The 72,089-nt window shown below is 37.7% G+C and overlaps 5 protein-coding genes across 5 annotated transcripts in view; 1 reads left to right on the forward strand and 4 right to left on the reverse strand.

Moving 5' to 3' along the window:
* Positions 1–17,551: 17,551 nt before the first annotated feature.
* Positions 17,552–18,345, reverse strand: LOC121736182. Its single transcript, XM_042127269.1, has one exon. It carries the CDS (start codon positions 18,272–18,274, stop codon positions 17,552–17,554), a length of 723 nt encoding a protein of 240 aa, XP_041983203.1. The 5' UTR covers positions 18,275–18,345.
* A 10,636-nt stretch (positions 18,346–28,981) lies between these two features.
* On the forward strand, positions 28,982–38,959 carry LOC121736274 (mucin-5AC). Its single transcript, XM_042127367.1, has 5 exons — positions 28,982–29,044; positions 33,753–33,802; positions 34,140–34,302; positions 34,956–35,071; positions 35,494–38,959. The coding sequence occupies exons 1-5, from the start codon at positions 29,008–29,010 to the stop codon at positions 38,881–38,883; spliced, it is 3,756 nt and encodes a 1,251-aa protein (XP_041983301.1). The 5' UTR covers positions 28,982–29,007; the 3' UTR covers positions 38,884–38,959.
* Positions 38,960–40,488: 1,529 nt separating this feature from the next.
* Positions 40,489–47,278, reverse strand: LOC121736279 (ribosome biogenesis protein NOP53). Its single transcript, XM_042127372.1, has 8 exons — positions 47,091–47,278; positions 46,412–46,589; positions 45,492–45,705; positions 44,490–44,671; positions 43,910–44,029; positions 42,695–42,918; positions 41,711–41,907; positions 40,489–40,750 (listed from the first exon to the last, which is right to left on the reverse strand). Exons 1-8 carry the CDS (start codon positions 47,213–47,215, stop codon positions 40,524–40,526), a joined length of 1,467 nt encoding a protein of 488 aa, XP_041983306.1. The 5' UTR covers positions 47,216–47,278; the 3' UTR covers positions 40,489–40,523.
* An 8,059-nt stretch (positions 47,279–55,337) lies between these two features.
* Positions 55,338–60,170, reverse strand: LOC121736280 (cell surface antigen I/II-like). Its single transcript, XM_042127373.1, has 5 exons — positions 60,106–60,170; positions 59,934–59,980; positions 58,309–58,805; positions 56,610–56,813; positions 55,338–55,601 (listed from the first exon to the last, which is right to left on the reverse strand). Exons 2-5 carry the CDS (start codon positions 59,968–59,970, stop codon positions 55,422–55,424), a joined length of 918 nt encoding a protein of 305 aa, XP_041983307.1. The 5' UTR covers positions 59,971–59,980; positions 60,106–60,170; the 3' UTR covers positions 55,338–55,421.
* Positions 60,171–68,100: 7,930 nt separating this feature from the next.
* The window catches only part of LOC121736278 (gamma-taxilin), a 10,580-nt gene continuing 6,591 nt past the window's right edge, over positions 68,101–72,089 (reverse strand). Inside the window, exons 5-7 of the mRNA XM_042127370.1 lie at positions 71,419–71,571; positions 70,442–70,528; positions 68,101–68,769 (exon numbers count right to left, since the gene is read on the reverse strand). Coding sequence (XP_041983304.1) covers positions 68,197–68,769; positions 70,442–70,528; positions 71,419–71,571 — 813 coding nt within the window. The 3' untranslated portion in view covers positions 68,101–68,196. The remainder of the gene's footprint in view (positions 68,770–70,441; positions 70,529–71,418; positions 71,572–72,089) is intronic.

Here is a 72,089-nt window from a genome sequence, read left to right on the forward strand (position 1 = left end):
GGTTATTATTAATTTGGGCTTCATAATTTTATCTTTGGACAGTTTTTCAAAAGAAAAAATCAGTAACGTTAATTTGAAAAAGTTTTCAAATATCTTATAAATTTTATCTTATAAATAACAATAAGTGGCTTAAAATTATAATATATTTCTCCATCTTTAGCTCATATATCCAAAATAAACGTGTATTGGATACTTTATGCGCGAGCTTCGCGCGCGTTGATCTCTTATGTATCTATATGATAAAAAGAGGTACGTCCATTCCGGGACTCAAAGTATCTCCATACCAAATTTCAGCAAAGTTGATTCAGCGGTTTGGGCGTGAAGTGGCAACAGACAGACACACTTTCGCATTTATAATTTATTATTTCGCATTTATTATATACAAACTTTCATCCCCTATTTGAACCCCTTGGAGTTAGAATTGATCAAAATCCTTTCTTGGCGGATGCCTACGTCATAACATCTACCTACATGCCAAATTTCAGCCCGATCCGTCCAGTGGTTTGGGCTGTGCGTTGATAAATCACTATGTCAATCAGTCAGTCACCTTTGAGTTTTATACAGGGTGTAACAAAAATAAGTGATAATACTTTAGGGTGTGTACGTGTTTCTTGTAGAGAGTTCACTGTGAAAGTAGCAGCGCTGAAAGAACAAACATTTTTTTCACTTGTGTATGGGGAAACTCGTGACGCTCAGGACCTTGCAAAAGTGAAAAAAAAAATTCGCCTTTCAGTACTGCTACTTTCACAGTGAAGTCTGTACAAGGAACAAGTATATACCCTAAAGTATAATCACTTATTTTTGTTACACCCTGTATAAAACTCAAAGGTGACTGAAGGAGGCGTTGAAGTCTTTTGTATGAGTTGCAGAAAAACTTTTATTCGTTGTATCATTGTATGTATGTGCTAATGTTATTACTGTATTAAATCAAAACTGCATCGAAATCACATCAAAACTATACAATGAAATTTTAGGTATATCTATTACAAAACGTCAATTGACCCGGATAGGGCATTCAATATTATATTACCTGACAGTGTTCATAAATAGTCCTTATGTCAACGGCATAAGGGTCATGTTTGAGATCTGTAATAAGCAATTACTGTAAATGTTAACCACGTGGTCGCTGACCAAGGCTGGAGATTGGAGGTAAATATCGACAAAGATCAAGCCTGACCATTTGTTGACATTAGGATGCCTCAAAATGATTTTGAACTCCGAAACGATTAGACTGATTTTAATGAAACTTTTAACGATTAGACTGATTTTTAAATACGTGGGAGAGCCATGCTTCGGCACGAATGGGCCGGCTCGACCGGAGAAATACCACGTTATCACAGAAAACCGGCGTGAAACAGCGCTTGCGCTGTGTTTCGCCGAGTGAGTGAGTTTACCGGAGGCCCAATCCCCTACCCCATTCCCTTCCCTGTTACCCTATTCCCTCTTAAAAGGCCAGGAACGCACTTGCATCTCTTCTGATGCTGCGAGTGTCCATGGGCGACAGAGGTTGCTTTCCATCAGGTGACCCGTTTGCTCGTTTGCCCCCTTATTTCATAAAAAAAAAAAAAAAAAAAAAAAAAACTTAGCAAAGATAGAGAGTATACTATGAGAAAGTTACGTACCGGCTAGTTGACATCGCTAGTTTTGTAGTCAGCAGTTAAAAACAATTTGTGTTAAGTATATTATAATTTATAAAGGAGGTTTTCGAAGAAAAATCGCCCTAAATTAATATTTAAGACTTTTTTACATATGCTTTGATGCTTTACGCATCCCCGACGGATTGGCGTATCTTATAGCTACGATATATTTAAATTTTAATCAAAAGTACTAAATCCCTATTTTTACGTTTAAACAGGAAAAGACTTAAAAAAACAACTTTCAGTCAAAGCCCTTGAGGAGTCGCAAAAAAGCTATTGGGCCAGCGCGACCTTTGGGACACGTCGGTAAAGGTCAGAGTCGTGTGTAGCCGCGGCCGGGACGAGAGGACGCCGCTCGCGTCCGCGTTAAGCCAAGGACGCGATAATAGCCTTTAACGACATCACACGCTTATGTAAAGTTTGAACAAAACATGACGAAATTATTTGTTTTAATAAGGCCTGCAGGCCTTTATATGAGCCCTTTGCTATTATAAAGGTCCTTTAAAAAGCAGACTATACCATAACACAAAGAATAACTACTTATAGTACGGGAGCCCTAGAACAATTTTTTTTTTATTACTATCAAGCTAATTTTTTGTGAGTAGCTTTGTTTTAAAGACAAACAGCATTTTTATCTGCAAAAAATCCTGAAAGTGGTAGCTAAGAGAAATAGAAAGGATTTCATACTTTGATTGTCCTAAAATATGGATTTTTCTATTTGTAGGACAATGTTACTTTTAAATTATATAACTATTAACCTATCAATGTACAAAAAATCAGCTTGTTGGGGTTCAGTTTCAGGGTTCAGTAGTCAACCAAATTTTGTTGACTCCGGTACCTAGGTACTATAAATATAATAGGACGTAAATATTATTATCTTCTATAATTATAATTATAGATGATACTATAAATATTCATTATCTTACGATAAAAATCTTAAATATATAGTATAGTATTAAATAAAAGTATTAAACATATTTCCGTTGTCATGGTACCCGTTACACAAGTCCTTCTTAGCACGGGGCCAGACTGACGTGGTGTGAAGCGTCCATAGATATTATTATTAATGTACTATCAGAGAAGTTGATTCCTATGCAAATAGGGGACCTAAGCAGTTTGGCCGCGTTACGTCAAACCCAGCTGACAGATCACAATTAACATTGAATTGACATATTCGACCAAATAACGTTGGTCTGTCAATTGCATAGGAATCAACTTCCCGATGGTACTTTTAACAAAGTAATACCAGTAGTGCTAGCACGGCGACCAGCGGAATTGCGAAAGTATGGACAAACTGTGGAAATAAATCTAAGGTGCCGTTCCGATCTTTTTTCGTTCCGAAAAATTCAATTAAAATGCCACTTTATGATACACTATAGTCACACACAAACTGTGGAGATAAACTCAAGGTGCCGTTCCGATCTTTTTTAGTTCCGAATAATTCAATTAAAAAGCCACTTTATGACAGACTATAGTTCTAAAAATTCGAATAATATCCTACATTATGACATATACTATAGTGTATCATAAAGTGGCATTTTAATTGAATTTTAAAGATCGGAACGGCACCTTAGGTTTATTTCCACAGTTTGTGCATACTTTCGCATTTCCGCTGGTCGCCGTGCTACCGCTACTGATAGAGCCCCTGTAAACAAAAACGCAATACTTATGACTACCACAATTTTAGTTAAGTTAAGTAATACTCCTAAATTATGTCACGTAAAACTAATTTAAAAGACCCCATAACATCATTAATCTTATAGTTTGATCCGATTTCAAATACTTTCACTAAATCAATTGATCCAAAATTAATGTAACTTTGGTCATCGGCCATTGCAGTTTGAGATATCGGTGTGCCGATCACGATTCAAGATTCTGATTACAAACATTATTAATAAATAAGAAAGTCAAAACAATAATAAGTTTAGCACTAAAATAAGATGCTTTATAGCCTATTATGGTACAATAGCCTATTATGGAGTCAATTATATCTTATATCTTTAAACGAGAAATTCTTGTATATATATATATATATATATATATATATATTAGGGTTGTTGAGGAAGTGATTATGAGGAAGAGGAGGAGGAAGAGGAATTTTCACGCGCAAATTTAGAGGATGCGGATGAGGAAGAGGATATTTTTTGAGGAAGAGGATGCGGACGAGGAAGCGGAAGAGGAAGCGGATGAGGAAGAGGATGATAGTAAATTATAAATAGTAGCGGACCTAACCCAAAAGTCTTTGTCCTGTCTGTACATAACTAGGTACATAGGTACATTACACAAAAATTAATTAAAAGGGCATTTTCCAGTGGACCAAACTATGAATCTTAATCATTCTCAAAACACACACACTAAAGAATCATCAAAATCCGTCCCACAATTAAGGAGGAGTTCAGTAACTACTCTAAGAAAATTAGTTTCAAAATCGACGATCAGACCGAATAATTCGTCTAGTTTTGAAAGTTGGTACAGTTGTTCCTAAAGGTAAAGATGAATATACTAAAAGTCCCCGAGGGTGGGACAAGAGCCGGCGGTGGGGAAGGGGGGGAAAGGTCTCTTTTTCAAGGTTTTTGCTTGTGACTCGAAATTTATTTAAAATATCTCTTTAGTGACTTCTACCTTAATTATCTACATTACTATAAATTACGTCCAAACTGTACGATCAAACGATCATTACTTAGGAAATACAGAGTATTAAAAGGGTACGCTCGCACTGTTTTTCCATACAAACGTCTTCCCCAATTTACTCCCTGGACAATGCGTTTAGACAAATGATTTTTATACAATATATATTATTACTTTAACAGATCATACAATATATATTACTATGATCTGTTAAAGCTACGTTAGATTTTTTCTAAATTTACTAATAAATAAAAAATAATGCCCCGTACCCCGCCAATCGAGATGTTTACGATAAAATAAAAACGTAGTGGTATAGACTCATTCTTCCTGAAGATATTTAAAAAGAATAAATTTAGATAGGATCAACTTTGAAGGAATAACCACGGGAATACGTTACCTCGATTAACTGTACCTAGAGACAGATACAGTAAGTAAATCGGCGTAACGTAGTCCCCTGATTCCACCGCGCGCCGGCTCTTGTCCCACCCTCGGAGACTTTTAGTATATTCATCTGGACACCTTTAGGAACAACTGTACCAACTTTCAAAACTACACGAATTATTCGGTCTGAATTCCTTAATTTTCCCAAGCTAAACATACACAACAACGCACACAAAAAAAAGATGAGTGAATGATACAATTCTCTGGCTCTGGCGTGTGCGTTGCCATGATTGGATTCGCGACGCGCATGCGCAGTGAAATTCCTCATAAATTCCTCTTAAATTTTGAGGAAGCGATAGCGGAAGAGGATTTTTTAATTTTTATTTATGAGGATGCGGTAGCGGTTGAGGAACCCAAAATATTGCGGAACTTCCTCATTATGAGGAAGCGGAAGAGGAATCCTCAGCAACCCTAATATATATATATATATATATATATATATATATATATATATATATATATATATATATATATATATATATATATATATATATATATATATATATATATATATATATATATATATATATATATATATATATATATATATATATATATATATATATATATGTATATATATATATATATATTGGAATCTCGGAATCGGCTCCAACGATTTTCATGAAATTTAGTATAGATAAATCGATCTAGCTAGGATTAATTTTTAGAAAATGTCTTTTTATTCGTGTTTTATCGATAATCGATAAACTGAAAAATGTGACTCTTCCTAACATCTATTGGCGAATAATAAGGTAAAAGCACTAATGGCAGACGCTTTAAGGAAACATGGAACATTTGAATGTTGTAAAATATATATTTATTAAAATAAAGGATTGATAACTTCTTCCATGTCTTCAGTAACTCTTACAAAATAAAACTATTATGATTATTCACTGACAAATCAATAAAAAAATAAATTATTGATCTTTTTGTAAACCTTAGTCGTAACAACTAATAGATGACATCACTAATAGTAGACACCAATATGAACTAATAGTTGACATAGAACATTACATTACATTTAACTTTTTTCCTATTATCAGGTCTTTATTTTCCGTTTTTTCAAAAGATTTCATTTACTTCATCATAGTAACTACATGCATATGAAATATTATCCACATTGTCTCCAGATTCCATGATCTTCTTCCATGCTAAAACTATCTTTCCTTTTATTTTTCATATATTTTTTCCTAGCAAATTTATTTTCAGTCTTTAGTCTCCATGCTTCTTTTGCCTCTTCTTTTTTCTTCTTTCTTTTCTCAGCTCTCCTTTTTCTTCTTTTTACTGCTAAAAAACTAAAGCAATCGAATTTTAGATCAGACAAGGTCTAATATGTAAATTTTTAGGTACAGTAGTTCTAGTTTGTTAGCTTGTTAATAGAATTATATTTTCAGAGAATATTAATGATATTTGCAGTAGAATAAACTACAAAATAACTTTAGTATGTATTGCAAAATGATGATATGAGTTCCATGTCATCTATTAGGTTTTTTACATTTTCAAGAACTAATAGTAGACACCCTTTATATTGTTAGGGAAAATGGATAAAAAATCATAAATAAACATTAATTAGTGTAAACAACATGACCATTAATCCAATGAAATCAATAGATATTGCAAAAAATCAAATAAATGTATTCAAAACTTACGTGCAAAATTTCGCCTTCCTTAACCTATTTGCTAAGAAACTGCCGAGCGCGTGTTGACGCGGTCACATTTTTTACGAAAACTGATCCCATTTTAAAATTTTGTTCCCTAAGGCGTCCCTAATATATTTTTTCACGTCAACAGATAGCTTGAGAAGCTATAACACGAATTCAATGAGTGTTTGCTATACCGAGCAAAGCTCGGTCATCCAGGTACTAATTGATTATATTCGGTGCGGCGAACCTTGATCCCTATAACACTGACAGGTTAATCTCATCATATAACATTGTAGTGGCGTCCCCATTAAATTAGGATCATATTGGAGGCATCTAAAAATGCCATTTATACATTTCACGGAGCTTTATGCCATTACAATGATATTCCGTTGGAATTTTTAACAATTCTTAAGATTTACAAGCAATTATCTCAATCTGAATTTAGGTTTACGTCCTGCAAAACTTACGTCGTCGTTAAATGTCACACGACGTAAGTTTTGCAGCACGTAAACGTAAATTAAGATTGCTGAAGCTGCTGCTTAACCAATTTTGGTGACAATCTATTTAACATATCTATCTATTATATGTATTTGAATCCCGGGAAAGGATATAGTTACATAATATTACTTATCACAGAAAATGTGCGATTTAGGCTCAAATCACACCGAAATGGCAGCGCAGCGGCGAGCATTTTCAGTGTCATATGATTTTAAACTTTATCTTCAGTAATACATAGTATCGCTTGAGAAACTTGGAAAGTCCCGCGGCCGCTGTCATATGACACTGAAAATGCTCGCCGCTGCGCTGCCATTTCGGTATGATTTGAGCCTTATATAATAAATTACTGCAATGTTTTTATTTTATTTATTTAGGAAAACTACTAGATTGACAAATAGTTTTAAAATAACGCAGGAAGGCCAATCACAAGTTTTCACAGACATAAAATACACTAGAAAAGTTAACACTAGAAAGACCAAGGCAGTCAATTTGACCGCAAGGCAATTTCATCCCTAAATATTTCACAAACTATGTTTTTGTTTCTTTTCATATTTTATGACTTTTCCTAATTTGCTATTGTTAGGCTAGATCTATATTTAAAAAAAATTAACTATATGTTGTTTAAGAGATTCGATCATAAATACCTACTAAGACCGCGCACCGTCAATGAGACGGCATACATAATATAGAGGCAGCGAGAATAGTGAACAACGATCTCTTCAAACTAAAGTGGGTATATTTGTTTTTGTTTATGTTGAATTGAATTCTGAGTAAGTTGTTACTGCCTAGCTTGTTTATATTTTATAGTAAATATTGATTTTGAGGAGTCATAGAAAAATGCGTCGCCGCCTCAGAAGTTCTCAAATAGAACAAGAACTGTTGCGATTTATGGATGAAATTTATGTCGGGTGATGAAAGTAGTGATGATATAACAGGCAGTGCTAGTAAAAACCGTGATACAGAATTTCAGCCATAACTGGTCACTTCTTCATCAGAAGACTTCGAAGTAGATTTATCTGCTACAAATGAAGATATTATTGTAAATTCGCGCAAAGGCACGTCCTTTGCGCGAATGGTATCTGTCTGATAGATCCATTAGCGGCTTGTGAACAGCATGCGGTGGACGATCAGCTAGGACGTCTTTAGTACCGGAAGTCGGTATGTTACAAGTAGCAAGTGACGGCACAGAATGGACTTGTATTCCTCCTGACGCTAGTGGAGTAGGACGTCGTTGCCAGCAAAATATACTTCCTGGCCTAGCCTGTTCACGTTTTTTTGCAATATACTTGATTTAGCAGCTATAAAACCGTGAATTCTATATCAAAAAGTCATAGGAATAAAAAAATTCGTTATGATTTTATCCTTGAACTAGTGAGCGAAGTAGGTGCAGAGTGAAAAAAACCCACTTCAAATGAGATTCAAAGACAAGAAACTAATTCTAAAACAAGTGAACTATGTACTACAAACACACATGTTAAATCAATAGTATGTAATTGAAAAAAAATTATGTGAAAACAGCTCTATCTGTAAAAAAGCTCTGTATGAAAAATGTACAAAAGAGTTTAAAAAAACTATTACTTGCTAGAAATGTTACTCAGTTTAGTGCTGAAATTGTAAACCGCTAATAAAAAAATAAATTTATATTATTTTTATGCAAAATATGCAATAATTTCATAAGAATTCTGACTTAATCTCTAGTACCGTCAAATTGACCGCTGCGGTCTTTGAAGGTATAGCATGAAGCCCGGCCCTTCTAGTGTTAAACAAATAAGCAAACAAAGAATAGACATTATCAGAATATTTTTTCACGCTAAAGGCAGCACCAGCATAGACAGTAAAAAAATTTTGTTGGGCGTTTGATAACGTTTCTCTTAATATTCTAATATAATGTGTGCAACATTTGTCAATGGTCGGACTATTTACTGTATATACTAGTAACGCCCTCCGCTCCGACTTGCGTCATATTCCCTATTTATCATAACATCTAGTAATAAATCAAACTAATGTATGTATCAAACATTTTGCTCAAATCTCCTAAATAGCTAATAAACAGTATGAACGGTTGATCGCGAAAAACAAATCTAAACTCCCCATTGTTAAAGATATCGCAACAACAATATTATCCGGTACATTACCTTCAGTAGCCTCCGTGGTGTAGCTAGACTGATTCTGTGAGTAGAACAAGTAGGAGAGCAAGCTACTTAGTCAAATTATATTGTAAACTATGTAGACCTATTGAACTTCGTATCACTTTCCTCCTAAAGGTAGCCTTTCGAAGCGAGCGTCTATAATAGGGATGATGGCAAGGTCAAAGATTAGCGAATTTTGTTAATAAAATAAAGAAATCACGGTAAAAAATAAGTGTTCCCAAAATTTCAGCTCGATAGCATTTGTATTTTTTTTGTTATGCGCCTTCAAAGTTGGATAATCAAGTCGATTTTTTTTTCAATTAAGTATATTTCTTAATATTTGTATACCATTCGATAACTTATGCAATTAAAAGCAACTTTTGTTGTAAAACCACTTTCATAAACGCAATATTTAATATACCTATCAAACAAAGTTCTCTCCCGATGCATACAAACTACGAAATAGTGACGTCAGTCTTTCGTAGCACTTTGTATGGAGCGTTTCGGGCAGGTCTATTTTATGAGATGTTTGAATTATAATATCTTGGTGAATTTTTAAGCTATCAGAGTCATTCTTTCAGCGATGTTTCTATTTTTTAAGGGTCGCTCAATTACCAATAAGAAAAAAAAATAGTCATCAAGCCTATTATCGTCAGAGACGCCGCGATTGTAAAAAATGTATGATTTGGCGTAGGTAAGTGATGTCACAGACGCGTTAATGTCGCTGTGCTCGACTCCAAACCATACAATTTTCATTGTCGCGGCGTCACTGACGCTATAGACGCTCGCTTCGAAAGGCTACCTTAATATTAACCCTCCCTAGAATTCCACGAATATATCAAGTGTAAAAGTATCCAAATTGGTTTAGCCACTCTCGAGTTTTAGCGACACTAACAAAATTTAAAATTCAATTTTATTTATACAGATAGATTATACCAGAAAGGTGAAAAATGAAAAATGTAATGATCCCTTATTACATGCACAAACGTCACAACCTAATAAATTGTATTATTTGTAGTTTCGGTGTTATTGTACCATCGAGAAAATGGATTACTAAGCAGATGGCGGACCTAAGTAATTTGGTCGCATTACGTCAAACCCATCCGACCTAAGCCGACCACGTCATGACGTAGGTCCGTCAACTGCCTAGGAATCAATCGCCAATCGGGTGTACATAATACTAGAAGACTCGACTCCATTGCGCCAAAATTCGTTTATCGCGTGGGAACCGTACATTTTCCGGAATAAAAACTATCCTATGTCCATTCCCGGGACTTAAAGTATCTCCATGCCAAATTTCAGCAAAATCGGTTCAGCAGTTTAAGCGAGGTGACAGACAGAGACACTTTTTTTATGAAATAAGGGGGCAAACGAGCAAACGGGTCACGTGATGGAAAGCAACTTCTGTCGCCCATGGACACACGCAGCATCAGAAGAGCTGCAGGTGCGTTGCCGGCCTTTTAAGTGGGAATAGGATTACAGGGTAGGGGAGGTAAGGAAGGGAATAGGGAAGGGAAGGGTAGAGAATTGGGCCTCCGGTAAACTCACTCACTCGGCGAAACTGTTTCACGCCGGTTTTCTGTGAGAACGTGGTATTTCACCTGTCGAGCCGGCCCATTCGTGCCAAAGCATGGCTCTACCACGTAAAAAAACTTTCTCATTTATAATATTAGTATGGATTTTAGTCTCACGCATACCGTTCGTTGTTTTGCATGACGCGTAGCGGTCTGCATTGACGTTTCATACACTTTGGTGTCGGTACCGACGGTCCGCGTGTGGTCAGCATGAGACGCAAGCTGCAGTCGGGATCGACTGCTCTAGAGCAACACGCGGCCCGCGAACCTCTTATTTGCGGCCCGTGAATGTGTTATGAATAAGTTATATTATGACGTGTCAAAAACAGTGTTTTCTAATATTATGAGTAGTTTGCCTCTTAAGAACGTAGCTGTTTGTGTCATCGTGGGTTAATACGAGTATGAGGCCTGCGGCCCGCCTTTAGTTTGTTTTACCACCTTGTGGCCCTTGCCTGCCAAAAGGTTGCCGACCGCTGCTCTAGAGTCTAGAGCGGTCGCGTTGAAATTTGCACCAACCGCTCAAGAACTGCTCCAGCGCCCGAGCGGTCCGTGTATTGCGGATATGAATTTAATATGAAAACTGCAGATCACCGCGCGAAGACCGCATTTTGCAGCCGGTTTTGACTGCAAGATGCGGTCCGTCTATGGCCGGTCTAAAGGCTTATCTTTAGTGTCAAGTTTGGTTAGGACAATGCAGGCTGATCACCTGATTGTCTGACAAGTAAGATGATCCATGCGTCGGATGGCCATGTAAAAAGTCGGTCCTGCGCCTGATCTCTCGCCAGTCGTGTCGGTCTTCCGTCCCACTGGGTTATGAGAGTAAAGGAATTGAGAGTGCTCTTGTATACTGCGCACACACTTGGGCACTATAAAATTACTCCTGCGTAGCTAGCCTGGTTTCATAAAACCGGCCACCGTCACCGAAACCGGTGTGGGAGCTGTTACTATTATTATTATTGTCAATTACTATAACGCCGTTAACGATAGTTACTTATCGTTAACGGCCGTTACCGCGGCCAAGAAGCCTTCGCCGATGAAAGGAAGGCCACAGATGATGCGAGATAAAACAACAAGCTGTTACAATTTTGATAATGTTAGTGTGCCAGGGCGTTCCGGTGGCTTGTAGCAAGTGATGTACGGTCGACAAAATACGTGTAGTACTTTTGAGTAACACCATAGTAACGAGATAGTAAAGTTACACAAGCGACATTTTTTTTTTAATTTATTCCAAATTCTCGTACGAGTACTCCTCCTATTTTCTTCTGATTAATTTCATTGCGGGTCCCAGGACAGCTTTAGCATGTCTCTCAGGCTCCCTGAGAGAAAAAGGGCTAAAGGGTTTACGTGTTTGGATACCGCTGTCGATCCTGGCGACACAGGAGATAGGTACAGTGGAGGGAATTTGTGGTGGGGCAAAGCCCGATTTAAAAAGCGACAAAAATGTAACGAAGCTTGAAAAAGGTTTCAGAGAAAACTTGAAGTTTACTGTACTATCAGAGAAGATGTTTCACATGTCTTAGGCAGATATTTGGACCTACAGCCAAGATCACGACTAACATATTTGAATTTACATAATCCGACTATGGATGCTAAGGGATAAGAATCTTCAACAAAAACTATGTAGATACAAAACTAAGTGATTACCACTCTAAAGAGTGTGTGTCCCATAGAGTTCACTGTGAAAGTAACAGCGCTAAAAAAGCTACTATAGTCAGGAGTCAGGACAATTAAAGGTGGCACCAGCGGTCATTGATCTTTCTTGTCTAGGAGCTATGTGAAAAATACTCGTACTGCATTCTGTTAACTTAAGAATAAAATTGAATTCTTGTAAACAAACAGACTATTAGGCTGTTTAGTTGTGTTGTAGCCGCAGCGGCAGCGGCACCTCCATCGCGGTGGTGCTGCGGTGGTGCAGCTGCAATACTCATCCTTGTATTTCTATGAACGCGGCGCCGCCGCGTGTAAGGGCAAATAGAAATACAAGGATGAGTAATAGAGCCGGTACCGCCGCGGTGGCGATGCCGCTGCCGCTGCGGCGTGTGTGTAAACAGCCATATAGTTTCATCGGAAAACGTTTTGATTACCTCTTCGTATGATAATCTCCAACTATTTATGAGTTTGAAGTGATATTATTCATACTGTGTTCACATCGTGTATGCAAAATACGATATCATCCTAAGACTAGAAACATCTGTCACTTCATTTTCAATCGCAATTTGCATAGAAAACGACAAGTTTTTTGGCATGGAGTCAATGACCGCTATTGTTCTGAGACCGCTATAGACAGAATTTCGCGATTTGAGAATAATATAAACCCTAAGTATTATCACTTTATTATCTTACTTCTTATACCTAGTGTAAGTGTGGATGATGTCTATGAGACATTAAGAACAAACCAACAAAAGAATTCCTAGGTGCATCTCTAGAATCTAGGCACAAGGACTGCACCATAATTGTCTGGATCTAGGTCAACCTATTTCACAAGCTAAATATTCAAATCGTCGACATTTTTGCACGACTCTAGCCTGCTTCTCGCCTGGGACAGATATTTCATAAACGACCATTTTGTTAGTGATGACATGCCGAGGTTATACAGGGTGTAACAAAACTAAGTGTTTGTTTGTTTGTTGGTTCACTGTGAAAAAAACAGCGCTGAAAGAGCAACTTTTTTCACCTATGTATGGAAAAAATTATGACGCGGGGGCTTGCCCTTACAAATCACAAATAAATTGCTCTTTCAGTGCTGCTACTTTATTGTATATATACAGAACACACCCTAAAGTATCACTTAGTTTTGTTTTTTCACCTTTTAAAGTAATATATATTCTAATCAGTAATCATCTTACTAGCTGTTTACCATGACTTTGTTAGTCCAAAGCCGCAGGAATCGTCCGTTTTATATACTGATAGCGTATTATAGTTTCTCCCGAGTCCCGATTATGGTAGACCGCGCAAAAAAAGACAAAACGTCGGGAAAAAGAAATGCGCACCGCGATCTTTCCAAGTGTTTAATTCATTACCTAAGCGTTTAATAAATAATAATAATAATAATAATAATAATATAACTCTTTATTGCACACCAAAATACAGTACATAATACGAAAGATACAATAATATATATTACTAATTGATGTACAAAAGGCGAACTTATTGCTACTAAGCAATCTCTACCAGTCAACCTTTTGTAGCTACGATAGAAAATTGGGAATGATATAAAAATCGTGTAGGTGCGCAAACTAAACTAATACTAGTGCTTATATTACTAAAACTAAGACAAATTCTAAAACTATTACTAACTATTACTAAAACCAGGTCTATTTATGTTGGCAGTTAACTATAATTATTGATGATAAAGCAGAGATGTGACAGGAATAAGCTAGTGCATATTAAGAAAATGAGATTTAAGTTTATGTTTAAAAATATTTATTGAACCGGCTCGTCGAATATCTAGAGGCAAAGTATTCCAAAGAGAAGCAGCACGAACAGCGAAAGATTTAGAATATAAAGAAGTAGAGTGCAGAGGGATCTCGAGAGTGAGATTGCTTGAAGAGCGTAATGTTAGCTGGTGAGTATCATGCAAAAATTTAAAGCGGTTTTTAAGGTAGGACGGGGAGGATGGAACAAAAAGGACGTTGTACAAAAGGGAGAGGACGTGACAGTCTCGACGCAAGCGAATAGGAAGCCATCGAAGCTTCCTCCGAAATTCTGTGACATGATCGTATTTCCGCAGGCCATAGACAAATCTGATGCAAACATTTTGCAGTCTCTCAAGTTTATCTAAAAGCTCTTCGTTAATATCAATGAGACAGATGTCTGCGTAATCCAATATTGGCATAAGCAATGTATGAACCAATGCAATTTTAGTTTTTATTGGAAGAAAATTACCGAAGAGACGAAGAGATCCACTTGCACGGAATAGTTTGCTACTGACTGCGTTGATGTGCGGTTTCCAGGAGAGTTGGTTGTCAAAAATAACACCTAAGTTTTTGACTGTTTGAACAAATGGGATTGGTAAGCCATTGAATGTGAGAGATGGAAGTTCCTGGATCTTAACTTTTGATAGGAGCTTAGCGCTTCCAATAATGATGGCTTGACTTTTGTTGGGGTTAACACAAATACCGAAGGACTTGCACCACTGTTCTAAAAGGAGCAAATCATCGTTAATGCGTTTTATCGCCTCCTTTAGATGGTCAATATCGGAATCGGTATAGATCTGCATATCATCGGCATATAGATGGTAAAGAGACGACAAGCGATTACTAATAGTATTAATGAACAGAGCAAATAGTAAAGGAGATAGTACACCTCCTTGTGGGACCCCCGCTAAGAGGTCATGCCATACGGAGTAATGGTTGTCACTACGAATACGCTGTCTTCGACCTTTAAGGTAGCCTTCAAACCATCTCAAGACGCTAGGAGCGGCGTTAATTGATTTTAATGAAGCAAGCAATAAGTCAAAATCAACCGTTCCAAAGGCATTGGTGAAGTCTAAAAGTGCGAGTATTGTAAGGCGACGGTTATCCATATTGGAGCGAATATCTTCCAAAATATTCAATAATGCCGTGGTCGTGCTGTGACCTGAGCGAAAGCCTGACTGAAAAGGATTAAGGATGTTATTACTATTGAGGAAATTATTAAGCTGCAAATAGATTAGGCGCTCAAATACTTTAGAAAGAAAAGGCAGGATAGATATGGGGCGAAAGTCGGAAATAAGGGAAGGGTTCGATTTTTTCGGAATAAGTATGATGTCAGCATCTTTCCACGCAGTAGGAAAATTACCCGTACGGATAGAGTTGTTAAGGATCCAGGTGATGGGAAGGGACAGAATATCGGAAATTGGTGAGATCATTTTTCGGCTAATGCTGTCACAACCAGCAGCATCAGAGTCAATGGACATGATAGCTCGCTTGGTGTCTTCAACCGTGACTTCAGCAAATTCGAACAGAGGCACATTCTGGACAGGCGTGGATGACAATAAAGACAGAGTATGATTTTTGGTTGCAACATCAAAAGGAGTGGGTGAGGAAAAATGACTTATGGCGGCGTCAAGGTCAATGGTATTAGCTGGAGAGCTGACGCTACTCTTGCAGATACCCTGCGACCTTAAGAACCGCCATACACGTGCCGGGTCCTTTTCTTCCAAGACAGCCTTGTGGTAATAACGCCTTCGCGAGTCCCTACATGCCTTATTGCAACGGTTGCGTATGACTCGATAAGCTTCTTTGTTTGCTTCACTCGGGTCAAGTCTATATTTAAGTCTCGCCTTATTCCTTTTTAATTGCATTGTCTTAATTTCTTCAGTGAGCCAGGGGGCAGGACGATGGCGAATACGAATAGGCTGGATCGGAGCATGTGTGTCATATAATTTAGTTATTGCTGCGTTTAACATGGTAACTTGCTCATCAACAGACTGCTCTGATTGAATTGCAGACCAATTAATGAGTTGAGCATCATCACGCAGCTTAGGCAGGTCGACTTTCGAAAAATTGCGTTGCATCACGATTTTCGCCTTGCGCTTAGGTGGGCAAATGGATACAGAGACATACACTAAATCATGGTATGAGAATTCAGGAGCGCTACATTGACCATATTTTACAACTTCGCAAGATGATGATATCAAAATTAGATCAAGCAGCGAGGGTTCGCAGTTAGGGAAAAAGTGTGTGGCTGACAGAGGTAAAATTTGCAAATTAGCAGCAGTTGCAATGGACCTAAGCCGTGCGGAGCGCCAATCATCTTTTATTAGACACGTGTTAAAATCACCCATTATTAGGACTTTGTCGTAAACAGGTATAAGTTTGTCTGTAATGTTTTCAAAGTCAGCAAAGTAATTTACATGAAGAGAGGGGTTATAAAACACGCCAAGCAGGATTTTAGAATGACCGATAATAGCTTCAATTAATAGGTACTCAGCGCCGCCAACCAGTGACGAAGATGTTAGTATTACACTAAATTGTATATTCGACTGGAGATAGATGGCAACACCGCCACCACTTCTGCCTGAACGATCATGACGAACTAAGGTGTATCCTGGTAGAGAGTACGTCTCCGAATTATGACATGGCCTGAACCATGTTTCTGAAACTAGTATAGCATGAATATTTTGGTTAACGAAAGAAGAGACCAGTTCGTTATAGTGTCCTGGAATGCTTTGAGCATTAATGTGAGTCACATTAAATTTTTTTGGAAGGTTAAAAAATGTCGAGGATAGTGTTTCGTTAAGGGAGGGAATACTATGAAAGCTGCCAATGCTAGTTTGGGACTCTGCCGTGCTCAGAGCTGATACAAAACTATCATTAAATTCATCATCAGTCTCTGCCATTGCAATAGAACAAACACTGAGTAAATAATAAAATTACTTAATTAATAATAAAACTAATAAACTAAACAAAAAAAAAAAAAGTAATTATATCTAATCTAAAATTTGCGATGATAACCTACACATTACCACCACCGACAACATTAAAATAATAAATTAGGGTTGAATGAAATCAAAACTAAATTAGGAAGCAACGTATAACAAACACCACAGCATAAATGCCATGCTTAAATCAACACAAATTAACATAAAATGCATAAAATATTATAAAATATGACTCCAAAAAGCAGACTATACAATGTAATAAAATACAAAAAAAAAAAAAAGAATGCACTAATAATATCGACACAGAAAACTTACCTTTTTGTCTCGAAACTCAGTCATGAATAATGACTAAACTGTTGTGGCCAATGCCACCTAAGCAGACAAAAGAAAAAAAAACTGTCAGTGTCATAAGACATGTGTCACTGTCAAGTAAGTGTCTATTCTAATGTCGGTACTATCTGCGTAAAAAACAATGAAAAATATAAATAATTTTTGCTGTGTACTTAAATAACGAATTAACAAATACCTTAATATAGTTATTACAAATTGTATGAATGTAAAACATGTCTGGATTTAAGATACAGACATGGAGAAAGTAAATATTAATAGTAGACGAAAAACATGCCAAATTATCAAGTTACTTTTTCAGTTTTTTAGCTCGAGTGAGACTCGTTTTATCAAAAGGAAATTGATTCTTCAAAGTTGACGGCTCAGCAGAGCCAGAGTTTGGGATCTTGTCGAGTTCATTCAGGTTCTCTACTCGATGTCTGTTACCTTCATTGTCAAGGATGTATATAAATCCGTCACGAGTCCAAGTCTTAGTAATGCCGAAACGCTTTCTGGATTCAGTGAACACATCATGTCGAGTCTTCGTTAAATATTCAGACTGTGTAATACCAGAACCTTTTAGCTTTGTCTTAGAGAACCAGACCTGATCACGAACGGGCTTACTTGAAAATTTGATCAAGAGTGGCCTAGGTCTTTTGCCAGGCTGACCTAAGCGGTGACAATGCCTAATGCAGGAGGAATCAAAATTTGGTACCTTAAGCTTGCTGCTGATGAGATCAACGGCTCTGGCACATAAATCCTCTGACTTTTCCTCTGGAACTCCATGAAAGAGTAACATCTTACGACGTCTGTAAAGTTCTTGACGTTCCGCTTCCCTTCCGAGGTACAACACTTGCTGCTGAATGGTGCTAAGAGCCGAGAATATAAATGTTCTAAATGTGTTGAACTCTTCTGGCAAAGCTGAGGATATTTTTGAAGATTCTGAGGCCTTCTGCAGTTGTGTTTGAAATGAATCCATTGTTTTGTAGAAGGTATCAGATAGTGAATTCAGTGTTTCCTTGACAGATTCCATAATTTGAATGGATTGCAGAAATTAATAAAGGAATATAGTGTCGGTAGTGTGGTAATTAATGAGGTTAGTAGATAGTCATAAAATATCAATTATTTATAATAAAAATCAAAATTAACAGGGAAGAGCTTGTAATATGTGTTTACTGGTTGACACCTACCCTCAAAAAAATAAAATTTGTGTAATAAGTATAAACAAAACAAACTTCAAGCTTTGTTAATAATTAGTGCTGTTTTATATTATTATTGTAAAAGTAGATGACGATAGCAAAATATTTCTCAAATACGATCGATCACATCAGTTTTTTTTTAAACTACGTACCTACATGTCCATCCTTTAGCCCGGCCGCACATTATCCGAAATTTCTGATCAGAAAAATTCGGAAGCTCGCCGGCACGCACTCTGTTCATACATTTTTTGTAGACCCCGCATACTATCAGAATTCTGACGTGTCAGAATGTACCAGCGGGGCGCGGCGTCCTAATTTTTCTGATCAGAAATTCGGATAATTTGCGACCGGGCTTCAAGAGCTTTACCACTGACAGCATAACCTCTGCTTTGATCAATAAATCAGTACAAATTACTATCACCTATCACCGGAACAATATAATAATATGTCATCGAGGGGTCTGTCCCAGTTCTCAGCGAGATAAAAACGCGCTCGCTACATGATCTATTGTGTAATGATCGCTCACCGCGAGTGTGGTACGAGTTGTAGGCGATGGCGGTTCTAAATTTGTGGTAAAATATAGAGTAGTTATATGGAAATTGTTTGTAAAACAGGTAACCTAACCTAACATTTTAAACATGATCTTTTTTTAACAAACATAAACTGTGAAAAAAACGTCATCTAAAAGGCCCTAATTTGGAGTTGTTTTAGGGCACGTTTTGTAGTAGCAGTTGACGTAGATAACTTTTTCTTGTACAACAACACATAACATGTGCTAAACAGCTAATATGCGTTTTCACTCAGGATCAGGATAGGCTTACAGCCTACGCTTACAGCCTATCTTTAGTTTAAAATTTCTTCGTACACAAAATATGAGAGTACAATTTTGCACTTCTAACATATCAACATTGCAGCATCTAAACCGCAACTAAAGCAAAACCGCTAGTTCTTGTCACTTGGACCACCAACTAATTCCACTCACGTTTTTCGTAGTCTTACATCGACGACGCTATTTCCGGTTCAGTAACGCTACGAGATGCACCACTTAATGTTATTGTTACATTCACGTTATTATAATTAGGTTGATTGTTATGGAAAAATAAATGCATATTATTAAATAATTTGAATCAGCGACATTACTTCCTTGTGGGAGCGTAAAAAACTATATAATAAATTATTGTCATTTGAAATAAAGAATCTGCTAAATCGTGTAGTCGTAGATTTAGATATTAAATTAAGAAGATAGGGCATGAGTATAATTAGTTAATTACTTTGCATTACACATGATGAAATCTCCCAAAGCGGAAAAGCAGGACGGCAGAAGCAGGCGAATAAGTATGTACATATTAAAAATTGAAGCTTTGTAGGAGCTCCGCGAGCGATTCATAAATTGTTTTTAGAAATGACATCAGTCACCAACAAGGTGAGAATTTATTTAAATACAAAACAATTTTTGGGGATTCCGTCAAAAATGTCACTTCTTGAAAGGGTTTCGCCACCAAGAAGTTTGAGAACGGCTGCTATAATTAATGAGAGCTACGTATTGAAAGTATTAGTATTATCGCTAATGATAGCATTGTGCGGTGTACCAGCGTCACTAGCGTCAGTCAGATCATTGTTGGATGTGGTGTGGTACCGGATGTGAGATGTGGCGGTGTTTAGTAATTAAAATTAAATTATCATTTATCCAATAAAAAAAATGGCGATAAGATGATCTGCTCCATAAAACGAGTCGTAAAAATGATAAAACTTTATTATATTATACTACTAAATGTTATACACAATATCGTTTCATCAAAATTCGTTCATACATAATTGGACGCTGTTAATCATTCGGGTACTAGCCCAAAAAAAATTACGTATTGAGTTATAAAATATGCAGTTATATTCTTAGTATTTAGTTTGTACTAAATCTTAAGAACATAACTTGCAGTCTTGTGACTGCATTCAAAAAACAACAAAAAAAAATCGTGGGTTAGGACACTGCTCAACAGATGCGACCATATATACCGTACATTTCTCCAGGAAGAGAACTATCGTAACATTTTCTTCCAACATTTCCGAATCAAAGTGACTTCCATTCCTGCTTAGCAATTTTCAGCGTTCATGGATTAAATGTCGAAAATTCTATGAAATGTTGTGTCATCTCGTTAAGTCCTGAAATCGCTCCCCCTTACAACTTGCACCGCATCACTTTCACCACACGGGAGTCGAGAGTCCGTATATATAATAGTGCACGACCGTCCGTCTGTACCTCCGTATAGACATAATGAGCTGTTGGCCGCTACGGCGACCTCTCAGCACGAACCCAGTAACAAGTTGCAAAATGTCTAGTTACCGGTAGGTGCCATTTTAAAAAAACCCTAATCGGTGCTCGGAAAGAGAGGGTTAGGTTAGTTAATTTTATCAGTCTATAATTTAATAATTCAAATAGTTATGTCCGCAAGTCTTTGCACATCAATTCATTTATAAAGGGGATGACAGACGTGCGAGTAAGTACGCGGACTTATGGCTCGACGATCTTTAATCGCCTGTGTGTCAGCAAAGAGCCGCGAGCCGCGAGCCTGGGGGCATGGTAATCCAGTGTGAGCGATTCTCGTGTGTCACCGACGCGAGCCGAGTAAGTTCACGAACTTAAAACCCGCGTACTTTAAGTTCGTACGTCTATCAGGCACTTCACGCGTAAATCAAACATTTTCTCTCAATCAAAACCTAGATCACAAAAATCGGTTCAGCGGTTTAAGCGTGAAGACTGAAGAGGTTGTTTTAGTACGCAGATACTGTCCCGATATTGTCCCGGGAAAGAACAAAATAAGTTTTTGTTACGAAAAATGTACGGCTCCCGCGCAATCGGTGCAACGTGCACGTGCAACTTGAGAGGTGTCAAGGGACGCTCGGATGGAACGAAGTTAAAAAAACACCATTTAGTTGACGCCCAGGAATAAAATCAACATCCTCTGCCCCTATTATGCAGTCGTTACAACTTTTTCCGTCTAGCCCCCTTTTGCAACGCGCGATATGGAACTTCGTGTCAAAAGGAACTAACGCTCTGCCATCATACAAGAACGCCATGTTTTTGACAGTTCTCCTTTACCAGCAGCGCCCCGTCCACGTTCAATTAACGCATCAAGCCCAAGTAACAATTGCATATCTATTGTGTCTTGATGTCCCACAATCGAGGTATTAAAGCCTTGTAGCCCTTTAATTAACGTTAAGTTGTGATGTTTCACCCACACAACCTGCAACAATGGCTGATGTCCTGCTGTCTCCTCGTCCGTGGGCGAACGCCGGTAAATCACATAGATTATTCATGCAGAAAGCTATCCCTTGCTGGGATAGGCAACCTTTTACAAAACTTACTCACAACATTTTATATTCTTAATCAAATTGTGATCCAACGTTTAATTTTATTGAATACGTTTAATTTTTTCTTTTATTTGGTTTATTGATCTTTGACTTTGTAATATCAACATTGAAATTGGTCCAGTAGTACCTATTAATTGTTATAATAAAGCAATCGTAGTCTAGTAGTTTAGAGCTCGGCTCTCGATTCAGTAGTCGAATCGAATGTTTTTTCCAAGTTCGGTTAGGAGAATGCAAGATTTTTCTGTCTGACAAGGAAGATGACCTATGCGCCGTATAGGCATGTAAATTGACCACCAACAGCAAAGTCGGTTAAATAGCTATTATTATCGTTTAAAATTATGCCACATCATATTTTAACGCCATTAATGAAATGTTACATTATATAACATAATATACAAAATATAAAAAAATATAATCTACAAATTGCATTCAAAATGACATTATTTTTTTATATATTTTTTATTCTGCTTGGATCAAATTTGAGCAGAATATACGCCAAATGTTGTCGACGCCTGCCCGATACAATGTGGGCTCATCAATAAGCGGGGAAAGTGCAAGTAAAAGCTGAACTTTACCAGTTCCTGTACTCTCTAAAGCCTAAAGTCTAGACTCTAGGGTCTAAACTCTCTAAGCTAAAACCTGAAGTCTAGGACCCGACTCTCTAAGGCCTAAAATGTACCTAAGGCATAACATGGCTACTTACATAGGCTACTTTCTCACATTATCGTGCCTCCAGCGATGTTAGTTTGGGTCCCGAGGGCTTTTGTATATTACGGAAAATGTCATAACTCATAAGTCATAACTCATGTAATTTAGTATAACTACTGTGACACACCCATACAACATTTGAAGTATCGTATCGGATATGAACTTAATTAACGTTCCTATATTCCTATTTTTAAGTTCCTTAGATAAGGAAGTTCCTTATCGCGCGTTGCGAATTAACCTTTCGATCGTAAAACGAGACACAATAGCTTATATATCTATTGTTATCGCGGCCGTATATGGCCGCTTGAGACGTCATGAATTAAGGGGGCTAGACGGAAAAAGTTGTAGGTAACGACACTGTTTGACCGACACTTATTTTAGTACGATGCGGCGATGACGTCAACTAGGGGGAAATTTAAAATTCTACCATTCCTCTATGGCGGGATTGAAATTTTTTAGCTGGGTGGGGTGGTGGAACTTCGTCCATATGGGTGTCCCTTGACGCCTCTCAAGTTTTTATAATTTATTTTAAGCCCCTACAAAAACAAGAGTGTGTACTATGTAATAAGTTAGCCGTGCCTATCGTATGTGTGTCTGTTAATGGCATATTGTTTATATATATTTAATCTATTGTTTGAAAGCTGACATGATCAAGAGTGTTCTTAGACAAAATTCATCATAGTCAGCTCGTTTGCGGCTGAAAAATTTATACACTTCATGAAAGGTTGTAAGTAACTTCCATTGATTTCCTTACAATATTTTTCATTATGATTCCTGATACCATTACAGTTATGAATCAAGAGTTGTTTTTTCTTAATTTAGCATTTAGGTAGATCTCCAGTCAACCTTCCTCTAATAGCAGACCTGCAGACCTCCCCAAGGCCCGCCGTATCGGATCTGATCGCCATTGTTTTTCCGACCCAATGCTGTTTGCGCAACATTGTTTAAGGATTTTTAACGTTAACGAAAAACAAAGTTTCATAGTCTGGGTACTAGGTGACGCCCGTTCTATTTCGCCTTTATTCGTTTACCGTGCGAAAACCGTACATTTTTGCAGGATGTAAAATATCGTACGTCCCTTCCCGGGACTCAACTCAATACACCTAAACCGCTAAATCGGTTTTGCTATTTAGCATGGAGATACTTTTTTGTCCCGGGAAAGGACGTAGGATATTTTACATCCCGGAGAAATGTACGATTCCCGCACGATAACCATTTTTTTACGCAACGAGATTGTGGGCAGCAACTAGTTTTACACAATAATTATTTGAAATAATTATAGATAATAATAATAATAATAATAGCTCCAACACCGGTTTCGGTGACGGTGGCCAGTTTCATTGAAACCAGGCCAGCTACGCAGGAGTAATTTTTATAGTGCCCAAGTGTGTGCGCAGTACACAAGAGCACTCTCTATTCCTTTACTCTCATAACCCAGTGGGACGGACGACCGACACGACTGGCGAGAGATCAGGCGCAGGACCGACTTTTTACATGCCCATCCGACGCATGGATCATCTTACTTGTCAGACAATCAGGTGATCAGCCTGCATTGTCCTAACCAAACTTGGAAATAACATGTTTCCAACGCGGGAATCGAACCCACGACTTCCGAGTCAAGAGCCGCGCTCTATACCACTAGACCACGGAGGCGTAGATAAGGAAATATTAAATAGACTGGAGCATAATATATTGTCATAATTAATTATGCTCCAGTCTATTTTATTTTAATAAAAACAATATATTAATGTTAAATAGACTGGAGCGATATTTCTCAACGACACACAATCGTTTTGCACATAATAAAACACTTAACGGACCACTTAGCTTAAATCATAATTAGATATTAAATACGGCCTTCCCATAACACTTCACAGTTCACACCTCCTGACTCTTGCACATCGTGTAGTATTGTCCGAAACAATACGGTGTTACCACATTGTAAACGAAAAAAATATTAGAAAACAATCAAAAGATGGTAATAAATCTTCAACAAGTACTATCTAAATCGATTTAGAGGAAGACGATAGGATAATTTATATTGTGGGCGGTGGCAATGTTCCACTAGTGGCAAAAATATAATGTGCGGTGGGTTTTTAAGGGGGTAAAATTGTTTGAGGGTAATTTGGTAAAAATTTACTGCGAAAATATTTATTTGGGGGTAAGAACCGTTTTTTTTTTGCATATGTAAAGATGTTAGATGGTGGCTTTATTAAAACGTCCACTTTGGATGGGTCGTTTTAAGCGTTACATGAGCGAATATATTGACGTAATTGTGACCCCGCGATCACGACGATCGCGGTTGCCCAGTGGAAACGCCTGAAAGGGGTATTTTCAGCGTTTTGATCGCTCAATGGAACGCATCCCAGGCGACAAATATTTAGATTACAGTCGGGGAGTTTTGGTTGAAATTTAGTGGGTTTTAAAGTTACTTTAGGTGGAAAATTTTGTGAACCGTTGGCATCACTGATCCAGCCGCTACTGTATTAACGTGAAACCACTTCACGTGATGCTACGTGACAGTAAAAAGTGAAGAGCTTGACGTGTAGTCCGGGAACTGTGTATCTGCGATCAGTGGGAAAGTCTCGCAAGCGATCTGATACCTCGCAGGAAGTTGTGTACGTTGATTGTGGAGCACAGACATTTACCATCTGTATACTTTAGGGGAAAAAGTTTATTTGATTAGATTTTAGAAAGGACATTAGGCATTCTGGTCAAAAAAAATACCGGCCAGAACTAAGACCCCTGACCCCTTACCCCGTACTACCTCTTTCCTAGTACGATGCCATTTCCAGTACGACCCCTTTCCCAGTAAGACCCCTTTAAATGTAGTTAGGAAAAAAATGTTAAAAATGCTTTTAAAATTTTTTTCCTAACTAAATAATTAATTAGAAAAATATGCAGTTACAGGGTTAAGTCCATATATTTTTTTAAGTTCTTATTATGGCCTAGCTATTTTAAATAATCCTAGGTTTGGCTGCACAGCTTCTCTTTAGACCAATAGTCATTTCATTGAATTAATAATAAACGCTAATCCATAGTAATAAGTATTAATGCGAAAGTCTTTTACATCTTCACGCCCAAACTGCTAAACCGATTTTGCCGAAATTAATTGGTATGGGGATATTTTGAGTCCCGGGAAAGGACTTTAGGATATTTTTTATTCTGGAAAAATGTACAGTTCCCGCGCGACACACGAATTTCTGAATAGTTTGCGCGTGGAAATGTCCAAACTTTGGATGTGAAAAAAATAGAAGGCGGTCAAACACACATTTTTACCACTTTGGACTCCAAAGTGGTAAAAATGTGTGTTTATACCGCCTTCTATTTTTTTCACATCTTTTATGTACACAATAAAATTATCTTAACTAATTGGATGAAATGGCTGTTTAGAAAATCTATTTTACCTAATAGTTGAAGCATATTGTGTTAATTTTTGTGAAGTTTACAAAATGTATTATGTTAAGCTCACGAAAGTGCAATGCAATCTGCTCCATGCAAAAAAGCTTATTTATAAATAATAAAAATGTATGGCACCCAAGTTTTGTTGAAATTAAATTGGATATTTCTGGAGCCTTCTTTGGATAAACTTCTCGCGGTTACTCGAGGGGTGGTTGTGAGAAAAATTTGGCGTGCAACATGTTCAGTTGAGCCACCAAACGATTGATTGACCTTCAGATAAAAAACAGATAAACACTGTACATTTATGTAGCATCTAAACATAGTCTAGGAGGTATTTTTTCTCTTTTCGTTTTAAGTAATTTTATGTAGCATCTAGAGATAGTCCAAGAGCTCAGTGTTTCTTCTCTTTTTCCTCGTTTTAAGTACTTTTATATAGCATCTAGAGATAGACTAGTTCAGTATTGCACTGATAAGCAGTTATTACGTTACCATCTCCGGGGAAAGTGATGACTCGACGATAATTATAAGGTCAGAGATCAACTGAATCTAGGGTCTACTTACAGGTCTAGACCGGGGTTAGGTAACTGAGTTTCTAGTATTTTTACTATTCCGTAATCAAGCTATCGGAGATCTGTAATTTTTAGGTTCGAAAGTGGCTTAAGCACGAATAATGCGATAACAGGTAATGATTTTATGAAAATGTGCACAGCAACTAGTTGGCACTTGGCAGATTATGTTATGTAATAATCTTACAGTGATGCGGTTTTAAATCTCTTTTGACATAAAAATCGGCCAAGTGCGAGTTGGACTCGCCCATGAGCAGCAATAAGGTTATATTTCAGTTGATTTAATGAAATTTAAATTAAGGTTTACCATTCATGACGTATAAAAAAAGTACTAGATCTCGTTCAAACCAATTTTTGTTGGTAGTTTTTATAGTAATTTTCGGGGGTCAAAAAAAGTTGAAAATTTTAGGGCTAAAATTTTTAATAATTTTTCCATTTTTATATCAAATTCTTAATGAGTTTCACAGCTACTAGTTACATCCAATTATCAAGTTTCAATAGTACCTAGGCTCTTATAGTTTCGGAGAAAAGTGTCTGTGAGTTGTGACATACGGACGGACAGACAGACAGACACGACGAATCTATAAGGGTTCCGTTTTTTTGCCATTTGGCTACGGAACCATAAAAACCAAACATTTTTCCGGAATAAAAAGTAGTATAATATGACTAAAAGTATATCTACACTAAATTTCATCAAAATTGGTTTAGCGGTTTGAGCGTGAAGAGATAACAGACAGACAGACACACTTACGAATTTATAATGTTACTATGTATATGGATTCTTATTTTAGTTTTTAACCTACCTACCTACGAATAATAAAAACTAAGGAAGAGTAAGTGAGTAATTTGTTCCGATTCTACAAAATGTGACCCGATTACATGCATACTTTATGCAAAAAGAGGCCCGAATACATGCAAAAATCATAAACCTATAATGCTAGTATATATTATGTCTATGGCAAAAATTATACAATTATTTGACAATTATTGTCAACGGCTTTATTTTGTCAACTTGAATGTAGTGTTTCGTAACTATTGCCATATTATTTTAGTGTGCGAAAAGAACCTTGAGAACCAAATTCAAAACGATGGGAGTAGGGAATGCAATACCGGGATACCGGGATACCGAAATACCGGGATCCCGCATGCATTTTGCGGGACTTATCCCGCTCGAAAATTTTGCGGGATCCCGCGGGACTGGCGGGATTACAAAAAGCGTAATTCATATGTGTGCGCGCGGGAGTGCGTGAACTGGCTACAGGCAGCCCACTAAGCAATTTACCATCAATTCACCTATAATTCACTTTAAATGACAATTGTACCAACCAGCGTGGAAGCTGAGCAAACTTTTTCAGCTGCTGGCTACCTTGTGTTGAATATCAGGAGCCGTTTGGCAGACGACACAATTAATACCTTAACATTTTTAACATACTTTTATATCTAAGTTGCTTAAAAAGTGTTTTTTAGTTTTTTTTAACAATTTTTTTACGTAGCCATTTTCAAGAAAAGTTTAGTTATTTATTATTTAATATTTTTATATCTAAAGTCTGAAGTATTAATAAAAGTTCTATCAAGTAAAGTCATTATAACGATTTATTTTAAAAGTTTAAGTCCACCCTGCGGGATCCCGCAAATACCGGGATCCAGCGGGATTGTGATGGTTCAGTCCCGCAAATACCGGGATTGAAATTATGCTGCGGGATTGCATTCCCTAGATGGGAGTAATGTTTCCTTAGTTTATATTCGTAGCTACCTACCATGAAAACTTAGTTCGATATAGGTGGCCCAATGTAATCAAGTAAATTGTATGTTGAAGCCGATAATAACTGCGCTGAGTTGAAAATGACAGACTATGTAATGATAGACTAGACATACTTCTTGGTCCAAGACGTTATGAGTTTTTGTAATCTAAGAAATAGAAATACGAATTACGAGCATACTGGTTATGGAGTATGCTAGAACTCTGAAGAGCTCTTTTGCAGTTAAAACTTCTTAGCGTTTCGAAACGAAGTTCCTTATCGCGCGTTTTGAAAGGGGGCTAGACCGAAAAAGTTGTAAGGAGTAAGGACACGACACAAAAGTGTCGTTACAACTATAGCAAAAATGCTATTTTTTGCTATAGTTGTAAGAAGTGCGGTAGCGCGTGTCTCTTTTTTTTAGTGTACCTATACAGGTTTTTTGTACATAAGAAATAATAAACTGGAACTTCGCCGTTCCATCCGGGTGTCCCTTGACACCTCTCAAGTTTTTTTAGTAGCGAGAGAGAATAGAGCTTTATCTTAGTATAATATGTTTGGTTGTAAATTGTAATATTATGCCAATGACTAGTCGTGACTAATATTTTAGACAACATGAAGGAAAATCGGCAGGCCGACTTGATCTTAAAAATGGCCTTAAAATTATAAGAAAAATTGTAAAACCGTTTTATTATTCGTAGAAAACCGATTTTTGATTTATATTTTCTTCTCAACTTTTTACTGATTTGTTTCAGATCCAGCATGCGGTGGAGGGGAAGTGAACACACGATGTCAACTCACATACTACTGGCTTTATTTATACTGGGTGAGTTATAATGGCCGCGTCTCCATATAATTCCAATTAAGTGCTGGATTACTACCTAGTACCTGGAATAATGTAAACGGGCATTGCAGGCACCGCTATAATTATTATTAAAGAAATTCTTCATAACTCCATGCTCGATCGAAAGATTTTTCTTGGTTGCTTCCAGACCCCCAAATAAAAGACTTGATAGAACACTACTTATATTATATTTATATTATACTATATAGTTCATACGTGGGAGAGCCATGCTTCGGCACGAATGGGTCGGCTCGACCGGAGAAATACCACGTTCTCACAGAAAACCGGCGTGAAACAGCGCTAGCGCTGTGTTTCGCCGAGTGAGTGAGTTTACCGGAGGCCCAATCCCCTACCCTATTCCCTTCCCTACCCTCCCCAATTCCCTTCCCATCCCTACCCTCCCCTATTACCCTATTCCCTCTTAAAAGGCCGGCAACGCACCTGCAGCTCTTCTGATGCTGCGAGTGTCCATGGGCGACGGAAGTTGCTTTCCATCAGGTGACCCGTTTGCTCGTTTGCCCCCTTATTTCATAAAAAAAAAAGGTGATAAGTAAATAAATTAAACACGGTAAAGATATATAGTTTTATTCGGTAAAGATATTATATAATGTAACTCTTTCAGAGCCGCTACTTTCAAACTTAACTCTATATTATAGAAGACCACTCGTACACCCCAGCCCCGTATTCATAAATAGGCCGTTATAGGCCACGGCCTAGGGGCACAGGCGTCCATAATATAGGGGTCCTTACAGATTTTGAACTTGGGGCGACGGAAATAAATTAGTACTCAACCTAATCTCGTAAAAAATATAAATTCGACACTGGTCCAGCCAAAAGTATTTTCACTTAGTTTTGTTACACCCTGAACATTTTTATAAAGTTTGGTACACTTACTTCTGAAAAGTGACAGGGCATTATAATACACATTATATACTTAATTTACAATATATTAACTTTCTATATTTATCTGTTGGAGATAACATACAAAACATAATGCTACCCACAAGTCCACAACAAATTTTGAACCATCAATTTCTCCATAATCTGGAATGTCTAAGGTACATAATGGCGACATATTGACCGATCATTGATTTTCTTTTTTCGTTCGAAATACGTATCGAAACTAGATGTTTATTACGCAGAAAATAGGGCAATCAAATGTTTATTACGCACCTAGGGCAGGAAAATAAGATTTTTTTCAGATCAATATATGTAAATGTGATCTGAGGCGAAGTCAAGGTCAACAAACATGTGGTCTGAGGCTTTCTTATTTACAACCAATGCCCATGGTGCATATACTATTTTTTCTCACCTCCGGGCGGAAAGCGTCAACTTTCGTCCCGCTGCGCTTACCGATGTTACCGTTTTCCTCCGTCGAGGAGAAAAATAGTATACGCACCATGGGCAGTAGCCAAAAAGTAAGAAAGCCTCAGATCACATTTACATGTGATCTGACACATTTCTTATTTTCTTGCCCTAGGTGCGTAATGTGGCTACTATTTTCCGGGCCCGAATTCATCTTATGACCTTTCCTGTAATCTAAATATATCTACATACCTTATGGAGATGTTAAATACAATAATCGAAATAGATTCCTCGACTTCAGCGTAAAAATGTGATACACATACACACTTTTACATTTACACACAACCACAATATAGATACTTTCCGTATTAGTATGGATATACCAACACAAACGGCCTGTACACATCTCCACGTCACGACGTCGTCAACGTGGAACGGTGCTGTAACGTGGCACGGTACGTTGACGTGCCATGAAAATCTACGTCAACGTAACGTGAAAATGCACGTCACGGTGTAGCAATCAACGTCTTTTTATTCATAAATCTCTTTCTCCGTCTTTTTAACAATAGCAGAAGCAGAATACGTATTATGCGGTCCATATATAGATAAGAAGTGAAGAATGTAGCAGTTTTACAAGGCATGGTGACGTACAAGTTTGCTACATCGTGACGTGCATTTTTACGTTACGTTACGGCTGACGTAAATTTTCATGTCACGACAACGTAAGCGGTAAGTCCACATGTCCACGTTGACGACGTCGTAACGTGGACATGTGGACAGGCCCTTAGAAATTACAAAAGAAGTAAAGACTATCTGTAGGCTAGCATGGCTAATTTTATAAAGGTCGATTAAATTACTACATTTTGAAACAATGACTACTTACCATCTTCCGTCTCTATTACCAAGTAATAAAGTTCATAACTGGTACATGTACATCGGCGTACCTAACATTTATAACACGTGTCGACAGAAGCAGTGGCGTAGCTCCTAAGGAGCAAGGTGGGGGCTTAAGCTCAGAAGGCCCATCTCTTATTTACAATCTATAAATTTTTGATCTTTTTAAGTGTTAATTTTATTTGAAAGCTATCTTTTAGATAGTAAGATAAGTAATAATGATACTTGCAAAAGAAAATAGCTCGGGACTTGAATTCTGACTTGAATATAGCCGCTGGTCGGGGCCCTACATTATTTTCCCAGGGTCCTCAGTTACCTAGCTACGCTACTACACAGAAGCTGACCTCTGACCGTGGCGTGGCGTGGCGTGTTACCGAAATACCACGACACTTAAAAACACATATCAATTGCAACAGCTTTTGTAACAGTAATTGTACAGGTACATTACAGACATCAGTGTCGGTCGCCTAACTAATCATTGAAACAAAAGACTTCTACAGCTCTTATGGTATAAGGCTGGTTTTATCGTTAAGCGTTTCGGGAGCGCCGTTGGAGCGCCGCGCATTCGAAGATGGGTAGGGTTGCCAGGTTGCTAGACCGAAAAGCAGGACAAAGCAGTCAGCTTGGCCGGACATTAGTACAAAAAAGTCGGAACCTTGCTATCGAGTACTTAGAAACTTTTAGTATCGCAATACGTTCGGTAGCGTGTACAGATTTTCTGTTTTATTAAAACAATTTTACATCTCATTAGGTATCCGTCAACCGTCTAAAATTTGTAGGATTTTTATATAAAGTTATAGATTCTAGGGTGTACAAAAGCCGGACTCCCTTTAATTTTGGCCGGAGACGCAAGCGGAAAGCCTGACTGTGTCCGGCTTTATCCGGACGCCTGGCAACCAGCCTAATTGTTAGAATATACCACGTAATAATCAACAGCTATAGACAGCTATACTGCTATCCAATAAGAATATTACTAATGCCGCGGCCGCTGATTCGTCTATCGTCACAAAGCTTCGTGCTATGAGACGATACCATTGGACGATAGACGCAGATCATCTCTACACGCTGTAATCGCTAAACCTGATTGCTGGGCTCTTATAAAAAAAGCTATTGGTAGAGAAGCTATAAAGTTGAAGCCTGTAGGCTATAAGGTAGCATATAGCCTACAATTTTTGTTAAATAAATACTGCTATCCATACCAGTAGCGTAACTATAGGGTGGTAGGACTGGCTAAATGCCACGGGCCCCCGACCCAAGAAGGCCCCGAGACCGTGACCCCAGAAAAAAATTTAACGTTGTATCTGAGTTTTTTATTTAATTTGTAAAGATTTTTTTAAGTTCTGCTTAAAATCAATAAAAAGCGAGATTTTCCTCAAGATTTTTACTGATTAAAAGAATCAAAAGAATTTGCCACGGGCCCCAGATGGTATAGTTACGCCACTGATCCATACTAGAATATGCAAAACTGTGTCTGTCTGTTGTTCTGTCTCTCCTCCAAATGAGGTCCTCTTTACACTGAACCGCTGAACCGATTTAGGAGGAACAATGAACATGGTAAAGAGACACTCTGAGAAGCCGGAAAAAAGTAAACATATTTAACAAGTTAAATCGGATAATAATCCTATTTAACTTGTTAACCCACATAAAAGGTTTTCCTTATTCAACATTACATTACATTTACTACGAAACAATTATTTAGGTATTTAAAAATAAAAGCTCGTGAGTTGAGGAAGTTAACCGCGGAAGATAACTGTAGTTTAATTATAAACTGTCTATTTACACTCCGACTTGTTTTAATTCAGGTTAGTTACAAGATAACAGATTTCCTTTGTTTATATTGCTTTGTCATTCTACATAATTTATCAAAACAAAGTGATAATAAAGGTTCGCGCACACTTTGTCGGCGCGTGCCGGGGCGTGCCGGGGCGGGTCGGGGCGCAGCGCAGCGCAAAATGCGCTATAGCACACTATTGCCGGGTCGGGTCGCATCGCATTGACGGATTTTAACGCTCACTGTGCCGGGGCATGCCGGGGCGGGTCGGCGCGCAACGCATTGACGGATTTTGAGCTCGATCGAGCTATCATGTAGAGTAAAAACCACGGCTCGGGCTTTCGTACACACATTCAGCATTGCTCGATAGTTTTACTCCTGTTCGAAGGCAATTAGCTACGAATGATAAAAACTAGTGTCAAAAAAATTGTCAAGCCGGCTCGATTCGAGCCTTCAAATGCAAGCCTTCGAGCTATGAGTTTTGCGGTCCACTCGGTGGTTTTTGCTCGATAGTAAAACTATCGAGCAACACCGTATGTGAGTACTTAGCAAAATGTAGGTATGTGTCCCATAAATAGAGTTCACTGAGATATTAATATCACCGCTGAAAAAGTGTTTTTTCTTCTTTTGTATAGGCAAAATCACAGTATACGAACTTATAACATCCCTTTTTTCGCCGGGGATAAAAAAACTAAACCTAACCATCCGCTTAACTTTCAGGTTTGCTACAAACTGGCGACTGTCATAGGCGACCGGCTCATCGGAGGAAGGTAAAGTTTGGTATTTTTTCATTTACTTTTAGTCTATTTTAGTTGATTATTATTAAGATAGAGTTTGACAGAAATGTATGGAGGTCATGCCCAAAGACCAAATTAACACTATAACATGTTAAAATAAAGTTACAACTCACTAAGAGAGATTTAATTATTACTTAACTTTAATTTAATTGTAGTGTTTAAATTTTTTATGGCATTTATGTGAAAATCTTCATTAAGTAAATTAAATCACTCACTATGGTTGTTTCTCTATGTGTAGCAACTAACTTCACCACTATTCTTCATCAGCTTACAATGTTTCCCTTCATCATCAGTCATAACTTGGTTCCAGGACACGACGGAGGGTCTGTACATCCCGCAGCCGACGGCGGAGTCCCTGGAGCGGTTCGCGCAGGCGACCGGCGCCGCGGGCTTCGAGGACTACACCGAGGGCAAAGCCCTGGTCAAGAGACTCATACCGGACCAGCCTAATGTCGATGTGGTGGAGCATCAAGGTGAGAGTTGGAATGTTCTTAAAGGGTCTGAGAAGCAAGAATGAAGTATGGGATATAAAGCACTCCCTAGACGGTAATTCAGCATTACATGCGTAATGCGTTACGTGCTGTAATGCACGCATGATCGTTTATTGTAGTGATTGATGCGAACAGCACGTAGTTTGTATGTCTGCAAACTACGTGCTGTACATTGACAAGTTCTTTAATTTTTCGTCCTGCAATATGTGCATTACATGCACGCATGAGTCATGCAACAATTAAATATTAGTACTGTCAAAAATGCATGTAATGCTGAATTATCGTGTAGGGAGTGCTTAATAATGTTCATACCAAATAATTTGCAATAACGTTGCGTTAACGTCATATTAGCTCATGCTTATTCCTTTGTTGAACTTTGTCCACTATGGCACAAGTTTTATTGCAAGAGCAACACAGCGCTACTCTTAAGCACAATCGAAGAAATTGATCCTAAGGCAGATGGCGGATCCAGGCTTTGGTTAGGGTGTTGCCAACTCAATGTTAGTCATGATCTGTTAGGTGGGTTAGATAAAATGCAACCGAATTACGTTAGTCCCCCGACTAACCAATGAATCAATTTCTCCGATAGAGCAAAGAATAATTCTTATCTGTTAACTGACCCTGTAACGTTTCAGGCGTGATCGGCAAAGCAGGCATCGACTTCCCGGCGCTACCGAGCATACCTCCCACGGGATTCAACTGCAAGGACGTGCCCACAGGATACTACGCTGATCTGGAGACCGCTTGCCAGGTAACATTTTGCCATGTGTTATAATGGGACGTTTATATGCAGCCACTGCCGCGGCTCCTCGCGCTGACGCAACAGTAACGACGCGAGTGAGCGTTTACACTCAGCACTCCACAGTCTACATAGTGGTCGCGTCGGGCAGCGGCAGCGGCATGACGAGTGGCAGCCCACTTCCCTGCCCACAAACCAGCCCAACGGGGTTGAATGTAAACGGCCCATAATGTGTATAGTACCATCGAGACAGACTTATACTTTCTGTACTTAAAGGGTTTCTTGAAAATTAAAACGGGCAAGGTTCGACAACGTGGTTTTGTTGTGACGGCCTGATCATGCTCCTAGTTCTTGAATTATACGCAAGCCTATAAGGCACATACTTTGGAGCTAACTATATTGGAAAACATTTGACGCGATAATATAATTTCCAGGTGTTCCACATTTGCGACACGTCCAGAAAGATCTCGTTCCTGTGCCCCAACGGCACCATCTTCAGCCAGTCCCATCTCATATGTGACTGGTGGTTCAAGGTGGACTGCGCAGCCGCACCGGCGTTATACGAGTCCAGCGTGGAATACTACTCCAACGAGCAGAGGAAATCGCAGAAAGTCAGCCACTCCCTCACGAGGAACCCAGACCTCCAGCAGATCGGTGACCCAGATGAAAGAGCGGAATCCAGAAGAGCAACCGTCAACGTGCCCAGCACGACCGAAAGGCTCCTGCGGCACAAGCAGAAGCTGCAAGCAGACGGACCGCAACCAGCAAGAGCAACCGCAAGAAGTTACCAGGCTCTCTTCGATGTCAACCCAACCCAGCGAGCACAAGCGACGACCGCCTTCGAAAAGAGACGACGAAACTTGGTGCAGCTCATATCTACCAACTTCGGAAACACTCCAAGCAGAACAACGCTTCCGACCTACGATTTTACTACTCCAAAAGCTGTATCACAAAATATAGATTACAACGGTCCAAAAGAAATGCAAGTGGTCGCGGAGAGCGCCTCGTTCGTCAACAATCAGAATAGACAATTCCTGCAGCAGTACAGCACGAAAAATCTAAGACCCTACGCTGTATACACACCTAATTCTAAGGTCCCTAAACCTAAAAGTACCCTAATACCCTTGTATGACATAACAGCTCAGCCGATCAACCAATATGTAGAGGAAGCGTCAACTAAGAGGCAAACTCTGGTGCCCTATACCAAAAGCTACGCTAGTGAAAAGCGAGAGCCCTACACGAGACCGGGAGTTTCTCTACTAAGGGATTTCCTTGAACGCGAGAAGAATAAAACTACATTCGCCACTACAGAAAAGACTCCCGAAGTGACCGCCCGAAGTGATAAGTTCAATAGAGAAGGCAGAGTACTTATTGAAACGAAAAACAGTTTTGAGTCGGTCACAAAAATTCCCCAGACGACGAGAAATTTCGATATCACTGATGTCAGTGCAACCAACACCATAAATACATATGCAACCACAACTCCTACAGAACAAACTACGGCTACACCGTCCTATCAAGAACGGAGAGAAAGATTGATACAAAAAATGGACTTCGAAATTTTTGGATCTACGGAGCCGACTCCACAGAAAGCCTACACGGAGAAGTTTTACGGTAACCAACCCAATAGACCCGGGCTTATCGTGCCTCCTGCTTTAACACCCAAAACACTGCACTCTTTTGCTATATATTACGCTACCGCTTTAGATAATTTGTCAACTTCTTCTCCAGCAGATGATAACGCCGCAACAACGCAAGCTATAGATGAATATGAACCTTTGGATGATAAACTGCCTGGTCTGTTTAGTCGTAAAACTATTAATAAGTACAGCAATCTATTCGGACAAGGCATAAGCGGGCAGCTTCAAGAAGAAATGAAAATGGACCCCAATGAAACCTATAACGAAATTTTGGAAGACCTGTCGCTACAAATGAGCCAAACTCCTTTAGCCTCATCGCCACAAATTAGAGAGCTAGCGCAAGTTTTCACACACGCCCTTTCGGCATATCTACAAGATCCAGTGAAGTTTAGAAAAGTTCTCTCAGACATAAGACCAACGCATCCGTCGTTCCCTGATATGCCCCTTACAACTGAAGAAATAAATACGGAACCGACAACAACCGTCAATGAAGATGACCATGAAATACTAGGCTTTTCTGATGATAACAAAGAAAGGTACCCAGAAACGTTTAGAGGAGGTAAAGCGCTCAATTTTGCGTCATCAGATTACACGATCAAGGAAGAAACTGTAACTACTGCCAAACCCACCACGACCGATAGCTCGGCATTAAGTACGACAACAAGTCCTAAAAATCCTTTCAGATGCTGTGGGAGAATATCAGCTTCATACACTACGGCCCAGCCCACTACCAACCTTTTTGCAAACTTACCATCAAATAAATTCGATGGTATAAAATCTGAAAATTTGAATGTAGAAACAACAACAAAACCCGTGGATGATTATTCTGAAGTAACTAACTCACCATCTTCGTGGGATGGAGACAAATTAGATTCCACTTTTTCACCCATCACGAACTCACACCAAATGTTTGAAAGTAAAAAAATTAAACTCCTGCCAGACACGACGCCCATCCCATTCCCCGAAAACGATAGCATCGAACTTGAAAACGAGGAAGAACTGCAGAGAGCACATAGCCAATCATTCGTTTTACCACAATCGAATAATTTAAGACAAGGAAAACAATTGAAAATAGAAGATAAAACATTGAGAAAGCCTTCGGGAGATTTAGAAGCGCCCAAACCACCTTCAGTAGAAATAACCACGACACAAGCTAGTCCTGTGACGTCAACTACCATTAGAGAAAATATCGAAGCATCGACAACTGTAGCTCCCATAGTCAGTAGTATATTTACCTCACCAGATAGCGACAAACCCTTCAATGAATTCCAATGGTCCACACCATTAGAAAACTGGCAAAGCACAGGTCTCGATCCTATTACTCTGAATGACGGCTTAAGTCCTACAGGTCCTGAAATAACCTTACCAGATATAACACAAATGAGCGGCTGGGCTAGTACTGGTTCGCCTGCCGATTTCGTTGTTACCAGTGATCCTATCGTTTCCTCCACAGTGAGTGTCGAAGCCACAACATCTGGTGGCAATTATGAGACTCGTTTCGGAAAATTCCTGAGAGAACAAACGTCGACAGAGCCCGGGCAGGACTTGACGACGATAACAGACACGGTCGTCGAAAAAGCAAAAGAGATAATGGAAGGAATGAACGCGACGACAACTCAAAAACTAATGAACGTCATGAAGAAAACAAAGTCAAAGACTGTGAAGCGACTAATCCTTCTTTTAGTTCAGACGTGCGACGACGATCATAATAAAACAGCTGAGGCATCAAAGAAAGCGTTACTAGACGCTCTGATGGCAGTGTCTCAGAAGGACATGGAAGAAATAACGGAGAACGCCAAAGAAGATATAACAGAATCACCGACGACTGTAGATTTAAAGACCACAGAGTATTATCGCCGAAGCGACAGATTCGAAGGTAGAAGAGGTAAAAGCCTGAACGTGGAGGCGGATGCTGTGAACTCTCTATCATTTACTACCACAACTGAAAAGACTGAGGAACCGGAGACGACTACCAGTTATAGAACAACGACGCCAAGTCGCAGAGGTAACAAACGGTTCCAAACTAAAACCGAACCAACCACCACAGAGAGAATACCCACAACCAATTTCCCGGTTGCTGCAGCCAGAGTAGCGGCGGTTCAGGGTGAGATCAGAAACCAGTCAGATGCTAGAGCATTAGAACTATTGCGGTCGTTGTACACCATCGCCGCTAGATGGGGTTAGTAGGTAGTTCAGTTATGGTTCGTTTGGATATGTGCCTCTATATTTTTTGGATATAACTCTCGGCCAATTCTCGTAATTCAAATGTTTATTTTACAATATAACTTCAGTCTCAACTCTCAAGTAATGCGGTCACATTTGAACGCGCATAGAACGCGTGCGAGTGAGACAAAATATACTATAGTTGATACGGCAAATTGCGACACAAAACTGTCAGTATGACATTTTAAACCTCGTTATTTTGATTATACCTGAGTAATTTTTGCCAATTGAACATTTATAACTACGAAAAATTTATGGGGACTGACTGACACCGCAACTTATCATAGGTAGTCTCTTTTTGATACATTTCAGGGACTGTCGTATCCCTCTAACTTGATGGTACCTGAGTTAGATAGTAACTGCATTTTTTAAATAGAACAGCACTATTCACACGACTATTGTATAAATGTGATCTAAATGTAATTTGTAGATAATTCTTATAGGTATCGCCATTTAAGCAGTTCTAACTTCTACAGAAGTTTCACTATTTAGTTGTATTTTATTATAGGTTCAAGAGATTTGCTTACCTACATAGATGTGTATAAGAAACTCCACATATTATAACGGCTCAACTCACACTGAGGCGTGGGATGCGTCGCGATGCTTGACTCTGCCCCAGTGTAAGTTGAGCCTTAGCCCGGGCGTGCACTAGCGGCCAAGCCGCGGCGGCCATCGAGATAGATACAGTTCGACAAGGCTTTATTTGAACGTGGGTGACATTGACGGGAGCGCTGCTGGTAAAGGAGAATTACTGTCAAACACATGTCAAAAATGACGTTTATCTATGATAGAAGCGTTTAGTTCCATTTCTCGCCACGTTCAAATTAAGCCTTGTTGAACTGTACCTTCGTATGAAACCGCCATAGACGACTCGGACCTGGCCGCAACGCGACCTGCGGCCACACCATACTTTCGATGGCCGCCGCGGCCTGGCCGCTAGTGCGCGCCCGGGCCTTAGAGTCTGTTAATTCGAGACCCGAGTCGCTGCTTTAACGTAGTAATTTAAAATTGAACTTTATTTTCCACATAATAAGATCTTAAAAATAAATAATTATTTCCATTGCAGCTCAAAATATCTTGCAATGAAACATGTTCCTTCTAGTGTAATAAATAGAGTTCAATATTGGATTGCTAAGTTACGGCCCCTTTGTAAAATGACGGTAGGTTAGTTATAGTTAATTACTTAATTTATTTTATGTTCTTCCAGTTACCTTAAGTATTGTGGTTACCTATATTTTTACGAATCTATTCTTGTAATATATTAAGATAGCAATTTAAGCTTTATAGATTTAATATTTGGAATAAAGTTTTGATATAAAATGTTTTATTTTATTCATGATCTTTGGACTAAAGTATTTTTAACTTTTTTTAATGTTAAGTCTACATGCCTACTTTCGGTTATGGAACTAGCCAAGCAAAAAGTATGTGTGCTCAAGCTTATACTTGGGGCAAGCTATTATTGCATGTACCATGTGATATTTTACTACTTTCTAGCTCGAACAAAAGAATATTAAAAGCAAACTGTTTATACAAAAATTAATTTTATCGAGACAAAAACAAATTTAGATAACCATATAATCTTTATTACCATCTCATCTATCTCATCGTTTCCCGGCTGACCTCAAGACCGTTCCGAGGCCATTCTTCCTGGAGGCCTTGGTGACCTTCCCTGAGGCCTTGTCAATGACCTTCTGGACGTCACTGTCGGTGACCTTGTGGCCGGGTTTAAAGTAGCTCTTGACCTTGCGACGCTTCTTCATCATGATCTTGGCTGCGGCGAGAGCACCACGGTGCTGGAGAGATTCGTACCGTTCGCGGAGGAGGTTGGCTGGAAATGGAAAATAAGTTAAGTAAGTATGGGCCTGTTTCACCACTTCCTGATATGTGACGAATAGGCTATCCACCAATTAACTTGACAGATCAAGTATGGATAATCTGTCAAAAAAGTTGTAATTAGCCTACGTAAATAGCCTATTCGGCACTTTATCAGAAAGTGGTGAAACAGGCCCTTAATATTATTACAATATTATATTAATACGCGAGCGATAAACTTTGGATCCCTTTAGACGAAAAATGCGGAAACGTAGGTGAATGAAATTTTGCACAGTTATATTTTTAAATATGGTGAAGAAGTGCATCGAGCTAATATTATTGTGAAATTTTATGCTTTTATCACACATTTTTTTAACAAATAAAACATTACACACACTACAATGTGCACACTACCATCTTTTTGAATGACAAGCCTATACACGCGAATTATACTCTTTTGTTTATGGTTGAAGTCCATTGTCAAATTAAAAATGGATTGTTTTTTTTTAAATTAAATCTGAAATAGTCAATACTCTAAACGGGGAGCCAAAAGAAGATAATTAAATAGAAATAAAAAGAACCAGTGGAGAGACCATATTGAAAGTATTATTGTATAATCTATTCAAAATCTATATATTAATACGTGGGAGAAAAACTTTGTAACCCTTTTTACGAAAAATGGGGAAACGTAGGTGCATGAAATTTCTCACAGTTATAGTTTATATGGTGATTTATGGTTGAAGTCTGTTGACAACAAGTTGACAAATTGAAAATGGATTATTGTTTTTTTTTATTTAATTGAAGATACTATTAGACAATGATTAAATGGCCAGTCTGAGATCAGCTGAGTCCCAGAGACAAGAATTGAAAAAAACTATGATGAAGTCAATATTTTTTACAAAATATAGGTAGTAGTCCTAATGTCGTTGCAGGTAAGGTCGAATTTCGACCATTGGGTGTGTTTTTAAATACTCACTACTATGTCTCACGGTCCTAAGATCCCCGCTCAAGTCTTTGGGGTCCACAAAGTCCGGCTCCCGTGGTTTGGGCTTGATGGCGTTGAGCGCGGGAGTGGCCTTCTCTGCCACTTCTTCCTTCTTCTTTTGCCTCTTTTCTCTTAATACCACTTGTTTCTTCTCCTTCTCTACAACGGCTGCTTTCAGTTTGCGCAACCTGGTAAACAGTTCATTTTTTTTGTTTAGAGTCTTCTATGAAAAGGACTTTAGAGTCAAATATTCATTTTAAACTAAACCTAAATCAACAAATAATTGCTGGAAATGGCATTTACATAATAAAATCAATGATAGAACGATTCATAGTGATGAACGATTCATAGTGATAAACGATAATCCATACACTACACAGTACACACCTTACAATTAAAAACGTTTTTACAATAAATATATAATAAAAAGATAAAAACAGATTACATTAATTGTAACTTTTTTATGAGTAAGACGGTTTATACAGGATACAGTTTATTTGTGATTAATTTAGTCAGTAACCACAAAATGAGTTTATGAAAATGGCCTTTTTATTTGCTGAACAAAGCCTGCTAGAAAATGGACCCAGATCGGCCAATATCCTAAATGCTACTTTATCAAAAATCATTTATTGCCAGAATTAAGTTACAAAGGTCTTAAGAGTCCGGGTGCCATCATAATACCAAGATAATTTACCATATTTGAGTTATTATTCAATTTATGATAGTAATTACCTGTACAAATATTCACTGCAAAATACATACCAAAAAATATGAACGATTACAATTTAGTATGTAAATATTGGATATTATTGGATATATTATAACCTAGGTAATTACTATCATAAGCTGAATAATAACTCAAATAATATTATGGTAAATATTCTCGTATGGGAAATTATCTGGATTGCACCCGAGCTCTTAAGATAATAATAATTTGCAGCTTTAAGGTCTCTCAGTTTAACTAGCGTTACTCACTTGTATATATCCGTAATCTTCTTCTTATCAATCTTCTCTCTCTTCAGCCTCTCTTTCTCAGCCAGCCGCTCCTTCTGTTTCCTTCTCGCCTTGTGGTCTTTCTTCTTATTCTGGACGGGGGGGTTGATGGCTCTGTACTCGTTGTCAGAGGGCTGTTCGTCCTTGTCATCCTCTGGTTTGTGGGGCAAAGGGAGACCGGCGCTCATTTCCTCGCGCCATTGTTTCTGGAATTTGGGGGATAGAGGAATAGAGTGACTTGGAAATGTCGTTTTCGTCCTTATGTTACATAAAGGTTCTTCAGATAAGAGTCTGTATGCACTGTAAGGCTTCTTATAACAGACGAACGGCACTTGCCAATGGCAGTCGGCAGATACAACTGCAGATGAGCCGTTCGTCTGTATTAAATATCTCGAGCAATTAGAAGCAATATCGCCGAAATAATTGCCGCAATTTATTGAAATTACTCCATATTGCTCCACTAATTGCTCCAGATCAGTCCATTCGAGTCGCCGAGCAATTATTGCTCATGTAATGGTGCGCTTATACAGGCAACTAACGTTCGTCGACGACCGTCACGGCTACATCAAGCAATTTGCGACAATAAGCAGCAATATTGCGCAATACAATTTGCCTGGAATTTTCAAGCCCATAGGATATATCTGCGACATTGAGCGATATGAATTATCTGGAGCAATATCGCCCAAATGAAATTGCTCCACATTGCTCCACTAATTGCTCCAGATCGGTCCATTCGAGTCGCCGAGCAATTACTGCCGCAATGATTGCTAGTGTAACTCATGTAAGCGCATCTTAAGAAGCCTAAGAGCAAGGCGACATTTCCGACTTGCCTTATTGCGTTGAGTTGTTGGAACGCATATTAAATTATGATAGCACAGCACGTCATTTTTCATTCACCCTTCTATTCTGCCTGTTTCAACACCCACAACAACGCAACGCGCCAATGCGGTAAACAAGTATCATTAAAAATTAAATATTTAAGTTAGACATTCTGAAAAGATTTGATTCCAATTTTTTCAGCAGTAAACCCATTTTGAAGAAATCCAATAGGCAGAATTTTACAAGGCACGGCGACGTGCAACGTTGCGTCGTCGTGACGTGCATTTTCACGTTACGTTAACGTAAATTTGCAACGTAACGTGCCACGTTACCGCACGATGACGACGTCGAGACGTGGACATGTAGACAGGGCCTTACCTCCTTCTCCTGCTGCGTGACGCGGCTGAACATGCCGGTGGTGACGCGGTGCAGGTGCGCCTCCTTCCTCATCATCACCTGCTCGTGCTTTACCACCTCTTGGAGGAGTTCCTGGTGCTCCTGGAAAGTTTCAATTTAAAGGTAGATTTTTTTTAAGAATTGGATGGGGCTCGAAACAGTGAGTCGGATTCGACAACATTCATGCTCGACAGCAAATATACGCGCAGCGCCCACAGTTGGGCAAAAGTCGATAAAATTACGATTACAAGTAAAACAGTATTTGAGAATCAATATACCAAAACGCATTTAATGATTGATTGTGTGGTAGTAAAAAACAAACGGGCAATATCTAGTGAATCCCTGCTAATATTATAAATGAGATTTGTCTGTCAGTCTGTTACCTCTTAATGTTTAAATAACAGAACCAATTTAAATAATTTTGGTATAATGATACTTTGAAGTTTGAGACAGGAAAAGTCTGAAAAATCATGGTTTGCGTGCGATAATTGAACTTTGACGCGACAAACAATATGTAGTGATTTTTTAATACACATTAAATCATAATATAGCAATCACAAACCTGGAATGATGGGTTGTAGCTGACACCTGGGTGGGGCAGCTCTACTGCGGCTCTGGTGACGACAGTCTTGGGCAGAGCGGGCTTGGGTCGGAGACGTTTGGTCGTCGGCACATTGTGCAGCTGAGCTTCCGGCGATATGAACTCACCACACAGCGTCGCTGGGATACCTTTAGCTTCTGGCACTGAAAAACAATAATGTTCAGTAAAGCTTTTATTCTATATAAAAGAAAAACATAACTTTGTTGTTTAATAGCATATTAAAACAGGCTATACAACATTTAGTGAACAAGTGTGTAAAAAAGTTTTTTAAATTAATGTGTAAGCAAATAAATTACAATATATGTATATACTTCATATATTAAAGAGCTCATTATTTATATGATCAACCAAAATATAAAAACCGGCCAAGTGCGAGTTGGACTCGCCCATGAAGGGTTCCGCAGCAGCAATAAGATTTTACCATTTATGACGTATAAAAAAAAACTACGTGCTAGATCTCGTTCAAACCAATTTTCGTTGGTAGTTTTTATAGTAATGTACATCATATATTTTTTTTAGAATTATCATGCCCCTACTTTAGAAGTTAGAGGGGGGGGACACACATTTTACCACTTTGGAAGGGTCTCTCTCGCAAACTATTCAGGTTAGAAAAAAATGATGTAAGAAACCTCAATATCATTTTTGAAGACCTATCCATAGATACGCCACACGCATAGGTTACGCGAAAAAATTTTTTTTTATTTCAGTTGTATCTATGGGGACCCCTAAAATTTTTGATATTTTCTATCAAAATCCTAATGCGGTTCACAGATTACATCTACTTACCAAGTTTCAATAGTATAGCTCTTATAGTTTTGGAGAAAAGTGGCTGTGACATACGGACGGACGGACGGACAGACAGGCAGACAGACAGACAGACAGACAGACATACATGACGAATCTATAAGGGTTCCGTTTTTTGCCATTTGGCTACGGAACCCTAAAAACGAAAACTTTTATTACCATCATCTCCCCACAAATTTTTATCAAAAGTCTGTCTAACAGATTTAGACTTCTTCTTCTTCTCGTATGCTATCTTTTTATTCTTTTTAATCAGTTCCACTCTCTTGGCGAGGGTGCCTTTTTCATATTTTCTTTTATCTGACACCTTGGATAGGGCTGTTGGTTTGGTGCCAGCTGGGTTCACATGGTTCCTCTTGGCATTGGGATCAGGCACCTGAAAGTATTGTTTTATAACACTAATAAGCAACAGTGTTAATCTACATCTTCATTTTACAATAGTAGCAGTTTGTGTCTAAACACACTAGGCCGAAAATACTAACGGTCTTACTACAAAAGATTTAAATACCTGTTGATCAGTTGATTAGAAAAAAATTCAGTACACAATGGTCTCAAAACAACTGTTCAATAGATGTTTAAATCTTTTATGTTAAGACAGTAAGTGTCCCTGAGCTACTTAAATTTTATTATGTTTTAATTTTTGTGAATATAAATGAGAAGTCCAGGTCTCTATAATGCTTTAGATTCAAATGTGTTAGTTGCACACATTGAGATCTATACTAGTGGAGAGAGCCTTACAACCAGTATAAGTGTGAAAAGCGTGTCAAGTTAGAACTTAGGTCCGACCTACTTGGTCATAACAAAGGAATCAGTCTGCATATTTCATGTAAGAAAATGTTAATAAAGATTTTTAGTGAACATTTTATGCTAGATATTGTTGAGTTTTGTGGTTCTGCTAAATAATAAACCTTAAGAAAGGCCAAAGAATGCCTCAAACACATGGATTTAACATTAAATATGTAAGTTTTGAACAATGTTTTTGGGCTTTTCAATCTGTATTTTTGTAAACTGAAAAGATAATTTACAAGTTTAATAATCCCTTATTCATGCTATATATAGGGCATTAGTGCTAAACAATTTACCTTTGATGCAGGTAGTAGAACTTCAAAACACTTTGGTGTTTCTGCTAATTGGGCCCTTTTCTTTTGCTTAAGTGATAGTTGTTTAACATTTGGCTTATCTTCAACTTTTTGCTCCTTCTTTTCATCACCAGCTGTGTCTATGATAAAGAGCTCTTCATTGGCCTTTTCTTCAAATTTACTAAAATATAATAATTGGAGTACATTAATTTATTTTGGTGCATCTTATAGAGCAGGGGTTGGCAAGTAATTTTAGGTGGGGTCCGAATACTGTGGGAAAATTTTAAAGTCCAGAAAAAAATATAATTGTATTATAGGACAAGTATGTGTTTTTCTGGACCTCTTATTACAATATTTCGCAGTCCACGATCCGACCTTTCGCGGTCCGCAGACCAACCGCAGTCCGCCTGTAAGTTGCCTACCTATGTTATGTATATGTCGTAGGATGATTTGATAAATCCGTGTTTTCGCGAAATCCCTAGAATTTTCGCGAAAATTCGATTTATCAAATCATCCTACGACATCGTACGACCTACGACATATAGACCATCATTCAAAGTATTGAAACTTTCTTTCTGGAACATACATTGTAAATTGCACCTCAAAAACAATTTAAGTTAATAAAAATGAACCTAAAAAAGTTATAAAATTATAAGAAAACATGTTCCAAAACATAACCTACCCGAGTCGTTCTTCTAGCCTCTGGTCTTCGAGATACGCTTCGACATCGGTAATATCACAATGTTTACGCCATGCTGCTTTATTTCTTTTAGAAACGCGCTTCTTTTTAGTTGTTGTAGTCGTCATTATTTATTATTTACGCAAAAAATCACATGGACCCTACGAATTTTGAAAATAAAATGAAAGAAGTGACAGATTTTTTTTTTTTTTTTTTCTTCTATTTTGGCAACTTGACACAAAGGATGCGTATTGTGCCACAGACAGGGTAAAAAGGTAAGGAACGGCGGAAGGAATAAAAGGAAACGGAATTTGGAAGAAAGTTAATTAAAACAGTGTGGTAAATAGTTAAATTCTACAATAAACTAAATGACATATAACTTATTCTAAATATTAATATTATTTAATGATAAGTAATTAGATATACAATTATATACATATTTATCATTGGAAGCAAGTAGTATATTTACAGAAGTAGGAAATGGAATAGGGATTAAAGACAGTTTATTATACAGTTGGGAATGATCATGGAGGGAACACGATAGGATAATGTGGTTTAAGTCACCTACTTCTCCACAGTCACATAAATCATCATCTTTAACGCCAATTCTCCTAAGATGCGTTGGAATGCACATATGACCCAGTCTCATCCGAATAATTGATGTTGTTATATTTTTAGAGAGGAATATTTTAGAAAACCAGGGCTTAGTAGGGATCTCTGGTTGAATTTTACGATACTGTATAGCTTTTGTTTGACTACTCAAGGCCCACGACTTATTCCAAGATTTCAATAGGGAACTCCGTGCCAGAGCAGCCAAATCATGCGCATAATTATTAAAAGGGAACAAATCACCACTGAAAACAGCCTCTTTTGCCAATTTGTCGGCAATTTCATTGCCAACAATTCCGCAATGGCTAGGTATCCATATAAATGTTATTGAAAAGCCTTGAAGTTTACATTGATATAGAAGGTTTCTAACTTGGACAATAATTGGATAACAATTTTTTGATTTAAAAGGAAATTTAATCAGGGATTGTAGAGAGCTTAAAGAATCTGTAAATATTAGAGTCTCTTTAAGTCTGCCAAGTAAAATATACTCAAGAGCCTTAAAAAGGCCGTAACACTCTCCTGTAAAAACAGATGTTTCAGGCGGAAACTTTACTTTTTGTACAATATTATATTGTAAATGGTAGACACCAACTCCAACACAACTATCTGTAGTATCCTTAGATGCATCTGTATACATGTGGTGGTAACCCTGCCAATTGTTATTCGTGATGTACTTAAATATATTGTTAGCAAAATATGTATCTGTTTTTTGAATGCCAATGTCAAGTCTAATATCTGGCACAAGCGTTAGAGCTTCATATACTGAATCAAATAATGGAAAAGTTTGAGAACGAAAAGTGGGGGCGTCAATTACTAAGAATTTACGATAACTATTAAGAAGTAAGGGATGAGATTTATGATGCCAGTATTTATTATTACTATGACACAGTTGAAATAAAGTTCTAAGTTTTGGAATTAAGGGATGATTTTTAAATTGATAACAACGAACAAAATATTTATCCGCCAGATATTGTCGACGGAGTTGAAGAGGAGGTTCGCAACATTCCAACTGAAGTGCGTTTATTGGAGATGATCTCATAGCTCCGCAGATTATACGCAAGGCTTTCGCTTGTATTTTGTCCATTTTTTGTAGACCAGTTACGCTACACGGCTCCAAAAGAAAAGTGCCATAATCTAGGACACTCCTAATTATTGCATTATAAATTAATTTCATAGTAAATGGATGTGATCCCCACCAGACACCAGATAAACACCTTAACATATTTAGAAGCCGCTCACATTTGGAACAGATGTAATCGATGTGTGCGTTGCCATTTAATTTTCCATCTAAATATAGCCCTAAAAATTTGACTTTGTCTTTAACGGGAATTGGCACTCCATCATAAATAATAGTAATAGGAGGAGGCATACGCATACGGGTAAATAAGACGACGGAACTTTTATTGATGGACAAGTCTAAGCCATGCTTGTCCATCCAAGATTTTAACTGTTTCAAAGCGCTAATAAGATCTCTACATGCAATATTTATCGAACTATTGATTACATAAATAGCCTTGTCATCTGCATATTGAAGTAATTTTATGATACTTAAATCTAGACAATTTTCTAAGTCGGATGTGTATATATCGTAAAGTAGTGGACTTAAGACTGACCCCTGAGGAATGCCTTTTCGAACAGTTCTAGTTTCCAAAGAGTTATTTAAAATTATTATTCTTTCTATTAAAATATTAATAATGAAATTTACTAAACTTAAAGGCAAACCAAATTGAATTAGCTTTTCCTTTAGGATACTTATAATAATATTATCATATGCAGAATTTATATCCAAAAAAGATGCAACAACAGATTTATTTTCTGTGAATGCTGTGCGTATATCTGTGGTTAATATGGCAATATTATCTATGGTACCTCTACCTTTGCGGAATCCAAACTGTGTATTCGAAAGGAGGTTATGTTTTTCTACAAACCATTCTAGTCTGTTTTTCGCTAAATGTTCCGCAATCTTTAATAAAACAGAGGATAGAACAATGGGTCGATATGATGTAGCCAAAGATGGGGGTTTGTTGGGTTTTGGTACTGGAATAACTTTTTGTTTTCTCCATGAAGTGGGTAAATTACCAGTTATTAAAATTTGGTTTACTAACTTGAGGTAGTATTGTAAAATTTCCTCATCAGCATGTTGAAAGAAAGAATATGGAATGCCATCTAAACCGGGAGAAGAATCTTTTAAGTTTTGTACTACCCCTTTTAACTCTTCTATTGTAAAAAGCGAATTTAGGTCTTCAAAATTTACATTTTGTAAAGGAGGAGGAGGTTCAATAGAAATAGTGGGAGGAGCTAAATTATCTAGAAACTCAGAAGCTAAAGAGTCAGATATAGGATGAGATGGGGTAGTGAATGCAGATCTATACCGTCTTATGTTTTTCCATACTATAGTAGGATGAATACCTGGATTCAATGATAAGCAAAAATTTCTCCAACTAAGTAACTTCTTTTTCCTGAATAATTTCTTAGTATCCTTAACGCAATCAAGATATAGCTGATAGTTGGCTATGTTTGGATTTGTATTATATTGTTTTTCAATCTCTTTCCTATTCTTAATGGCAACTGTGCATTCTTGATCCCACCAAGGTGGAGATGGTGTATGATGACGTGAAGTATTTTTTTTTGGAAATGATTCATCAGCAGCTTTTATAAATGCTGCAGTCAAAGCCTCAGCACATAGTGACTCATTTTCTGATGATATTTCAGGAAGAAAAGATAACTGATTCCTGAGTGAAGTTTGAAATTTATCCCAGTTAGAATTATTGTTAATATGATACTTTATTGATTCAGACTGATTCGATTTACTTTTATCTTTACCTGGAAATGATAGAATTATAGGAAAGTGATCACTTCCATGACTTGACTGTAACACATTCCAATGAAAAACAGATGATAGATTTGGTGAACATATTGACAAATCTGGTGCACTACAACCTTCATGAGGAGCAGTGCGCCGAGTAGGTTGGCCGGAATTGAGAATACACAGTTTATTATAATCTATTAAATCTAAAACTTCGTAACCCCATTGATTGTCTTTGTGACTCCCCCATGACTGATGCTGTGCATTGAAGTCTCCTAGAATTACTACTGGTTGTGGTAATTGGCTAATAATACTTTTTATTTCAGAGAAGATGTAATATGAAGGATGAGGTATATACAGTGAAACAAAACATATGTTATTTACAGATGCAGCAATGATTGAAAAATCAGAGTGATGTGATGGAAGAGGAATGTGATGAAATGATTGATGGTGTTTGATGAGCATGGCTGTACCACCATACCCATCTGATCTGTCTTCCCTGAGACAAGTGTAGCCAGAAATCCTGAAAAGTGATTCCGGCTTGAGCCATGTCTCTTGTAAGGAAAGAACAATAGGTTTGTATTTATTAATTAAAAAAATAATTTCGTGTTTTTTACTAACCACACTGCGGCAATTCCACTGGACTACGTTGTCCATTGTTGGAAGTGGTATTAATTTGTGATTCAGTGGTGAATATGGCAGCGTTGGACGGTGATAAAGATGATAATGATGTAATCAGTTTGTTTAATGCTAAAATTGTTTCTTGTATCGAATCCATGTTAATACCGGGAGCTGGATATGCAGATCCATTATCTCCTAATGGAGGATTATAATCTTTTATTAAGCTATTATGTGTTTGTCTGTCATACCCATTTTGTTGTTTCTGTGGCAATTTTGGTTGTTTGAAAACAGTTTTTTTATATGACCGTTGCATTAAATTCAAATTCTGTTTATTATTATTGTTGTTGAAAAATGATTTTTGTGTATTTACAGGTGATGATGATGAAGAAGTAGATGATATTAACACGTCAGAATATAATTTTGAAATGGGAGGATGTAACTTAGAAGCTTCTGAGTAGGATAGACAATTGTGAGCCATTGACTCCTTAATTGATTTTTGGCGTTGGAATTCTGGGCATTTTTTATCAGTTGCAATGTGCGAACCGTGGCAAATACAACAGTAAATAGACTCCTCTTCAACTGAGCAACTATCACCAGCATGCCCTTGGCCACACCTAAAGCATCTAGGTGTTGACCGACATTGGTTTTTGACATGTCCGTATCTACAGCAATTGAAGCACTGTATTGTAGGGAATATATATAAGTCTACAGGAAGTGCATTATAGCACATGAAGACTCTCTTTGGTAGCGTCTGTCCATCAAATGTTATTACCACAGATTCGGTGTTATTAAATTGAGCGGTTCCATTCACTATTGTTTTTTTCTTTAACCTCCTAATTTTTAGTATTTCACCACATCCAATTGGTAAAGTAATATTATTTATAACATCATCATCGGACCAATCAGCAGGTATGCCTCTAACTAATCCTATTCTACTCACCTGAAATGATGGAATAAAAGATTTAAATTGTTCTGAATTGAATTGAGGGTTACTTATAAAACTATTGGCTTCATTATATGAAGAAAAGGCTACAGATAATCGGTTTCTGGCTATTTTCTTAATACTACCATCTACAATATTTTTAATGTTATTTGTTTTCAAGTAATGGCCAAACACTATAGGGTGAAAGTTTATGTTTTCATTAGGTGACTTTGGTACCTTTTGTATATGGACAATATACGGAGAGGAGTCTGTATCTTTATACAGCATCCTACCGACCCGTGAATCTAAGCCCTGGGATTTTTGAGTTGTATTCACATTTGGTTGAGTTTCAAGGATAATGTCTTGTTTAGGAATATTGTGGTTTTCGGTATCGCTAAGACACATGCAATTGATATCAGGCTTGGCCTTTTTCGGGTCTTTTTTTATTTTTTTCTGGCACTTTTTGCAACGCTTCCTAGGAATCGCTGGACGTTTTCTGGTATTTACAGAGCATGAGGTGTCGGTGTCCATGCTCGAATCGTTCGATATAGTAACATAATGACCAACGGGGGGACCAGGTCCCCCCGGGTCGGGCTCCTCCATAATATTCTTATGAACTACGATATATAAATGAAAACTTACCAAATAAAATTAATATATACAAAAACTAAGAAAATTAAAACTAAAACTACACTATTTAATTAACTAATTATAGACATAAAAAAAATATTAAAATTTTCCGAAAAAATACCGCGTCCGCCCTTTGCGAGTTCCCGCGCTTTTTTCAAAGTGACAGATGTCTTACGTCACAACACAGTCATGCTTTCTTCTTCTTCTTCTTCGTATTTACTTTACTTCGTCGATGATGAAAATTAAAAATATATTAATATATACTATACTGGGTTCTTTTAGGACTTGTTTTAAATAAAACCAATTTTTCGAATTAAATTTATTCGAATCACTTAAAATTAGTTAACTATATCGTATAATGTTTATACTAATGGCATAATTTAGTGGTGCCGTAGGCGGTTCATTCCTCGCAGTCTTCCTCTTCATCTTCGGCCTCTTCGTCAGCCGGCTCTGAAAAGTAAGAAAAATCCATGTTAATAACTTAATGTTAAACCCAAATTAAACCATCAATCCCCAAGCAGCCGCGGCACCCGGCCGTCGCATAAGGCTGTTTACACACACGCCGCAGCGGCAGCGGCACCGTCACCGCCGCTGCAATACTTATACGTCTTGTATTTCTATGGGCCCTTACGGCGCCGCAGCGACAGCGGCACGGTATCGCCACCGCCGCGGCGGCGCCGTGTGTAAGGGCAAATAGAAATACAAGGATGAGTAATGCCACCTCGGTGGTGCCGCTGCCGCTGCGGGCTGCGGGCTGCGGCGCGTGTGTAAACAACCTAACAATTGAAAATCTATTGTCTGCCATTCTCACGATCGAGGTATTAAAGTTATTAATTAAAAGGGTAACCATGCATTTTACAAAAGATACCGTACATTGGAGTCTGACATTGGCACCAATGTAGACCAAGAGCCAATGGCTGCCAGACTCATGTTATAAAGTTTTTTTTATTAGTTTAATTTTTTATATCTTACCTTTATTAGAAATTCTTACTATTTCCATACTTATTTTTGTGAAGGCAAATAGGAATGTGGACAAGTGTATTTTTAACCCCCGACAAAAAAGAGGGGTGTTATAAGTTTGACGTGTCTGTCTGTCTGTTTGTCTGTGTGTGTATCTGTCCGTGGCATCGTAGCATCCAAACGGGTGGACCGATTTTGATCTAGTTTTTTTTGTTTGAAAGCTGACATGATCGAGAGTGTTCTTAGCTATAATTCATCATCATCAGCCTCCTCAGTGCTAGAAAATCAGGGTTTATCTGGTTCATGAAAGGCCGTTAGCAACTTGTAGCACATACCACCGCCAAGTCACTGATAGTGATTACCTATCTCGATTCAGATCGCTGTGAATTGATCCTTAAACTTGTTATGTGAAATCAAACAAAAACGAAACATAAGCGGTCCCCCGCCACACCTTGACAACAATTATGGACTAAAATATTACTTTACACAAGTTAGGAATTATTTGAACTTAAAGGCAGTAAATTATTATTTCAATACTTTTTAAAGTTGTTTTGGTGGGGGTATTTTTTAATTTCTTAATTTAATCTATTACATGACATAGCCGAAGATACGATTTCGTTATTTTTCACAAAACTATATTAATTAGGTGTTAATTTCGTTATTAATTAACTTACTACTTTATTACCTTTTATTTACAATCCCTACTTGAAATGCCAATTCAATGAGTGTTCATTTTCAGGATTTTTCGTGAGAGTATATTTCTCGAAGGAAGGGAATTGTTCGACTTCCGCTTCTGAGTCCAGTAGTTCTACTTCTGTCTCATTTGGCGATTCGTTATGGTTATCAGGAGTGATCTCGGTTGGTGAGTATTGTACAGGTTCAAAGTTAGCATTATTCGCCTTCGAATGCGAGGCTAGATCGAATTCTAAAATTCTTTGTTTCTCTGGCTGAGGCTGAACTCTATTTGTCGGATGGCCTGAGGAAATTGGTTTATAGATGGCCGGGTGAATGGGACCGGATTCTGAAAGAAGGGAAAAAGAGGGCCGTGAATAGGAGCTCATTAGGAAAAAGTTACGACAAAGAGAATTATAGAGAAACAGTATTTCTTTCTTTCAAACGCTTTCGTACGCCTGAGTCAAAAGTAATGATATTATCAAACGTTTCTTCAACTTAATATTAAATTAGATCGTTCATTTCTCTGTCTGTCTTTTCAAATATGTAGTTCATCTTGCGGTCATTGGGTAAAATACTAACTTTAGGTGAATTAGTAGATAGTACAATTTAGTTAGTCCGGTTAGTCAATTAGTTAGTAGTAACAGTCAGGTTAGAAATAAGTGTGATGTCAAAAGCAGTCAAGAAGTCAGTAAACTGAAGTCAGAAAAGTCGTAGTCAAAGAAAAGTAACATTAAAATGACATAATGTAACAAAACATTTATTTAAATTCATCCTGTTCCGTTGTTTAGGACATCGCACTTGTGTTAGTAATGTTACTTATTTTCATTTTTGCTATACAAAAATACAAAAATGTCAAATAAATTATTACTTAAATATAAAAAATAATTATGTAAAAATATATCACAAATATTAAAATAGCCATTAAAAACAATAACAAAATATTTACATTAACGGCTTGGCAAAAGAGAATAGGTAGAACTGTTCAGGTTGCGTCTTAACTCTTACACTTTACATACCTATTCGCATCTACCAATTAAACCTGGAATTTTCATTATCAATATCAACAATTTTTTTTATAAAAATCCCAGGACATCTACTCTAGAGCTAAGATCTAATTTTGGAAGTCCGAATGGTAATACTCCTGGCTGTTCTGTTCTGAGGGTGATGTTTTGTACTCCTCGTAGCTACTACCTTCGTGAGAAGTGTCTTTGTGCTGACCCTGCGCGAGACCCGCTGCAGCCGCTTTCGCCGCGGCCTCTGCAGCATTCGCCTGAGCCTGTTGAGCTGCCGCCTATAAAAAAAAAAGTTTGTTACTTTTTCATATCATACTCGAATCTGCACTTTGCCAGACTCAGCGTTGTCTCCTATACTATAAGCAATAGTAATGATTCAAATTTAATGAGCAAATAAGAGAAATTAATATATTTTTGACGTAACTTTATTTTAATTTTTAACAGCCAAAAAAATATATGGCACTCAATATAGAATTGATATTTTGATGTGTTCTATAACGACTATGTAGCCGGCCTGGTCCTGTACGAACAAAAAAATATAATTAAAAAATAATAATATTATAGTACAAGAGGCAAACGTGATTAAAATGTTTCTGTATCGACGCTCATAACCAGCGTTGCCAGATTTTTTTTGTGCCAAGTCGGGAGTCGGGACTTTGGAACTTTTTTTGTGAAAATGCGGGTTTCCCCAGTCAAAAGCGGGACAAAGTAAAAAAGGTATTTGGCATGCAGGTAGATGTTATGACGTAGGCATCCGCTAAGAAAGGATTTTGATAAATTCCACCCCAAAGGGTTCAAATAGGGGATGAAAATTTGTATATAATAATACGTCTTCTTAACGCGAGCGAAGCCGCGGGCAAAAGCTCGTTAGGTATATATAACTCAAGATGACTGACTGACTGACTAACATAGTGATCTATCAACGCACAGCCCAAACGACTGGACGGATCGGGCTGAAATTTGTCATGCAGGTATATGTTATGACGTAGGCATCCGCTAAGAAAGGGTTTTCATCAATTCTACCCTCAAGGGGCTAAAATAGGGGATGAAAGTTTGTAAGAAACTTTGTTAATTTTAAACCAATCCGCGATCTGAGACTTTGTATGCATAATGTTTCTATGACGTAGGCTTCCTCTAAGAAAGGATTTTAATAAACTCCAAACCTAAGGAGATGAAAGATTGTATATAATAATACTTCTTAACGCGAGCGAAACCGCGGGCAAAAGCCAGTTTACCTATAAATCAGCATCTACTCTAACTTATTTTATAGACAACATAACACATACCTGAGCCTTCCTAGCTGCCGACTGCGTCGCCTGGAAGTCGATCCTGACACCCTTGAGTTGCTCCTGGAGCGTCTGGAGCCGCTGTCTAGCAGCTCCCACCATGGCGGTCTGAGCACCCAGCTCTCCAGCAGCCTGGGACGCCGCTTCGTTAGCGTTCTCTGATGTCGCTTGAGCCGCGTTTAGAGCTGCTTGGATTACGTTCACCTAGAAGGAAGGAGTTGTATGAAGTATGGATGGTTTACAGCTACAATTTGGATTATTTACATTCCTAGTTAAATGCAGTTAAATTAAATGTGTGGCAGTACACACAATTCGCCTAACATTCCTGCATCGCGCTATCGAAGTTTTCTGAGCGCGTCGGTATATATATACGACAGCTGAAATGTATCACGTGGGCTTCTGCCTGACCGGGCATACCACCTCGCTCGGTCGGAAGATCTTCCTTTGTGGCCACCACGCATATTATCCCACATTGGTGACTCTCGACAGAACACGCCTCCTTCATCATCATCACTCCCCGCCCCTCCGCATCGCGCAAATGGATAGAGAAGATATAATTACTGAATGAAACTGGAGTAATTTAAAAAATTCTAACAGCTACAGCTGGTTCGGTCACCCTCAAAATTAATAATGCTTTCGAAAACCAAAAGCATATAATATACGTAATAAGTAGAGTGAAACCGAAGTAAGTTAGACCTAATCAATTGATATTGTGATCTGTGATCGAGAAAAATGAACAAAACAATGTCATATTCGGCAGTCGAGCGTAACATTACGAAAGGAAACTGACCTCAATTAGGAAACTTATCAGATGCATTATATCTGTACAGACCGACGACAAAAAAAGGGTGCAGTTTCTTAAGTTGCACTTTGATAAGAATGAATTGGATTTGAAAAATTAATTAATCTGATAATAACAAGGTTTACAATACTGAAAATTAATTTACGAATCAATATTAGTTTACTGTTAATTTCATGTTTAAAATGTACGAGAAGATTTTGTTATATAATAGACCCTGACATGACCCTGAAATTACCCAGGTTAGAGGCCAGGGGGGGGGCAAATTACGCAGATTCTGGGCCAGGGGGGGGGGGGGGCAAATCAGATTTTTTTATAAGCTAGGTGTTTATAAATAATAAAAAATTAATAATTTTTAGTTGTAAAAATATTGTACTTATTGCAAACAAATAGCAAAAATTGGTTTTATTATTTTTATTTTTATAGATGAAAGTACTAGATAATATACTTAGTAGGGACGTCAACATGATCCAGGGGGGGGCAGCTGCCCCCCCCCCCTCGGTACGCCCATGGACCCTGAGTTAGGCAACCAGACTAAATTGAGTTCTCTTTCGGCAACACTAGGCACGTTTTTTTAGTCTGGACTTTATTTGTACAGAGCCAAACCACGCACCGATAAGCCAATTTTGCACCGTTTCGCTACGTTTCAACACCCAGCAATCGTCTAATGTCGCAAATTGTTCTCGACATCGTCTTGCTCATTGGCATTTCATTAACTTCATTTTTTACTTTTATTTTATTATAGTCATCAGACCGAGATCTATTAGGTCAACATGTCCAGAAAAATCGGCTAGCTCCAAGGATTTTGAATACATTTTTATGCTTAGTCAAAGATAAAAAAGCAAAACAGTGGTCTCGCTTGATTATTTGTTGGAAATTCTATCACATGCAAACTCATACCTGATGCATAGCCTGCTGTGCAGCTTGCGCCGCGGACTGGGCAGCTCTCTTTGCCTGTTGCAGCTGCATCTCTTCTCCCTGCAGCGCCACCTTCGCGTCTCTGACCTGCTGCTCCAACCCTGATAGGATCACCTGTTTCCCAGCCAGCGCCGCTTGCGCTGTCGCACTAGACTGCGCGGCCGATTGAGCTAGAGTGTTTTTGGCGACATACGCAGCTTGGTACGCTGCAGCCTGTTGGTTGCCGAGCGCTGTTTTCGCTTGATTAGCGGAGCCGACCGCTATGGTTCTCAAGCCGCTGCCTCTGCTGAAACCCTTTTTACTGTCACCGGCAGTCGCGGCTTTGACGTCCTGGATATACGCATCGTAATGGCTCGCCTCGCCTTCTGGCTCCTGGATTTGGCCGGATTGTGCGGAGTTGTCGTATTCGTAGTCGTACTCTGCTCTTTGGGGTGTGGTTTCGCGACTTACTGGGGCTGAAGCTGCTATTGATATGCATCCTGCACAGACATTAATTTAATATTATACGTCACAACTTATCAAAACTTTTTTCCATAAAAATCAGCTAAACAATATGAGCAGCACAAGTAAACATTCTATTTTCAAATCAACAGCTGTTGATAACGATAAAAAGTGTATAATAAAATCGGAAGTTGGAAGTCACGCACGCCGGGGGATTCTTACTTCCTGATCATTCTGGAATTAGTTAAATAACATTGTTTTGGTCCATTGATCTTAATGATTTGTACTGTTCGGAACACACGCAATGCAAATTTGAAAGGTAAATAAATGTATAATTAGAGTGCCTGAGTGTTACATGAATGCAAAAGATATTTATGTAATAAATCATTACCTATATACTAAATTAAGTTCGATAGAAACGATAGAGCGTAGGATGGAGCCTAATAAAAGTTATTAATACAAAAGAGAAAAAAATATAGTCAGCATCTTTTTAACCAACTTCCCAAAAGGAGGAGGTTATTAAGTTAATTTTCAGCACTGACATAAAATATAATTATATTACAATAGAAAGCTAAATTCTGAAAACACGTGATATGTGGATTGTGGTCAGTGTTAGCTTACACAGAGAAAGTTTGTTACATTAAGATGTTACTGGCTCTTATACTATATCTAAGCAACCCGTAAGGGCTCTCAGATTTTTAAAATTTTTATTATGAGTTTGAATATATTTTTGCCTCAGACATTTGTGAAGCAATGCGAATTCGCAGTTATTTATGGAAATAGGCGCCTTAAAATGTAATTAAATAAACAAAATGTAATTTGTTACAAAAATACTTTGCAATTTAGGAATTTAAGAAAATTATAATCTATACTTTGTTCCAATATTATTTTTGTACCTAACTGTATCTTTCAAATTTTCAAATGTGTTAATCTAGGTTTTTTTTAAGTATAAGATCCAAGAGACTGATAACATAAGTTTTTTTTTTGTAAGATGACATAGTATTTTTATGCCCTAAAATAAAATTACAGTGTGAGATCACAGTTATAATTTCGTATAATTAATGGAAAAAAACTTTACCATTAATGGAAAAATTTATTTATTATTAATTAAGAGAATTTATAATTACCAAATCGTGAATTTTGAATTAAAATAAACAGTTACTTACCAGCACAGAACAAAACGAAACAGAATTTCTCCATCATCCCAATCGAACTGAAACACATTAATTAACACTCAATTAAATCACTTCACATCGAAAATTTCAGATAAATCACAAAAATCTAGTACAATCAAAACCAAAAATGCTGCGCCAAAATTAAAAATTCAATATTTCTAACCTCCTAGTACTTTAACAGTGTTAGGGATGGGGTCAGTTCGCCCCTAGCGCAGCTTGTGTAGCAATGTGCGGACAAACCTCGACACTAAGTATTTATAGTAATGCGCTGGCCGCTGCACTATCGCCTATAGCTGGCAAGTTAGATAATTCTATAGAGCTGTTGTTGCATTTTTCACGAATTTCAAACAAAAGACATTGAAAAGAGCATTCGTTTTCATATTATGTAAGGTTTAATTTATTTTCAGACCTGCCAAGCCTAATACAATTGTAGTTAAATATTTATACTGTTATATTCGTCTCAATTGATTATTATCAAACAATAAATAATATTACACTAAAACATTGTCGTAATCCCATAATATTTTAGACACCCTGAGACAAAATTATCAATGTTCATGTCTAAAATTTACCTAATGGAATTAATTTTAGACATTAAATAATCTTATATTTTAACAAAGAAAATGATGGTATACCTTAATGATCTATTTTATTTTTAATTAAATGTAGATAAAAAGTAATAAAATTTTGAAGATGCAGCTGGAGATATCAACTCTATACAATATCTATTATATAGTAACGTTGAGAGATTAAAATTTAAAATCACAGAAGAAAATACAGTATCCAACTACTAAGTACAAAGGCCACAATCATCAGACACATACTTGGGTTATTTAAAAATAACCATAGGTCTCTATTTAACCCCTTAATTATCTCCTATCTATGTCTTCCCATAGTCCCCTAAGGTAATAATAACAAGCTACCACACGCAAAAAGGTAAGTATTTAATTATACAAGCATGTAAAATTCAGCATTGTCAACTAGGGTATTAGATAAATTAATTATTTAAACAAAGTGACAAAATTGTAAAATAAATCAAGTAAGTAATTTGTCCTACTTATTTAAATCAAACGACTGATTCTAATTATTGTAATAACAATAAAACATCAAACATATGGTTTTTGTCTAACCTAGTTACCTACTAACATTAAACTGAACATATTGAAGCCATCAAGTGTTCGTTGGGGCATTTCCCGCCAATGATATAACTTCAGCAGTGGAACGGAAAAACACGCAATGTCAGTGGCAAATATATTACAACTTATTTACAATTTGGAAACACTTTCATTTGTGTTTACTAATTCAATAGAAATAAGCATCTAATCAAGTTACACAAGAATAATATTTTTCATTTAAATTTTGGGCGCGACTGTATCTAATTTATTTCTATTATCTATATTCCAGTTTCCAAAATCTCTAAGTAATAATAAAATAATATTACAGCTTTTAGACACTAGACAGCATGATGTTCGACACCCTGAAGATTTTTTTACTATTCTTAATACACATATAACGGGTTACTTTATATTAATTTGTATGAAGCGCTTTTGATCAGTCCCTCACAATCAAACAATTTTTTAACTCACGCTAAAAATGACAATTTCATTTCATCACGATAGATGTTTTAGTGCTTAGCTTATGCAACTTAGGACTAGGAAGTTTTTTTTACTTTCAATCATAGAATTTGTAACAAATCGTGCGTTTTCAACAATAAGAGATGATCGTGAAATGCAATCGCAGCAGGAAGTAGATTGTTTTCTGAGTCCACGCAAAATCAATCGTTTAATCGTAGAAATCCGTAAAGGAAACAATTTAAATATCAGTAATAATAATAATAATAATAATTCCTAGCTAGATCAATTTATCGCCCCCGAAACCCCCTATATTCTAAATTTCATGAAAATCGTTGGAGCCGATTCCAAGATTCCAATTACATATAATATATATACAAGAATTGCTCGTTTAAAGATAATATAAGATAATATACCTACCTATTGTGTGATACTGTGGCATTATATTGTATACTTATGTGTTTTAATCTAAATAGTAAAATTAGATAATTTTTCACACATTTTTTACCATTTCTACGATTAAATGCAGTCAATGTCATGCTCAATCGATATAATATAAACGGTTATATAAATAATTCTAGCTAACACTGGGCCTATCGGTCAAGGTTCGTCTCACTTTCTTACCCCAGACCATTTAGGTTTTAGGCTGTTGTTTGCATTTAGGAATTACAAGTCATAAAAATGCTTCTATCGTACTTGATGTTACCTGATACTTATTTACGCTAAAACATTTTTTTTTAATTCATCTAATTATAAATTAGCGCCATTACTGTTGAAACTTGAATGGAGCTTTTTACGGCCCACCTCATTCCTCAATACTTTTGAATGGGTCTCGCACATTATAAAGGCGAAAGTTTATGAGTGTGTATGTTTGTTACTTCTTGACGCCTAAACGACTACCGCGATTATTTTAAATTTTGGTATGGAGTTAACTGACACCCTGGATTAACGATAGCGTTTTACCTACTGCGAGAAAATGACAATCTATTTTCCCTAATAAACCACGGTTAACACCGCGAGTCACTGCTAGCATATTATAATTAAATTTAGCCACAAAAACGGTTTTCTTTCTAAATTCCATTTATTACGTATCTATCTATGGTCTGGCAAAATTAAATAGAGTGAGGTTCTGTCACTCGTGAGATCTTGGACTATAATGTAAATTGTAATATTTATAAAAGGTAATAATTGGGTACCTAATAATTATGATTTTTATGTAAATAATAATATGATGTGATTTGTGAATAAATATTATTAAGTACTTAAGTACTTATCTTAATTTTGATACCTAAAGTAGTTTTTTAGTTTTAATCAATCTTCAAAAGAGAAAAAATTAAATTTTGACTCTTATGAGGAATAAAAATTAAATTTGTGACCATTTATTATTAAAGATACTTAAGAGGACTCCACACCGCCGTCTTCCATACAAACGTTGTCCCCTGTTTCCTCCCTGGATAAGTCCGGTAGAGTTATGGTTTTTTTTCCTGAATATCTATGGCCACTATTAGCATGTCCCTATGTTTTCTTTTTTTTATAATTTTATTATTAAAAAAGATAGAACTTCCAATAACCCAAAATAATGGCCAGATTTTCCTCTGTGTTCAAACACCCCGAAAACAAAACTGGCTATAATAGATAGGTATACAAAAAAAATAAAACATAGGAACACAGCTCAAGCCTTGCTTTAATTATTTTTAGTGAAAAAAGTACTTAAATCGGTTAAGTTTTGGAGAAGGAATCAGCGGACAACGAATCGAAGATTTTCTGTTCTTTTATTAGAACTTTTGCCGTGTTGTCTCTATCGCGCTCTGCGGTGGGAGACTTGAGATTGGTGAGACAGCAATACATTTTCAAATACCTACCTATTTTCAATTTCTCTCGCCCCTGGTGTATCCTCTTAATACGGACTTTTAAGAACTTTGCTGTTTCAGGGCGTCATCGAAATCAAAACGTTAGCATTTTAAAAAGAGAGGAAACGCAAACACTGTTTTTCCATACAAACGACAATTTACTCCCTGGACAATGCGTCTAGAGACAAATAGGTATTTTTTTTATAAGTATACAATATTGGGTTCTGAGAAGTGTTAAAGCTATGCGTCTACGTTCGATTTTTTTCTAAATTTACTAATAAATAAAAAATATGACCCTAATAAAAAAAATCGCAAAAAATGAATACCCCGTACCCCGCCAATCTACCGACCATAAAACAAATTTGAAAGATAACGTGGAGGCATAGACTCACTCTTCCTGAAGATATTTGTAAAAATAATAATTAGATAGGCTTGGTTTCCGCACACAAAGGGTAAAAACGCGACCCATTAAGAGGGCGACTAACCCCAAAAATCAAACATCGTCCTTCTCTCTTCACACTCACGCCCGTCTTTCATATGCCAGGTGAAAAAGAACGACGCGAATTCATCACCAAATTAGTTTTTTCTCAATAACTCGATAAATATACAACATTTTAAAAATCTGCTAGGTTGATCTCTCAATGATAGAATTTCATACAATTTGTAAAAATATTAACTTAGTTTAATGCACGGTTATGGCAATAAATGAAAAATTCGTGAAAATTAGATGCATCTTTGTGATTTTTTTCTATCGAGAAAATTTAAGATATCGCGTTTTTGCTCAGATCGTATTCTCGGAAATATAATGTAGTATCTAATTTTAGAAAATGAAACAATTCGGGGCCTATTTTCAAGTACAAAAATGAATTATAAAATCGACACTTTAGGGTTAGTCGCCCCCTTAAGACTTCGCTGTCTGTTCGTTTGTCTGTCTGGCCTGCGTCGAATTTGGTTCATAGCGTGGGAATTGTAAGTACATTTTTCCGGAGGAAGTTATCTGTAGGTAGAAATCATTTTTTAACCGACTTCCAAAAAGGAGGAGGTTATATGTTCGGCTGTGGAGATTTTTGTTACCTACGGTTGTTTGCCACTGCCTATGGGCGCTGAAAGGGACTTAGGCTTGGGTCACACGGCACAATCCTGCACGTTTTTTGCAGCTGTAGGTATACGTCTTAACACTCTTGGTTAACGAATAAAATTGTATGCGCTACTATATTTCATTCGTTAAGACGTATACCATAACTGGAAAAAACCTGGAGGAATGTGCCGTGAGAACTAAGGGTCAATTCAGACCGCAACGCGACGAGAAGATGCATTTCTGTATGGATTTGACAGATTTGCAAGACGTCTCACCGCACTGAGAGAGTGTGCGCACGCAATTGAAATGTCAATTCAGTACAAAATATTTAGAAATTGTCCGAAATTTCGGATCAGAAACAACGTCCGCGCTGTCTCTTACATTTTGTACTGAGCCGAGTGAGCTCGAACTCGCCGGAAGGTTATTTCGGATAGTGTGCGGGGTGGCGAAATTCAAATGTTTCTGGTCAGAATTCGGACAATGTGCGGCCGGGCTTAACCCTGAATTAAACCAGTCTTAGGTAGGCCCATGGTAGGCCGTTTGTCATCCGCCGCGCCGTCCACCGAAAACGAGATTATTTTCGGCCGATAAAATGCCACTTTTGACCGCTGGGGGCTTTATTTTCTACCGACATTGGTCTAGCGACCCATGCCGCCGCTACAAATGGTGGCGTAGAGCAAAATGAACCATATAAGCTTATATCATACAGTGGCATTTTATCGGCCTAATAATCTCGTTTTCGGCGGTGGGCGTGGCCCAACGCCCTATCCAGCTATTTCGCCGCTCCGGCCAAAATAATAATTGCCGCCTCAAAAACCGGCCAAGTGCGAGTTGGACTCGCGTACGAAGGCCACCGACGCGACACTGCGCCGCTCTCAATTTGCCATTTGCCGCCCCTCATTTTTGCCGCCCCGGGCAATTGCTCGGTTTGCCCCCCCCCCCCCCCCCCCCCCCTAGATCGGGCCCTGCCGTGGCCTTAGTATGCCTTAGTTCTTAGATATGCTTAATTGTGTATTAAAGATGCCTTCTTCCCGGTAAGAAAGAAGTTACAATAACTGAAACTCAGCACTGAAATCCTATCGAAATGTAAGCATTAAGATATTCAATGACGAATTGCAACCGATCACGTGCGGCCTTCGAAACGAGCTTGCGACACACCTAATGGGTCTCAAGCACAATCCACGATCTTAGTACAAACTTTATGATGAAAATCAAATCAAAATTATTAAGTACATAGAGACTTGAGTATCACGCGAAACCATTTTCCCATTAATAATGTAGCCTATGTCCTTCGACCTTCCACATGATAGGTACTACCTATTAGGTATGTGGGTAAAGTATGTTCATTAAGAGGATTCCACACCGCCCTTTTTTCCATACAAACGTTGTCCCCTGTTTCCTCCCTGGATAATGCTAGTAGAGTTATAATTTTTTTCCTGAATATCTACGGCCACTAATACAATGTCCCTATGTTTTCTTTTTTTTCATAATTTAATTATTAAATAAGATATGAACGTTCAAAAACCCAAAAAAATGGCCAGATTTTCCACTGTGTTCAAACGTCCAGAAAACAGATTTGGCTAGATTATACAAAAAAAGCAAAACATAGGAACACAGCTCAAGCCTTTTTTTAATCTTTAATGAAAAAAGTACTTAAATCGGTTAAGTTTTGGAGAAGGAATCAGGGGACAACGAATCGTTGATTTTCTGGATTTTCTGCAGTTGTCTCTATCGCGTTCTGCGGTATAGGCTTGAGGTAAGGGAGACAGCTATAGATATTACACGCACTTTTTTTTCATTTCTCTAGCCGCTGTTGTATCCTCTTAAGAATTGGTCTACGCCAGCTATCCCCAACCCGCGGCCTGCATGCGGCCCGCCGCACCGGGACTTTATCTGTTGCCCGCGTGATGTTAAACCATTTTGAAATTTTCGCCCACCGGCAAAATAATGTAAAGCCATCGTGAAAGTCGTGTTTTTTTCCAAAATCGTTAATTTTGAAGAACGTTATTTTTTAACCCCAACAAAATTTTTGTTGCGGCCTGCGACTCCAAGACCAAAACATTTTTGTGGCCCGTATAAAAAAAAAAGGTTCGGGAGCGAGCGAGCTAGCGATTAGTTCTACGCGATACGAACTAATCAGTTGCTCGTAAATACTTATGAACTTAGGTTCTGTAAGTTCCCACTAGGGTGGAATTTAGAAAATACATAATATACATATTATTGTATGGTGGACCCACGGACTCGGAGCTAATATAGGGTGGATCCGACTCTATCAATTATATGAATAGTAAGATTTATGTCGATCTAGTATCTACCTGGTTAAAAAAAAACTACTTCCGGTGCCGCCTTTTTCTTAAATTATTGCATAAATAAAAATTAGTTAGGTAATTAGTGATGTCCAGTCGCGTGGAACATAAGACCTTAATAGCCTAACTGTGCAAAAATGAATAAAAGTTGTGTTCCGCCATCTTTTTCTATTAAAAAAAATTGTGTTATCAGCGGGATATTCCGATTTTTTTTCTACGTTCGGAAACGCTGCAAATCGTGACTAAGCGTCCATCACACCGAAACGAAACCAGCTTATAGTCTGGCATAAAGGTGAAGAAATTAAAAAGTGGCAACATCGTAGTCGTGTCATGTCATCCATCCCTTTTTGATTGATTTGAAAGGGTTGTCACTTTTTAATTTCATCATTTTTATGCCAGACTATACGCAGCGATGCAAGAGCGGTACAAAAATCAAGCAGCTATTTTACATTTCAATTTTTTTAATAACTAGATAACCTGGTGAACTTCGTATCAGCTGTTTCCTCCTTCTATAAGACTTTCCTGCATTTCCAGGAATATTTCAAGACTGAAACTGTCAGAATTTGGCTTAAATTGGTTCGGCCGTTCTCGAGTTTCAGCGAGACTTTGTATTGTCTCTGACAGTTTTAGTTTACACAAAAAAATAAAACTAACCTTTCTCTTACGATTTATTTCTATTTACCAATCTTAACAGTGCCTAATTCTGACTAGACAAAATCAAATTCGCAGCAACTATGTACTTATAACAACTGTAAAAAATCAATCCAATAAAAAAGGCAATAGATACTTTATAGCAAAGTAAATTATATATTTTTTTTGCGTTAAATATGTAATTTCTAAAAAAATTGTGGCAATTTCAACACCCGTTAAAAATAATTATTAAATCAAAAATCATGTTATCCCTCTATTGCTATTAATATAGAATAATAAGAGGGAGGAATATTAAGAAGAGGAATAAAATGTAACAGGTGTTTGTGAAATATTGCTTAGGTCTTTACAGCAAGCTTAGCATGACCACAATAAAAATGCAAAACAGAAATACTGACAGATTTCAGGGACAAATTGACAGATCTGTCACATTGTATCTTCCTTAAAAAGAAACCTAGTTATTACCACTGGCAACAAAGACTTTTTACCTCATCAAATTACTGACACTGGCTATTCCTTATGGGAGGCCATTTTTAAAGAAGAAGAAAAAAAAACCTCTTTTATAGTTGCCATGCTAAGTTTGCAGTTTAATCAAAGTTTAACAAAGAAATTCTGGATAAGCATCACACATAAATTTAACAAATTAATACAAAAACATTGGTTATGGTTACCCAACTTGTCTAAATAAGCACAAACACACGAAAATACGTACAAAATACTGTTTATTGTCACATTCAAACAATAGAAAACAAGTCTTGTTTCACTGATTGTCACATTTTTATTAGAACTATTTACAAATGCTTATGATTCTGATGCTATTTCTTTTTCAACTGCTGTTTCATTTTCTACAGCTGTATTATCCTTTGCTTCTGAATTAATTTCTTCTGTAGACTTAATTTCTGTGCCTTTAGCTTCTACTTTACCAGTAGACTGAGATTCAGATGATACTTCTGTGGTATTCTTCGTTGCTTCTACGTCCTCTTCAGTATCATTTATTTCCGTTATAACAACATTACCATTCGGTTTAGCATTCTCCTTACCCGCATCTAAGTCTATACTTATATTAGCCTTACTGATAGCTTGGATAATGTTCTGGAGGGTCTCCGTATCGACTTTTTCCTCTGGTTCACTCTTTTCTAGCTCAGGGATTTCTGGGTCTGCTGCGCCTAGAGCGATCTCTAGATGGCTCGGTTTGGGTTCTACGCTTCTCTCCTTCTGTGCTCTCTCCGGCTTGTTCTTTTTGGACTTGGCCTTCTTGGGTTTCTGCTTGGGTTCCTCCTCTTTCTGTGCCTGGTTTTTGAACGCGTCAATTTCGTTCTGTAAGTGCGTTATGCTCTGGTGTAAGGTCTCGCACGTCGCCGCCATCGATTCAGGCTGAAATGTTAAAATCAATGTCATTATGTAAATGTTTAAAATTTTAAACGCTATTTAAACGTTTTAAAGTTATTACTTATTGGGTTGACTAACCTATTAATGTTTGCAACATGTTTATATATATATATATATATATATATATATATATATATATATATATATATATATATATATATATATATATATATATATATATATTGTATTCTTGTAGTATTCTGTATAATTAAAAATAAAATAATCATCAGCAAGATTAGATAATCACATTAACCAATGGCTCACACCCAACTTTGGTTATGTCAAATATGGCCTCCGTGGTCTAGTGGTTTAGAGCGTGGCTCTTGGCTCTGGAGGTCGTGGGTCGATTCTCGCGTTAGAAACATGTTATTTCCAAGTCTGATTAAGACAATGCAGGTTGACCAGTGACAACCTGATTGTCTGACAAGTAAGATGATCCATGCGTCGGATGGGCATGTAAAAAGTCGGTCCTGCGCCTGATCTCTCGCCAGTCGTGTCGGTCTTCCGTCCCACTTTGTTATGAGAGTAACAAGCATGGGCGCACCCAGCTTCTGGGCCAGGGGGCCCAAATTACCCAGGTTCTGGTGCCAGGGGGGGCTGGTGCCAGGGGGGGGGCAAGTTACCCAGGTTGTGGGCTAGATGGGGGACTAGATAATATACTTAGTAGGGACGTCAACAAGATCCAGGGGGGGGCAGCTGCCACCCCCCCCCCCCCTCGGTACGCCCATGGTAACAAGAATAGAGAGTGCTCTTGTGTACTGCGCACACACTTGAGCTCTATAATTACTCTTGCGTAACTCGCCCGGTTTCAATGAAACCGGCCACTGTCACCGAAACCGGCGTGGGAGTTATTATTACTAAGGGCGCTTTTCCTTTCGTGCGTAATGTTGCCTGACAGGGTTCTTCTGGTTAAAGTTACGTTACTTCCCCTCAGGGCTGCCTTATGTACGATTTAAACCGTACTCGTACGATTATTTGTACAATTTACTATTGTACGATTGTAAGTTTACGATCGTACACAAAACGTATACGACTTTTTAGGTGCTTATGAATTAGATATCATAATCTTGAAATTAGATGTGACCTTGCAAAATTTTTACCATAAACAAACATGTTCACTCCACATACCCCAGGGCGACAAGTAAATTTGATTTTAACCTTTAATATTTTCGAATTAAGTTTGGGATTGCTTGCATTACTTCGGTACTTATCTCTTTCTAATGTATGTTTGATTGAAAGTATAAACCAAAGGTATATAAACTTGTTATTGCCGGTCGCAACTCGCATTTCGCGTTTTAGTTTGAAATCAAATAAACCGGTTTTAAAAAATTTATGAATATATTTTTATACTTAACTAGCTGTCCCGGTGAACTTCGTGTCACTTAAAAACCTACCCTGGACTTCTACGAATATTTTAAGACTAAAATTAGCCCAATCCGTTCAGCCGTTCTCGAGTTTTGCGCTTAGCAACACATTCAGCGACTCATTTTTATATTATAGATTAAAGTTCTTTTTTTTTTATGTACGATCTTTTTATGTTGAGCCTACTACAGAATACGACATTTTAGAGCTACCGATACGATCGCGCAGATTTTACATCTGGCAGCCCTGCTTCCCCTATACATCCGCAACACCAGAATAGTCACAAGTGCGTTACCTTCTCCTCGACAGGCTGCGGCGGCGGTAGCGGCGGCCTCTCGATGTTGTGCTCGCGAAGAGTACTCAACAGCGTCGAGCGCTCCGCCTGCACACATAAGAATGAACTCAGTATACATAATACAGGGTGCAATTAAACCTACCTTCCAAATTTTTTTCCAGGGCTTAGGTATCACTAGATGACGCCCGCAGCTCCGTTGCGCCAAAATTCGTTTATCGCGCTGGAACCGTACATTTTTCCGGGATAAAAAGTATCCTATGTCCTTTCCCGGGACTCAAAGTATCTCCATGCCAAAAATCAGCAGAATCGGTTCAGCGGTTCGAGCGTGAAGAGGTAACAGACAGACAGACAGACTTTCGCATTTATAATATTAGTATAGAAGTATAGATATGGAAGTATGGAAGTATGGAAATATGGATTAGGAGAGTCCATTTAACCAAAAAAAATAACACCCATTATGTATTTTATCCCATTTAAAATCGTTGCAGAACGATCACTTCGCGGCGGTGAGTATGAGAGGGGCGGGGGTGACGCGGGGGGAGGCGCACGTAACGCGCGGGCGACGCCATTAATTGTGGTGTTTTTTTAGGATAACTTCGAAAGCTATTTCTCAGAATTTTAGTACTGAGTTTCTATATTCATTCAATATACCAAAATTTGGCCGGAAAGTTTAAGTGCATCCTGTATTGCATGTAGGAATAATCAAAATGTTGCTTGTCAGTGACAAGAGTGAGGTGTGTGTGTGAATAATATTGAGATGATATTGAAATATTTCTACTGAAAGGGTTTCTTAGTGGACAATGCTTCTATGATGTTGTTTTAATATGTATTTATTATGCATTTTGTTAAATCGAAATTTGAGTATAAGGTTTTAGTAGATTCGTAATAATGGCTCATACTTTAGTAAAGTTTTTATGATTTGTATATTTGATGCATTTTGATTTGGCTCAACCTTTATCAATATAGAATCAACATACCTGCAATGTTCTGCACAGCCCTTGCAGACTAAGCAGCCTCCGGCCAGTCGTCTGTCTCTCCGTACACATCTCGAGCAGAGCGGTCTGTGAGCTCTCCCATCGCTTCTTCCATGATAACGACTCTTTCTCCAGTTTAAGGATCTTCTTTGACATCTGTAATTGTATCAAAACTTTGAAAGCAAATTCTTATTTTATTTCGACACAAAAACATAAAATTTGCAAAATTGGCTGATTGCATTACGGTTTGCGCTGTATTATGCTCAATTCACACCGGAATGGCAAAAGCGAGGCGAGCAGTTTCAGTGTCATATAATTTTAAACTTTATCTTCATTAGTGTAATACATAGTATCGCTTGAGAAATCGGCGTCGCCGGCGCACACAGGACCTTTTGAGGTATCTAGCTTGACAAAAAGAATTTTAGGTACCGTTATAGAGGAAAAATAGGCCAAAAATTGTGTTTTTATATGGGAGCCCCCCTCAATTTTTTATTTTATTTAAATATTATTATTAATGAACATTTGAAGTGCCTGGCTATTGGCATTATTGATTACGAGCAAAAAAGGGTTAAAAAAAATATCGTTTGTTGTATGGGAGCCCCCCTTAAATATTAATTTTATTTTGTTTTTAGTATTTATTTTTTGTTATTATGTATAAATAAACATAAATACGT

This window comes from Aricia agestis, chromosome 18 (assembly GCF_905147365.1).
Source record: "Aricia agestis chromosome 18, ilAriAges1.1, whole genome shotgun sequence".
Classification (NCBI taxonomy): domain Eukaryota; kingdom Metazoa; phylum Arthropoda; class Insecta; order Lepidoptera; family Lycaenidae; genus Aricia; species Aricia agestis.

Coding starts and splice junctions, on each gene's coding strand:
- LOC121736182 (XM_042127269.1), bottom strand. CDS start 18,274: ATGGAATCTGTCAAGGAAACACTGAATTCACTATCTGATACCTTCTAC.
- LOC121736274 (XM_042127367.1), top strand. CDS start 29,008: ATGTCAACTCACATACTACTGGCTTTATTTATACTGG. Junction 34,303..34,955: donor CGATGTGGTGGAGCATCAAG/GTGAGAGTTGGA, acceptor GTAACGTTTCAG/GCGTGATCGGCAAAGCAGGC. Junction 35,072..35,493: donor ATCTGGAGACCGCTTGCCAG/GTAACATTTTGC, acceptor TATAATTTCCAG/GTGTTCCACATTTGCGACAC.
- LOC121736279 (XM_042127372.1), bottom strand. CDS start 47,215: ATGACGACTACAACAACTAAAAAGAAGCGCGTTTCTAAAAGAAATAAA. Junction 46,590..47,090: donor AGGCTAGAAGAACGACTCGG/GTAGGTTATGTT, acceptor ATTATATTTTAG/TAAATTTGAAGAAAAGGCCA. Junction 44,672..45,491: donor AAATTTGTGGGGAGATGATG/GTAATAAAAGTT, acceptor ATTGTTTTTCAG/TGCCAGAAGCTAAAGGTATC.
- LOC121736280 (XM_042127373.1), bottom strand. CDS start 59,970: ATGATGGAGAAATTCTGTTTCGTTTTGTTCTGTGCTG. Junction 58,806..59,933: donor TTTCGTTTTGTTCTGTGCTG/GTAAGTAACTGT, acceptor ATGTCTGTGCAG/GATGCATATCAATAGCAGCT. Junction 56,814..58,308: donor CACAGCAGGCTATGCATCAG/GTATGAGTTTGC, acceptor CCTTCCTTCTAG/GTGAACGTAATCCAAGCAGC.